Below are 72,089 nucleotides of genomic sequence, written 5' to 3'. Positions count from 1 at the left end.
TCAAATTAGAAAACTAGTTGGCTAGTTTGATTACTAAGGTATCTTTGATCAATCTCCAGCTTGTTTGGACTCCAAATCAGCTTTCATAGGCCATGTAGTATGCCAAATATGATTAATAATGATTCCCACACGTTGCCCCTTGATTGGAATAAGTCAAACAAGAAGAAAAGTCAAAACTAGCGGCTAAACATCACATTTTCGGCCAAATTGAGATGCTATCCGTACAAGTCATTTTTAGATGCTTTTGATTCTGTCTTGGCTGGATTCCATATCTTCTTAATGATATTCATTGAGTTCATAAAGTGTTGAAACCATTTCTTGCTGTTCGGAGTCCAAATTTGCACGAAAACAGCTACCCGGGTCCTTATTGGTCTCCACCACTTAGATGCTTAAAACGAGTTTTGTATCTTTAGGTATTGTAGTGATCGGAGTGTTCTTCATTCGTATCGGGTTAGCATCCAAGTGGGTTGTCGGTTGTACGGGCTCACGTGGATTCTCATCATTCCCCTCTTCTTGAAAATGATTTGTCCTCAAATCAAGATCATAACCTGCAGCAAAAGGAGATAAGTCAGCAACATTAAATGTAGCACTAATATTATACTCACCTGCTAAGTCAAGTTTGTAAGAATTTTCATTAATCCACTCCAAAACTTGAAAAGGTCCATCTCCATGCGGCATAAGCTTTGACTTTCTTTGTTCAGGAAACCTCTCATTTTTTAAATGCAACCAAACACAATCCCCTAGGTCAAACACTATCACAACAAATACTAGAAATACGAGTTCATTTCGGCAAAAATTACACTTTTTAATATTAGTAAATAATCTCTTCCAGATTTTCAAATTTCCACTAAGTAAAACTCTCAACAATGCAGATAAAGTTCTATACAACAAAAATATCTTTAAATAAGCATCTTTATAAATTATAACCAGCAATGATTTCTTATTCAAAATTGCTTTATTAACATCACCAAAACTCAAATAAATTTTTTTATTCTTTCTCTCTTTCCTTTCTTTTTCTTTCTCACTCTCGGTTTTGGCTGGTTTTTCTGCCCTCTTGGGTTTCTCCCCCTTCCTCACCACACTTTTGGATTTCTCATGGTTTTTCCACTCAATTTGAGTCTTAGAATGCTTACCTTGAACAACTAGCATGGACTTATTCCCTTGGATGGATGGTGAAACCGTAGGTGCCATACTAGTTTTCTCCTTGAGCTTTTCGGCCTCCCTCCTTTGTTGTATTTGTATTTCATCTCTATACACCTCCTTGGGAGTTAATTACTTTAGCTTGACCTTTTTACCTTTAAATCTAAATACGATACAATTCTCTCGACCATAATGAGTAGTATATTTATCAAATTGCCATGGCCTACTTAATAGAATATGTCCGGTATGCATAGACACAACATCACACAAAACAACATCCGCATATTTATCTATGCTAAATTTTGCTTTGGCTTGTATATTCACTTTCATCTCACTACTATCATTAAGCCATTGTAATCGATATGGTTCTGGATGTTTAACAGTTGTTAAGTCTAATTTATCAACCACAATGTTACTAATTACATTTGTACAACTTCCACTATCAATTATCATGCTACAAATCTTACCTTGGATTTCACATCGGGTGTGGAAGATATTTTCCCTTTGAACTTGATCCTATCCTTGTATACAGCCAACACTCTCCTAGAAACCAAATTTAATTCGGTATTGGGTGCATGTAGGGTCTCGGCTTCATCCTCAATGTCTTCCTCTTCTTGCTTGGCTTCATATCCACTTTCCTCGCTTTCCGATTCTAGCTCACCATTACCTTTTAATACCATGATTCTTCTATTCAGGAATTGACTAGCGGTGTGTCCTTGTCCCTGGCACTTAAAACAAACAATTTTTCTAGATCTTGAAGATTTAGGATTAGATTTTACCTTATTCTTTGGTGCTCGGACAGATTCAGCTTTTACATCCTTCCTTGGCCGGTTGGAGCTCTCTTCACCTAGCTCCGGTTTTTGAATTGCTTCAAAGGTGGGATTGCTTCTCCAAGCACTTGGATTTGACGTTCTGCTATTGGAAACACCCCCACACCATGAGCTTACATCCCTCCTCTTGAATTGATGCTCTAATTTAGTAGTCACATGTAACATCTCCTCCAATTCCACATATTGTTGCAATTCTAATTGATTGGCTATCTCACGATTCAAACCACCAAGGAACCTTGCCATGGTTGCTTCTCTATCTTCATTCATGCTTAACCTCATCATAAGCATCTCCATCTCCTTGTAATAATCCTCCACGGACCTATTTCTTTAAGATAAAGATTGAAGTCTTTGATGCAGCAACCTATGATAGTGTGATGGTACAAATCGCTTTCTCATGGCTCCTTTCATTTGTCGCCATGTAATGATCAATTTGTCACCTACTCTCCTTCCGGTGTTTTGCATATTAGTCCACCACTGGAGTGCACAATGTCCAAACTCCATTGCTACCAATTTAACTTTCTTGGCCTCCGAATAGTTTTGACAATAAAAAATCATCTCCATTCACTCCTCCCATTCCAAGTAAGCCTCCGAGTTACTTTTTGCCATGAAAGGTGGTATGTTTACCTTAATGTTGCCAAGATCATCATCTACCTCTTCTCTCCTATGCCTCCCATGGCCTAAGCTTTCTTAGACAGCAAACGTTTCATCCATTCATTCCTTGAAATCATCTCCAAAATTTCCCTCTTTGAACTCCTCTCTAGGTCGTTCACGGCCTCCTCGACCTCGATCTCCATGGAACTCGTGCCTCAAATTTGGCCCACCATAAGATGTTTCTATTCTGTCCATTCTTTGATTTATATGGTCAAATTGAGCATTCATCTGCTGCAATTGTTCCAAGACAGCCCTCATGTCCGTTTGCTTACCACTCCCCGTAGCTCGGGAATCACCATGGAATCCTGTGGATTTTTCTTCATTAATTCTTAGTGGTGGATCTCCTCTCCTCAACCTTGAACCTGCCATGTTAGCATAAATAATGAAAAATAAAATAAATTCTCACCAAAAATCACTCCATCACGTGTTTCACTCAAACAAGGTCTCAACACTCGTGTTTTGCACACTAGTTTCGGCTTTTATCCTTTTTTAAGCTCACACTCTCTTATCTTTTTCCCACTCAAAGAATTATCTCAAAGTTCTAACTAAAACATCCACAAAATGTAAATTAGATCACAAGTATATTTTAATTAAACTTATTAACAAAACAGTAGCAAAAAGAAAATAATACCAAGCGAATTTTTAAACACATAATTCTCGGCTTTTCTAAGTAAAAACAAGACAATTTGACAAAGCAAACTTTGGAAAGAATAAGAACTGGACCAGATGGTAAGAAATTAAGAAATCAAGAGTCAAATTCTAGAAAAAGAAATTCAACACGAACAAGAATCAATTTGGACAAAAATAAGGAATAATTGTTGGTTGTTGGTCTTTTTAATTCAAGTTTTTATATCAAATCCTTTAACTAATTTTAATCCAATATTTTTAGCACCCAAAATTCAAATATCCAGCAGCAAAAATATTTCTCCAGCAACTCCAAATATTGAATATATAATCAACAACTCAGCATTTTAAAGAAATTTCCAGCAAACAAATTTCAACCTCCAATTTTCAACAAACCGATTTTTTTTTTTAATATTCAGTTTTTCTTCGTCTTCTTCTTTTTTTTTTTTTTTTTAAATATATATGTTGCCGCAAACCCCTCTTTTTTTTTTCTTTTTTTTTTCAAATATATGAATGCAAATATTTAAGATCAAAAACAGCAAAGAAAAGTCACCAATAAACTAAATTAACGAGAACAATAATGAAGAACAACCAACAAAGTAGGAAACAAAAACAAATACAATAAAACTAGGAAAAACTAATTTAACTAGGAATAAGTTCTTTTTTTAAAATTTTTTTTTTAAGATGCTGAACATGTATGGGATGGATGCAACCTTCACCTAATGCTAAAATTGCAGGTTAACACAAAAACAAATAAAGCAAATAAAGATAGATCAAACCTGAACATAATTCGGCTCTGATACCAAATGATATGAACCTAGGACGATCTGTTCCTAAACCCGTATTATATTAGCCTGAATCTAATTATGTTTAAGTTCTAGTAGTCACCTTAACCCCTAACCACCTGTGATTAGAAATCTTGATATATTGAAGACGCCACAATAGGTGATGGATATCTTATTGATAAGTCAAAACTAAAACATTCATTCACTAATGGTGTTTTAGGTGTTCAAAGAGAAAAAAAAAAAATTCAATCTCACAAATAATTTTCTGTATGAATGATGTACTGATTGTTATTAATAAAACAAGCCCTTAAATAGATTAAAAAATTACAAAATATAACCCTAATTAACTAGGTAAAACCGACCACCAAAGAATAGGAAACCTAGCTTGGCCGAAATTCATCCTTTTCCTAATCTAATTTGGATTAATTAATTCCTTTATTTTTGAATTAGGAACTAATTAATTTAAAATAAAAATAATAAAATAATAAATTTCCTAAGTTGATTTGTCCAGCAAATAAATAAATAGAAACCAAATAAAAGACTAATATCCTAAAACAAAAAATCAAAATCAAATTACGAAACTAGTTGACAAGTTTGACTACTAAGGTATCTTTGACCAATCTCCAGCTTGTTTGGGCTCCAAATCAGCTTCCATAGGCTATTTAGGCTGCCAAATATGATTAATAATGATTCCCACACGTTGCCCATTGATTGGAATAAGTCAAACAAGCAGAAAAGTCAAAGTCAGCGGCTAAACAGCACATTTTCGGCCAAATTGAGATGCTGTCTATACAAGTCCTTTTTAGATGCTTTTGATTCTGCCTTGGCTTGATTCCACATCCTTTTAATGATATTCATTGACTTAATGAAGTGTTGGAACCATTTCTTACTGTCCGGAGTCCAAATTTGCATGAAAACAACTATCTGGGTCCTTATTGGTCTTCACCACTTAAATGCTTAAAACGGCTCTTGTATTTTTCGGTATTGTTAAGCCCTTTAGAGAATTAATTACTCCCTATATAAAGCATCCAGGTTGTCCTTAAATCTCTTAGCTTGAGCCCTAGTAATTGCCAGTTCTTCATTCATATCGGGTTAGCACCCCAGTAAGTTGTCGGTTGTGCGGACTCGGATGGATTCTCATCAATATACTCCACATATTTTTTAATTTTTTTTTTATTTTTTGATATTAGTGGTGAGGCATTTGAACTTGAAATCATTGTCTAAAAAAAATAATTGTTTTACTATTAGCTGTCCACATAAAATTTAAACCTTAAATTCTAAATTTATGACATAAAATAAATTGACATATTCATCTAAAAAAATTTTTGAATAAAACAAAAGTAAAAACAACACATCGCAAAATTAATTAAAATAAAAATTTAATGTTAATAGCAAAGTCAATAAACAAAAATAATTAAAAATAAAAAAATCATCAACTTAAAATTCTATTTAGATAAAAATACAATGTAAATTGAAACTTTAAAGTCAACCAAATATATATATATATGAAATGGATTATTAAAAATTCAATATACAAATATATATTAAAACTAAAATAAATATACAAGAAAAACCTAAAATATGATATTTAAAATAAATATGCAATATAATTCATTATATATTCTATTATAAAATATAACATATCATATTTTACATTATAATTATGATAACTAGGTGATCTAAAAGCCAAATCATTAAATTTAGAGGGCCAATGTATAATATTTTCAAGATAGTAGTTACTTTTTGACCCTTAATATCATGACCTATTCAAGATCTCTCATCGAAATCCTAGACAAGTTGATACGAACTTAGGACGACCTGCTCCTAAATCCATATTCTATTAGCCCGGATCTTAATTAAGTTCAAGTTCTAATGGAATTGACCTCAACCCCTAACCAACCTGTGGTTAGAAACCTTGGTATAATTTAGACGCCACAATAGGGGATGGAAAACCTATTGATAAGTCAAGCTAAAACAACCAATTCTCTAATGGTGTTTTAGGTGTTCTCAAAGAACAAAAAGATAATTAATCTCACAAGTATTTTCTCAATCAAATCAAAGTTAATTCTTATTGAAAAATAAGCCTTTAAATAGGCTTTGAAAGAAACAAAATAAACCCTAAAAACCCTAGGTAAAACCGGCCACACACATAAAGAAACCTACTTGGCCGAAACTATACTTCCTTTCCTAATCTAAGTTTGATTAATTAATTCCTTTATATTAAATTAGGAATTAATTAATTTACAATGAAAAGAATAAAATAAAAACCTTCCTAAAGTTATTTGTCCAGAAAATAAATAAATAAAAGCCAAAAAGTAATGGTAGTTTCCTAAAACAAAAAGTAAAAATAAATTAGGAAACTAAAAATGCTAGCCTTTTGATCAAGTTGACTTTGATCAATCTTTGACCTCTTTAAGCTTCAAATCAGCTTCTAGATTCTTTTTGGGATGCCAAATAAGCTGAATATGAAGTCCCACACGTTTCCCATGCTTGGAAAAATAAGAAAAGGCTAATACAGTAAAATACAGTAAAGCCAGCAAGTAATACAGCAAATTTGGCCATATTGTTGATGCTGTCCGTACAAGCCCTTTTTGATTGCATTTGAGGCTGCTTTAACTCGATTACATGACCTCTTAGGCATATGTATTGAACCCATAAATCATTGGAACCATTTCATGCTTCCCGGACTCCAAAAATGTACCAAAATCGTCACCCGGGTCCGTATCGGCTTCCACCACTTGGATGCTTAGAATAGGCTTTGTATCTTCAAGTATGGACAAGCTTTGTTGAGATTGATTATCCCCTGTATAAGTACTCCCAGGTTGTCCTTAAATCTCTTAATTTGAGCTCTTGTGATTGGCCTAGTCTTCATCCGTGTCGAGTCAGCACCTCAGTGGGTTATCGGTTGAGCAGGCTCGGGCGGAATCACATCACAAGTCCTGATCCCAAGGAAACCCTACTGGACCCTCCAAAGGAAAATCTGGCAGCATCTCCCCTGAGGGTTGGACTAACCACAAAATTTCCTGCATAAAAAACACAAATCTAACAATATCTCATTATTCTCCTCATTTTACAACAAATTATTACCACAAGTTTACAGTACTCCAAAAATAATATTAAAACTTCATGAAATTCATACATTCTTAAAATCATGTAAACACCTTTATTATGCATCATAATTTCAACATGTACTCAACAATAATTTAATAACAATTAAATTCATATTCTCAAAAATCAAAATATGATTTCTATGAGCATATATTTTATTTCACCCCAAAACTTGGCATTAAAATTCCAAATAGAAATTTATTAAATGTTCACCACATAAAATATAATTTCCAAATATTCAAATAACACAAAAATATATATATTTTAACATTTGAAAATAAATTTGAAGGTGGATCACTCACCTCAAGCATGCGTATCAATTAAGATCCTTAACGGGAACCGTCCCACGACTTACACGTGCTTCTAAAAAATATCAATGTCATACAAAACTGATTAAATTAATATTTTAATCGAATAACGGTTATCTGGAAGAGCTAACACAAATGATATCCAAAATTCAAAAATGATATACCGAAATGAAACTCTGAACGCAAGGATTAAGAATTGAGTTTTACCTTCCAAAGATCGGACTTGTGATGGCTGGAATCTTGTCAGAAAGGTTTTAGATTTAATGCTCTCGAATCTCTCAATCCTTCAAGAATTGGAAAAAAAAAGACTTCAAATTTGAGTTCAAAGAGGTTAAATTAGTGGGAAAAAGTTGGTGGGGTCACCAGGAACTTACAGGAATCAAGTTTTTCGACGAGCCACCGTGCCCACTGGAAAAGCTCACCATTGGCGATGCGTCCAGTGGCCAATGGCCGTGATCTTTGGTGCAGAGGTAGATCGGAGGATGGATGTCTTAACAGGACCAACAGTGTTGAAAAAGGAGGTCTGAGTTGGGAGAAAGTTGCAATGGAAGAAATCTGGACACTCGTCGAAAATTGCCTCGATCTAGAAGCTTGACTAGCCAGTTAGCTATGATTTTTGGTTGGCTAACCGAAAATCGAAGGGCGGTGGTGGGGTTTGATGCATTTTGACCGAAAATGGCTGGAGGTGGGTCAACCAGTAGTGGCTGGTTTTTGGTTCTCTCACCTCACTCTCTCACCTCTCACCTCTCTCTTTCTCTCTACTCCCCCTCCATCTCACTCATCTCAGCCAATGAAAAATGCCCATGGGTGCCCCTGCACACTCACAGGTTGGCCAAAAATGTGACATATAGCAAAGTGTCATTGGGCATTGTGCACATACAGAGATTAGTGTACCTTAAACGCTGTCTGAGAAAAACTTCCAGGTCTGTAACTTTCTAACCAAATATCCAAATTAGGCATGCCATTAGTTTATGAACTCGTATTGACGAGTACTTCACAGTTATACATGAGTTAAAGCAAAATTTTGCAAAAACAAAAAGTCAAACTTGGCCCATTGGACAATTTAGATCATGATTTGTTTTGCTCATAACTTTCAAACTGTAGCTTCGTTTTCGATGTGCTACTAGTCTACGAACTCAGGTTAATATGTACTCCACCATGGTACCTTAGTCAACATAGAATTCTATTTGGATCAAAGAGTTAAAATGGGATCCACTTGCTCAATGGCAGTCAAACCCGATCAACATGAGAAAATTTCCGGTGTACTTTGAGATGGGGAGTTACATTAAAAGTTTGTAGTTTTTATTTTTTATTTATTTTAAAGTGGGGTTGGGTGTTGGGGCTTGTCACAGGGCATAATTTCTCTTTAAATTTTTGCCTTCGTGGGGCCTAAGGCTCCAACCTTAGTCAACCTTTCTCACATGCACACCATGCATGCTATTGCGGAATCAATGTGCAACTCATGCACACACGGCCTAAGGCACCGACCTTAGCCTATCTCATGAACACTCGCACACTCATGAGGTTTTGTGTGCCACCAAGCAAACTTTTGACATAACCCGAGGTCAAGTATACACTCCACGCACACACACATTCACACCATGAATGTGTTTGGGCAATCTCAAGGCACACTCGATTATGGGGTTCTCCTGCCCCAACCTTATCTTTTTTATTCACTAAGAAACTAAGGATACAATGGCCTACTCAAACGGATCACCACACACCCTCTTTTGTTTTGGGTTGGTGTCTTATGCCTTTATGCCTACACCTATTTATACAAATAGCTTGCAACTAACATCCTTAGTTGCATGGGATTTGCAATTATCATCATCCCTATTTGCATGGGATTTGCAACTAACATCCTTAGTTGCATAGGACTCTTGGACTAATGGCTTTGTACCATCTAGCCACTGTGGTTATCCTCTCCATAACCACCTCTAATGTGTCATGCCTCCCTTCATGCCACGTGTCCATTTGACCCAGTTTTCCAATTCTTTAATCTTCTCTAACCCTAAAGATAAGATTGCAACAAACTCCCTTGATCTTACCCTATTAAGGCTGCAACCATTTTTCAAACTTAGCCAAATCCCTAAAATCATGAAAGCATTAAAAATGCAACCAATTCGATGGAACTTATCTTAACAACTCGCGTTTCATGCTAGCAAAACTCTCATATATGGCCACACATTGCACCTGGGTGTATTCCAGCCAGCAGCCTTGCGCCCTATGCTTGCATGCAACTTGCCTCTGCATATGCCCAGCAACTTCATGTCTCCCTCGTGCTTGCCTTGGTTCCTTAGGCACACTACTACATGTTGTTGCATCACACCTTTGTTGCTTGCATGTTGCCACTAGTATTGTGTCATGCCACATGACTCGCTCCACCTTCGCTCGTCATCCCTCCATTTGTGCATCCATGTACATTCTCCGCTCATGCACACCACTCGGCCATATCATGCACATGTACCTCTACATACATGCACATTCATGCGTGCTTGCTCATCACCAACACATGCTTTGGCTGCTCACTCAGCCATAGCTAGTACACGGTCTCCCTACCATGCACTAGTTTAGTTCGCACACATGTATAGTTCACCCCACCATGCATGCCACCTACTAACACCTCATTGCGCATTCGTTCTTTGTCTACTAGCACTTTATCATGGCCCATCCATTAGTAGACACTCCCATGACCACAAGATTCATCCTCACCGCCGACATTTACCATGTCCAAGGCATCCTCCCAATGCCCACCATCGTGCACCAATGTTGTATGCCACCCTCCTAGGCACCCAACTCACAACACGGGCCCAAGCATGGCACATGGCCCCCATGCTTGGTCCCCACTTGAGGCTTAAAGGGTTAACAGGTGGTACAAACCTAGGTCGATTAGCTCCTAAACTTGTATTATATTAGCCCGGATTACAATTAAGTTCAGGTTCTAATGTTCACCATAACCCCTAACCAACCTGTGATTAGAAACTATGGTATATGATGAAGATGCCATAATAGATGATGGATGTCCTATTGATAAGTTAAACTAAAACACTTAATCTCTATTAAGTGTTTTAGGTGTTCAAAGAGAACAAAGAGAATTCTTCTTGTAAATAATTTTTGAATAATAATCTAAGTTGTTTTCTCATTAAAAAAAAAAAAAACCTATAAATAGGCTGGAATGAACAAAATAAAACCCTAAAAGGATTAGATTAAAACCGGCCAAGTGATAGAGAAACATGATGTGGCCGAATTTTCCAGCATTTCCTAATCTAAATTGAATTAATTAATTTACAATAAAAATGTAAAGTATCAACTTTCCTAAGTTTATTAGTCTAGAAATCAAATAAAAACCAAAATAAAATACTATTTCCTAAAACAAAAGTCAAGTTACAAATTAGGAAACTAGTTGACTAGTTTACCAACTAAGATTTCTTTGTCCAATCACCAACTATTTAGGCTCCAAATCAGCTTTAATATGCCATGTAGGATGCCAAATAGGATTAATATTGGTTCCCATATGTTGCCCTTGATTGGAACAAGAAAAAACTTGCTTGAACAACAAGAAAGATCAAAGTCAGCACCAAAACATGTATTTTCGACCAACATGAAGTCTTGTGTGCCAACATGGTTGATGAATAGCTTTGATTCTGCCTTGACATGATTTAATGGTTCCTTGGAGTGCTAAATCATGTTCATAAGTCTACAAATTCATTCCTTACTGCCCGAGGTCCAAAAATGTACCAAAATAGCTTTCCGAGTCCATTTCGACCTTCATAACTTAAATGCATAGAACTGGCTTCGGATCTTCAGGTATTGTCATGCCCTCTTGGGATTTGATAATACCTTGAATGAAGCTAACCATGTTGTCCTTAAATATTTTAGCTTGCACCCTTGTAATTAGCCCCGTCTTCAGTTATATCGGATCAGCACCTTAGTGGGTAGTCTGTTATAAAGGTACAGTCGGATTCTCATCAACAGGGCCCTACTAGCCCCTTTTTGTATACATTATTGGTCAACATGTTTTTATCTTATATTATGAACATGTTCCCAATAAAATATTAATCATATCTATATGTGTGTGTGTGTGTTAGTTGGGTTCATATGGACTTGACCATTTTAGTGTTAAGTGTTCCATAACTAGCCAATTGGATCACATGCACCTCCTCATTCCTTTACCAGGGTCTAGTACTTATGGCACAAATCAGTCATTAAGTGCTATTTAAAATTTAATTATTGATTAAATATAGTTTTAGTAATATATTAAAATCTTAATTATTTGGGCAAAACATAAGGACTTAGATAATCATAAAATTTTTAATTTAAGTTCTTAAAGCAATCTAAGAGTTGAAAATGAAATTTTGATGGTAAAATCATCATGTCAATATATATGTATACACAGTAATGCTACAAAAATCTGTTTCACTCCATAATGTGCATGTGTAAATATTTTCACATGTTCCTTTAAAAGGATAGGCGTTAAAAAAATAAAAATTATACATATGTCCTTTTGAGAATATGCGTGTAAATTTTTTTAAGCATTGAGACAAATACTTTTTGTAGCAAAGTCTTATTTGTGTATATATATATATTTATAATTTTGATGCAGTGTGGAATACTATATTTTTTTTTACTATGAAAGCTTTCTTTTTCAACTTTTGGATTATTTGGAATGCTAAGAAAAAAAATTCATTTAATTTATCGTCATCTAGATCCCTATAGGGTTCAGTTTTCCTAAATATAGTTTTATTATGTTAACGAATTCATATTTGATCAAGAATGAATTTTAAAATCATAATATTTAATGTGATCCAAGAAATTTTAATAGATATATATATATATATATATAATGTTAAAACTTTCAGGTCGACCCTGAATTTGCATACATATACATATATAACCTAAGTTGCTATCAATATGTATATATATATATTGTAAGCTGGTGTTCAAGTGAGGATATCGTCAGCTTAAAAATTTGAGGATAAGTAGGCTCAATTATTTGGAACCGTTGGATTATATGTATTTAATGTGACATATGATCTAACAGTTCCTATAATTAAACCCACTTATCCTCAACTTAAAAAGTTAAGGATAACCTAATTAAAGCCGAATTATATATATATATATATATATGGTTTTGATATGGTAAATGATTGTGAGGGAGATCCATTCACAGTTATCAAATCACAAAAATCATACAGATATGATAGTTGTGAGTATTGTTCCTTACTAACCATGTCTATAAATCCCTTGCCATATCATTTTTGTATGTATATATATATATATATAACACAGTTTCTATCAATGTGTACATATATACAGTTTTGATATAATGAGGGACTTATGTAGAATGACTATAAGAGATAGCCATCCACAGTCGTTAGATCAAGTACAAATCATGCATAGATGCATAATCTGATGATTATAGATGATTATTCCTCACCATATAAGTTCTTCATTATTAAACCCATGGATATATATACATACATATATATATATATATATATATATATATAACCTAACTTGTTGGTAGGTCTATTTGAAAACAAGATTATTGATCATTTATGTATTCGAGGTTTTGTTGATTATTCTAATTAAAACAAAGGTTAATTAATCCGTTCCAATTTGTTGACTGATTCTGCAAGGATTTAATTTCATTACATCTTCAGCACTAGCTTTTATAAAATTAAATAAAAAAATCCAAAATAAGAAAAATAAGAAGAAATGAATACTCTACCTCCAATTATTTCTGCATTGACTTTTATTTTAATTTTCAATATTAAGAAAAAATGTTATTTGTTACCATTAGTAAAGATAATCAATACAATATATATGCTAAATAACAATTTAAATGATTATTATTAAATTATTTATTTTTTAAATTTTAAAATAAAAAATATCATAATTAAATATCTTAGTTAAAATTTACCATATAAGTTAGTAATCATCACTAGTGGAGATAGATGGCAAAACTCTTAATTAAGTTATTCAAAGTTTTCTACTTCATGATTTTAAATATGCAGTGTTAATTGATTCATGAGGACAGTAATTAAAAATTAATCATTTTGTTTTATTCTCTCTTTAAGTCTTTAAATCATCCAATTTTGCACCAAATGACGAAATGAAATATTATTTCTTTAGCTTCGTGGAGTTGGTGGCCAATTCAATTAAACGAGTAATCATTTTTGTTTTCTTCTATCTTTGAGTTTTTAAATAATCCAAATTTCACCTGATGACAAAATGAAATATTATATCTTTATCTTCGAGGGGTTGGTGGCCAATTTAATTAACAATTATTTTTTTTTTATCTGTTTGAGTTTTTAGATAATCCTTTTTTTTTTTCCCTTCTCACCATCTCACTTTCTTTCTTTATCTTTCAATATAAAATAATCCAAGTTGCATCTACAGAAAAATGATACAAAATGAAATATCATTTTGTACCTTTATGGGGATAATGGCCAATCTTCTGTACACGTTCTTCTTTAAAATTTGAGTTTAATATATTTTACTATATATACTCTTTTATTTTGCTCCGTCATTCATGATTGGACCCGCTAAAGGACGGACCACTTGACAAAGTGATTGTATATCTCAACCAACAGTAGATGATAGAGACAATATAAACAGAGAAAAAGACAGAGAAAGGAATCCTAATAATTAGCAAAGATACATGCTATCTCTATTTGACACTTAATTTGTTCATGCAAAGGCTCCCCATTTTGTAGTGGATATAATTCATATAGATGTGTCCCCATTTGAGTCCAGGCATTCTCCAATTATGAATCAATATGCAAATGCAAGCCCGCTGGTGAAAGTCCAAGATGGGAGGCCCAATAGCTGGGTGTGCCAGTTGTGGCAGAAGACACAGAGTACACCCAGACCGTCCATGTGGGATAAGACCAGCGAGATCGCTGAGAATTGCATAGGAAGTGAATACAGATACGAAAAAGGGAGTAGACAAGAGGAAAAGAGGGATTGACTCCTAGGAAAATGTTACTCTACTTAGTAAGACACGTACTCTCAAAATCAGGCACAGATGCAGGCTTGATAAGGAAGTTTAGAGAGCCTACACGTCAAAATCTCCCAAGAAGCAAACTAGTATAAATAAGAGGTACAATTGAAGGCTAGAGGGTGGATAAAAAAGAAAAGGATTCTCTGAGATGTATTTCAGAAAAAAATATGGGATTCTTGTAAGTGTTATTAGCTTTCAATGAAAATAGCCCGATTGTATTGATCATAAGAATGTAATATAAAATACAGAGATTTATGAAGTTGTTACAAGAGTTATTACAAGGATAACTACATAAACTAATTATTCTAATGAGGATAAGTTTTACAATATTATTGTTACAACAGTGAGATAATTATGGCTTATCATGCCGGCCCCCTCAAGATGGTGGGTTTAGAAGACACACCAATCTTGGACCTTAGGAAATGAAGCCGTTGTTTTGACATAGGTTTTGTAAAAGCATCTGTAAGTTGATCATGGCTAGAAATGTGGGAAACATTAATGGAACCATCTGATACCTTATCACGGACAAAGTGCAGGTGTATGCGTTAATATATGGGGTGAAGTAGTTTGAACCTTTAGTTCCTAGAGCAAGGAAACCAACCAATAATTTCAGAAGCTGTATGGATATGGATCGATATTTAGCTTTGGCTGACAATCGGGAAACAATTTTTGTTTCTATGATGCCCAAAAGACCGAATTTCTGCCAAGAATTATGACATAATCAATGATTGATATGGAATCTTTCCTTATTACCTACCTAGTCAGCATTTGAGCATGCATTTAGAGTTAGGGTAGAGTGACGTTAAGTAGAAGCCTATAAGATAGTGTGCCATTCAAGTACCACAGTAGCCTTTTAATAGCGGCCTAGTGTACATTCCATGGCTGATGCATGAATCGAGAAAGTTTATTCACCAGAAAAGAGATGTCTAGTTTTGTGAGAGAGAGATATTGAAGACATCTGACAGTTTGATGATATTGCATTGGGGAAGGAAGTGTTATGCCATCAATTAGAAGCAACAAATAGTTGGTTACCAAAGGAGTTGAGACTTTGTTGGTGGCACTCATACCAGTTCTATCAAGAATATCTTGAATATATTTCTTTTGGAAGAGGAATAGGGCAGAATCAATGGAGCGTGCTTCCACTCCAAGAAATAGTTTAATCCACCTAAATCTTTCAAAGAGGATGGATTGGAGATAAAAGCATAAACATTGACAAGAAGAGAAGAGTTATTACCAGTCAAGATTATGTTGTCAACATAAATGAGGATGTACATGAAGATTTCTCCTTGAGAGTATATGAACAGAGATGTATAAGCGAAGGAGCTTTTGAACCCATAGGCAAGGAGAAATTTTTTTAACTTATTGAACCATGCCTGAGAAGCCTATTTTAGTCCATAGAAAGCCTTCCAAAGTTGGCACACATGAGTAGGTCTGGCAATGTCAATGAAGCTAGATGGTTAGGTTATGTAAACCACCTCTTATAGGTGACCATTTAGGAAGATGTTATTAATATTAGGTTATCATCCAACCATGATATAAGGCAATGCAAAGAACTACACGTGTCACTGCCATTTAATCACAAGTGATGTTGACTTTTTCGCAAGTATAAGGGTCATATCAAGTAATAGAGTGATGAGAAAGTATCATTCCCACGAGGATTGGTTTTAATATTAACTAATTACCAAAATTTTGACTAATTGTTTTTATCTAGGCACACAATTTATATGAGAAAATTGAAATTAAAAGCAAAGTAAGAAATTAAACAATGAATTAAGTCACAACACAAAATTCAACAACTTAAAATGGAATTATAATGAACTAAAAGTCTAGGATTTTGATGTACCCTCTACCCTTCCTATATTTAACTCATTAGGTTGACAAAATATCAAACTTCATCCAATTTCTAGCCTAGAGAAATTCCAATTTAATCTAATCCCTTTTTCCAAAGTGAAATTAGAATCTATGAGTCCTCAATGAAAATTAGAAATTCCTTTCTAAAATTCCTAACGCCTCATGCCTTAAACCCCCTCTTTTATGGCTACCCAAATCCTAGTTAAATTTTCCAATATTAATTAGGACCTAGGTTTTGTTAATCTAGTGACCAATTCACCAATTTTAACCTTCCCAAGTATAAAATAGTGAATCTACCCAATACCCAAGCAAATTCCCAAATGCAAGAGTAAATTGAACAATAAATACAAGATTAACACAAGGAAATTGGATAAAAAGCATAAAAATATTCAACCCATTAATTAAATATCATCCAAGTAGAGGTTCCATCAAAATCCTAGATAGAAATTTAGCTACACATGTTCTTTGTAAATACCATAACAAAATTCAAGGGAAAATCCATAAAGGAAGACATAATATTCAAAAATTAACAATGAACCCAATAAAAATAGAGAATAAAAAATGGAAGAGAAAGAAAAACTAATTTAATTGAAGATTCTTGGTGCTCCAATGTCTTGAAATGCTCCAATCCTCTTCAATCCAAGCTTTCTCTCTCTAGCTCTTCTTCGTCTCTCTCTAAAATCCATTTGGGTCTTTGTGCCTCCCTTGTCACCTTTTTTTCTTTTTCCCCCTGTGGCTGCTCTTTTCATTAAACCCTTTTTACCCTAGACAAGAATGAAGATCCACCCTTGTTTTTTATCAAAAACCTTTCTGCTTTTGATACCTCATCATCTAATTTTTATCCTTCGAAAAAATGCTGAAAATGTAAAAAATGTGGCGTGGAGCTTAAGGGTACATGCCATTTTGGCATCACTCCACACCAGTCTCTTTGTGAAGAAAGGTTGCTGGTAGGTGTGAACCTAAGTGTGGACCACAGTGTGGAGGCTAGTTTGGCGTGGAGGGTGGACTTGGCGTGAAGTAGGCTGTTTTGGCATGGACCTTAGCGTGGACCATGGCATGGAGTAGGAGTTTGGTGTGGACCTTGGTGTAGAGTGGAGGGTGGTATGGAGCCTTTCCATTTTTTTTTTCCAAAATTGCTCCAAACTTGCCATTTTCCTCAATAATATGTCATTCTCTCCAATCTAAAGCTTCCCTTCAAGATTTTTAACAAAAAGCATTAGAAATAAATTAAAGCTTGAGTTTTTAAGCAATTAATCAAGCATTAAGGGCTAAATAAGTTAGCAAAAAGCTCGCTTATCAACAAGACTGAATGTCCTAGTAAAGTCAAGTTTGGGCCATTGGTCGAATTCTTTAGCGACAAGACGAGCCTTGTAACATTATATTATGCCATTAGAGTTTCATTTGATATGAAAATTTAAAGTTAATAATGTTTTGATGAGGTTGAGGTGGCATTAAGTCCCATATGTGGTTTTTTAGCAACGCATTGAATTTAGAGCACATAGCATCATGCCAAACAGGTTGTTTAGGGGGCCACAGTTGTAGTTTGGGATCTTCATCATGTAGTGTCGAATCTTTGGAGGCAAGAAAGAAGTCAATAAGTTTCTTTGGTTAGAAAATAATATTGAGAGCACATGATTGGAGAGGGAGATATTGAAGTAACAGTTATGAAGGAAGCTTATGTACGGAATCTAGATTGTCTCAATAGAAACCACATAATGGAGATGATAAATGGCTAGATTGAGATGTGTTGGGAGACTTTATGGAGAAACAAGGGTGAGAGTCTGTTGAAAATTAAGAGATTGGATAGGAGAATTGGAAGAGGTAGTGACGTGTTTGTGTGGGGAATTAGAAAGATAAAAATGTGTATAATCCAAGTGGATCCCACGGGGGAATTAGGAAGATAAAAATGTGTATAATTCAAGTGGATCCCACTGCTGATTTTTTAGTGCGAGAGAAATTTCAGTTTGATCGAGGTATCACGGCAAAGTACTCATCAACTTGAGTTTATAGACTAAAATCAGAGCTAAGATTAGAAAGTTATGATCACAACAAAGAGCGGTTAGGACTGATTGGCAAGCTCGAGGTTGATTTTTCTTTTTATGCATTTTGATCTTGAGTTATGTACCATGTGATAGTGCTTATCAATACGAGTCTGTCGATTAGTGGAACGTTTAAATTAGACCTACAGTTGAAAAGATATGAGTCTACCAAGATATGGACCACAGCTACCAAGTTTCACAGCCAGCCAGTCGAGGACAAGCCCAGATTAGGCAACTAAAGCCTGTAGTGGCCAACTTTGCTTTTCTAGCAAAATGATCGTTTTTTGACCTTCCTTCTTTGATCTATACCCCTGTTCCCCTTATATTTAACCCTTGATTCCAAATATGGCATTCAGTTTTCCAAATTTCAAGTCGTTTGTGAGATATGATAGCTTGAAGTTTGGCCAAAACTTTCTAGCTATTTTTGGGTCACTAGCGGCAAGTTTGGAGTATTTGAGCTAAGTATCTTTGATCCTTGTCTTATAAGGTTTCATTTGATATATAATTTGCAAATTATGATTGAGTGTTTAAAATCTCACCATTTTTTAGTTAATTTTACAATTGCTATAAAAATTGGCCAGTGTTGGAAAGTTTCCAAAGTAATTCTTAGTATATTTGGTCCTTAATGATTGGGAGAAACTTAAGGATTGTTTAATCTCATGAAGTATAAAAATCCCAATTTTAAGACAATAGGCCATTGGGCTCCATTGTGTAATTAGACCGCTAACATCCGAGATGAGGCTTGTGGTTGACCATACAGTGGAACAAAAATAAGCAACATCAATACTGTGAATGATATATCTCTTTTATGCTTTATTTTTAAGTTATAAAATACTTATAACAAATATTTGATTAATTGTGGTGTATACACTAATAGAATGTGTAAATGCATCTGTTTATATGGATTTTTGTAAGTATATATATTTTGTTTAATTGGGATTGTTTTATGAAGTTTAGAGTTAGCATGCTATTTATATTAATAAAATTTATATTAACAAATGTATTTTTATGAATTACTGTTAATTGAAAATGGAAATGTTTTGTTTAATTAGTTTTAATTGTTAGTTTAATTTTAAATGCTAGAGTGTGATTGCGAAAGGTGGTTTAAAAGTGGTTTGGTTTTTCGAAAATAAATTAGGTACAATTGAATATTATTATTATTACCTTGAATTTTTAACGTGGCTTTTCTCAATTGTGCTATATATATATGTGTGTGTGTGTGTGTGTGTGTGTGTGTGTGTGACTATATGTGTGGGCGTGTACGTATAGTTGTAAATTCTGCAAAATTAATTGTTCATATTTATTCATTTGAATAATTTGTAAAATTAAAAAGATATTAATTTATATGGTTTCTTCTAAATGTTTTAGTACTATAATTTTGACTAAAATCTACATTTAAATTGGGAAATAATTTATCATAAATCTTAGCTTTGATAAAATGAATATGTTATTATATATATATATATACATATTTGCATAATTTTATAATTACATATTTAAATGTGTGCGCATAATGAATATGTTCATATGATTTTTGCGAGTCTAATTGTTTTTAATTATTGATTTATTAAATTATTCGTCTATTTGTTTATCTATTTATGCTAGGTTAAGAAAGTTAAAAGTTGTAAAAATACTCAATATTAAAATGATGGTTACCGTAATACATTTCCTTAAAATTATATTTTGGTATCATAAATATTTATATATTTATTCATTTGTTGAAGACATTTAATTACATTTTAAAAATGTAGTTATCAGGAGTTGATATTTTTGTAATTATATATATTTTATATGACTAGTTGGACTGTACATGCACTATACAGTACAAGTATTCTGTACTGTTATATTATGGATTGGCGCATATGTTATATTTAGTCGTTCTTTATGAATTATGGTAAGCGAGGGTTGGCAGGCATTTTGCGATAATAGCATCAACAACCCTCCGCATGGCTAAAGGATGGCAGGTTTAGCCATTTTTATGGGCACTAATGTGAGCAAAAGTAGGCAAATATTTCTATTGTGACTATATTAGCCACCCCCCTTGGCTATAAGATAGTAGATTATTTGGCATTGGAACCACTGGGACACTAATGGGGCCACATGGAGGTTCTTTTCCCCCTCCCCTATCTGTCAAGTGGTAATTGGAATGCCAAGCATCACTTGGCAACACTTGTATATCGTATGGTGCATTAGATATCCTTTCTATGTATATATATATATTATGTATATTATGTTATGCTAGGATGTACCACACCATATTTGGGCAACCATCCGACTCGGCTCATGAAATGGCCTAGTATTGTATTTTTGTTGTCTATGGGACGAGCAGGTTGAACAGTCATTATAGCAACCCCCTTGACCATATTGATAGTAGTATATCTACGTACAACCAATATCGTAGGACCATGCATTAGGGTATGCATGGCACATCGGATGTATCTCCGATATGAGTGTGCGGGTAAAGTCGGGGCTTTTCGGGATCTAGGTAGTAAACTTTAGAAGGTTCCGACACCTATTAGGTATTCATAGTTTACTAATTATTTCTTGTATTTATATTCATATGCTATTGAATTTTTACAAATTTATGGAAACTTATAGTAAGGTGGGAGGAATAAGGTGGATGTATATTTTCAGAATGGGTTTTTGGGCAGGAAAATATTTGGGGGAGTGCAGTTTATAGGGAAAATGCTATTGGATTTTTTATATAATGTACAATGAAATTTTCCCTAGTTGAGAGCATCCTATGATTCCAGTAAGGAACTCTTGCAAGATCCTGATAAGGGATAATGATATTATTGGATAAGGTGGTTGTAGAAGGATTAGAGGAGGAAATTAAATGCTTGCATGGGAATATATTTTCTTAAAAGACTACATGACGTGAAAAATAGAATTTTTTTTATTTTTTATTTTGAACTCGATCAAAACAAATGAGCCACTTTGATTTTTTAATTGACTTAGATAGACATAAAGTCTAGATAGAGAGTTTAATTTGTGTGTTGCATAACGCTTTAGCCAAGAGTAGCATAAACATCTAAATATTTTAAAAGAATTATACTTTGGAGATTTTTGAAAAAGTTTGTCAAAAGGGAGATTGATTATTTAAAGAAGGAGTGACCATGTGATTTATAAGATAGACTGCTGTTGAGAAGGAAAAGTCTAGAAGGATTGAGAGAGACCTACTTTAGACAATAAGGCCAGGCCTAGCTGCACGGATATGCCTGCATCATCTTTCAATAAAGTTATTTTGTTGTGGAGTGAGTGGGGGAGACAAAAAATGATTAATTCCCTATTGTTGAAAATTTGATTTTCATTTAATAAATTCATATCCATTATCCAAGTAAAATGAAATAATAGGCAATTGGAAAAAAAAAATTTCAACAATTTTCTTAAAATTAATAAAGATAGAAAGTACATCAGATTTATTCTTTAGTGGAAATGACCATATATACCTTGTATAATGATCTACGAAAAGAATATACTAGTTGAAACCATTATAAGATTGAACTGATGTAGGTCCCTAGACATCAAAATAATCAATTGCAATGGTTGAGAACTAGACATAAAAAAACACTAAATGGAAGTCTATGACGTTCATTACAACGATAGGAATCACAACTAAACTTAGCAGAAGTAGACACAGGAAGAGAATAATGAGAAGCCATTTAATGAAGTATTCGATCGGATGGATGGCCTAGGTGGCGGTTCTAATCATGAAGAGTGGTTTTAGCAGTGGTAAAGCAGAGGAGAAGAGAAAGTGGTAATTGGCCATTCATAAACACCATTAAGTGGACCTTTGAGAAGCAGTGAGCTCGTCTGGAGATCTTTCACAAAGAAACAATAAGGTAAGAATTCAATAGACGTATTATTAGATTGACAGAACTTGGAAATTGAAAGTAAGTTTCTTGTCATTTTCGGGACACGTAAAAAATCATTCAAGGAAAAAGAGTTTGAACCATTTGTATGTGTTGTAGAACCAATGTGTAATTTGGAGTTTATTACCATTCTAACTACAATTTCATCATGTCCATCATATTTAGAATGAATAAACAAGTTTTGAAGGTTCGTGGCTAAATGATGAGAAACACCTCAACCTAGTAGCCAGGGGGAGTGAGTGGACTAGGTTGTTGGTGTTGGCCCAAGTACGAATCTAGAGTGAAAGGCCTAAGGTGGTGGAAGAGCACTAGGAAGGAAGATTGTTGTTGCCAAGTGCATGTCCACTTTTCCTGCAAGAGGGAGTAAAATCGTGCGGAGTCGCCTTGGACGGAACGAAGTTGATACCTTCCTTTATAATTGTTGGATGGAGCAGAACGACATGATTGAGTCCAGTTTGAACCTGAGGTGCGTTGAGTTTGAGTCTGTTAAGATTGTGGTTTGGAATTTTGCACAGACATGGTAGATGATTTGTTGGTCACCAATGCAGAGATAGTAGAAGCTTTAGATTTTAACTCATGTTGTTTGATGTGTCTAGAATGTTCAACAATCTTCTCATAAAGTTCTTCGAACAAGATAGGATTATATAAAGAATGAAAAGTAGCAGATATAATTTCAAAATCAGACGATACACCATTGAGAATGTAAAGGGTTAAGTCATCATCAATAACTGGAAGATCGATGAGACCAAGTTCATCAACTACTGAATATACCATCATTCAAATACTTCAAGAAGGGACGAGCACCTGGGATCAAATAAGCTGCTCATAGCGTTATGACACGCAAGACCTACAAGGTTTTGTAAGTTTTGGCCATGCTTTTGTAGGTGAATCAGCAGAGGAAACAAATCAATGCACTTCAGATGAGAGAGAAGCCAAAATATAACCAAGCAATAGACAATCTTATCTAATCCAAAAGATGTAATCGGGATTAGAGTTTGATCAACGAGAGTTAGTGATGGATATGGTAAAGTACCATTAATAAAGCCAAACAAGTACCTACTGAAAAGTGCATTAAGTTGCTTCTTCCACGGAAAGTAAGTTATTTTAGTGAGTTTTAATGAAGCCTATGTGGCAACATTGATAACAATCAGGGTGTGATTTGGGAAAATTTGTTTGTTGCTAACTTAAAAAGGATTGGCAACAATTGCCTATTTGGAAGTGGAGGAAGGAGTAGTGGTTGCCATGATGCAAAAAGAAGAATACAAGAAGAACAGAGAAACTCAATTATCATGCTCTGGTACCATGTAATTTTTATTAGCTTTCAATGAAAATAACTCAATTGTATTGATCATAAGAATGTAATATAAATACAGAGAGTTATGAAGTTATTACAAGAGTTGTTACAGCTACATAAACTAATTATTCTAATGAGAATATGTATTACAATAGTATTGTTACAACAATGAGATAATTATGGCTTATCAGTTCTGAGTTTCATTAGTAGCATAGTATTCAGAATTCCATCATTCTATTTTTATGAAGAAATACACTTAGAGAAATAAACACAAATGTTTTTTACCCCATTAGCATTTGGTGTCATCTCTACTACTTATGACCCACAACGTAGAGCTGGTTCTATCTCATTCCAACATGGACATGGATGCTCAAGCATGTCTCCCACAACTCAATGATAACCCAACCACTGCAAATAACCAGTTACCCATTCAAAACATAGGCACACTGGCAACATCGCCAAGCGCCACCTTAATGCACTATAACAACCAATGACGCAAATTGCAACAAATATTAAAACATTGCTACATGCCGTCACATCAAAAGGCACTTTCAACCATGCAAAGGGAAGTTAGCACTCACGATCCCACCATCACGTTTCCATTCCAAATGGCTACAAATTACCTGCCAACAACACCAACAATAAGACAATCAGGAACCGATCCTGGCAACATACCTCCTACTCCACCCACGTCACTGGAACAACGAATGAACCCCTTACCACTTCCTCTACAATGAGTTTTGTAGCATGTTTAGGAACCACTTATGCCCACGTTACAGCAATCTGCATGTTTAGGAACCGCTTATGCCCACATTACTGCAATCTGATGACTTGGTTCCCCATTTTCACTGAGTTGGGACAATGCATGTTCAGGAACCAATTATGCCCACATTACAACAATCTGATAACTTGGTTCCCCATTACACCAACGATATTTTGCACTCTACTTCTCCGAAAGTTTAAAATTCCATAAATAAAATCCTATGACAGTATTAGCAACCCAGTTGACCATCTGTATACTTAACAAAACTAGATGCACATTCATGACGAGTCAGATTTCACCTTTTACAAAGCTTTTTCTATCATGCTCACGAACTTAGCCAATTAGTGGTACAAGGTTTAAAAAAATAAATGAAAATAAAACACACCTTTTGAAAATAAAATGAAATTCAATCATTTATCAAACACGAATAAGAACAGAAAAATGAAGAACATCGCTTGCCATTTTAAGAGGGTTGACTTAACCTTAAAAATAAAGTTTGACTAAGAAAGGTGGTATTAATGGGAAAAAGAAAAAAAGAAGATAAATTGAAACTAGTGGATTGAAGGTTTAATTTTCTAAAAGAGTTAAGAGTTATTATAATAATAATAAGAGTTAGAATAAACGGGTGATGTTACTCTAATTTTGTATTTAATAAAGTTATATTTTTAAAAGAGTAAATTTTAGTGTTAGTGTAAGTCATCCATTTTCTTTCTTTTCAAGTTTCAACCCATGCCCTCGTTTTATGGTATATACAGTATTTATAGAGACGAAAAAGCTACATTCATATACTGCCACGTGGAAGATTGTGGGTCAAACAATCCCAGATGGTACAATGTAGGTACCACCATGCTAAAAGAACTTTTAAAAAAATAAATCTTTTAAAAAAAGGCGTTGAAAAGGTGTATTATTTTTTCTATAAAACACAGATAACACAAGCTTATTCCTATTGTTATGGTAAAGTGTTATTTTTTCTATAAAACACAGATAACACAAGCTTATTCCTATTGTTATGGTAAAATTACGAAGTTTTATAGATTGTAAGTCTTGTACCATTGATGTGTCAGATACTTACTTTCCAAATTTTCCTTCTTTAATAAAAACTAGATGAATCCCATCCAATATTAAGTGGTGAAATCAAAGACCATTCATTAAATAATAATACTAATAATAATAATAAAATAATAATAATGATGATGATAATAATAATAATAATAATAAATTAAAGACCACAGCACCCTTCAAACATTATGAACAAACGCTTAAATCTCTCAAATAAACGTGTTTAATGAAATATCCTATCCAAGGGCTTCTTCATCAACGATGATCACCTTGGTATGAATAACAATTTTTATCATAAAAAAAGTTTAAAGAACTTCAAAATTTATAAGGCTGTATTTAATTTATTATAAATTAATACATTTGAAGAAGAAATCTTTTCCAATAATTAATATAAGCAGATAGTTTCTTGGAAATATTTAACAAAAAAAAAAAAAAAAACGTTTTGGAAGATGATATTATACCAAACAGATAGATACTAATTCAATACTAACGCATTGTACTCCTACCATTTCACTCTGTTGAAGAACAGTTACCCTCGTCCTGTATGGAACCTTGAATTGCCGTTTATACCTTTGATAATTGATTTCAAAATTGATTAGTCAGACAAGTTTAAAATAATAAATTAACGATATAAATAAAAATTTTGAAAAAATGATTACTGTATGCAGTAAATTGAAAACAAAAAAACATAAAAAGTTATATATATATATATATATATTTTCGATATGATTTAGCTGTTTCATTAAGAGCGAATTAAGTATAAAAATAAAATAATATAATTTTTTTCAATAAATCTATAGATTTTAAATTTTCAATATCAACCGAACCACTCCCTATCTTCCCACCGTTGATCTACGTTCCAAAACAAACCAACCTAATTTTTTTTTGTTTTTTTTTTCCGATCACTATTGCAAAATAATGATACTTTCTTTCCTCACTATTGCAATGATTATTCTTCTATAGTTATGGCCATCTTCATCGTTTTTTACTTCTTCCTAAATTTCTTTTCAAGCTGCACAAAATTGAATCACACGAATAACTTCAAAGCAAACACTGAAAAATATACCCCACTCAAGCATATTAATTGGTATGTACAAAATAAAATCAAATATTTATGATCGAACAAGAGAAATTAGGAAATAATGAAATTTATATCTTTTCAACTTCTCAAAATCTAAATCAAACAAACACACTGAAAAAAAAAAAAAAGGAAAAAGAGAAACAAATATATAGTTTTGGAATCAAAACTATAGATTCTAAAAAATATAGAAAATATAGATTAGGCAGTGGCAGTAGTAAAAATATAGCTTTATCATTATATATGGATGCATACTCTCTAAATTTTACATTAGATTTTGCATGCATATGCATATTGTAAGTTTTTCCTTCTGCATTTCAGTTTTTTTATATTTCGAGGTATACCCTTTTTGGTGCAGGAGTCATTTATTTATTGTTCATTATGGTACTTAATGCGCTAATCACGTTTCGGAGTTGTTTCAATTTGTTTTGAATTGCTATTTCCCATTGCTTTTGTTGTTTTTGTGAATTTGGCTGCAATGGTGAAAACCGTTCCGTCTTTCATAATTTTTGCCAAGTTCCAATATACGGAACTATTTCATAATGTAGTATATACTCCCCTATGCTGTTGTCGTTGTGGAAAATTCAGCTAAAAAAGGATCCATCAGCAACTTCAATGAAGTTTAGTAGTATTACATATTTCTTTTTCAAAGCTCTCTCTTTCTTACACGTTTCAAAATATAGTTGCATCTTTTGTGCATTCCTGAACTTCAGTTTTCCTACTTTCAATTTTTTGCATCCAACGAACGTCACAGCCTTTTAAAAGACACAATTAAATTCATCAAAACAAACAAAAGTAACGAAAGCAAAAATAAAAATTTAATAAACAAATATAGAAGAAAACATCCTCAAATTAACTTACATATGGAAGACTTGTGGAAGGCTGTGACACATCAAATTGGAAGAAAAAGGCGCCAAATTAACAAGACAAAAGAAAAAAAAAAAAAAAAACTGGTTTCAGTTGTATGCATACTAAAACTAATTAAGTAATTAGAATTTCATATAGATTATCAAATTCAAACAGAACTTGCTCCAATAAAAGGGAAAATGGAAAAGAATACATTTTGATCTATATATAGCTTGTGATTGGAAATTAAATTATGGATGGAACTATTTTATACCAATGATCATGTTTGGAGATTGTCATTTTAAGCATTTTAAGGAATCCAATCGTACATACCTATTTTTTCTTTTCTCCTTTTTTTTTTTCCCCAGTTTTGCCCATCATTTATATGATACCATGTCATTTTAAAATATTAACAATATAAAATAAACACAAATTAAGTGAAATAAAATACATCTAAAATGGAGAAAGAATATCCAATCTTAATTTAATACAGTTGAACTTAACCTTAAAAATAAGGTTTGACTAACAAAAAATAGTGTTAATGAAAAAATAAATTAAGAAAAGAAAAGATAAATTGAAATATAGCATGTTGAAGTTATCAAGGGTGTTAATGTATTTTTGTATGAAATAAAATAATCCTGGCGCTCCCGGAGTTCATAGTGGGGTTCCCTCTATGAATTCCGGTTATATTGAAGATTTTTCCCCTATATGTGGTGCCTTATAGCAGAGCATGAGTCCTAATTTGCCACATGACACAGTACAACGCTTACCTGGTTGTATGGAGCAAAAATTAAATGGTCCTAAACACACAAAACATTATATCAAATATATCTTATTTGTTGGCCATACATTTTTGTGTTTAGAGACCATAAGGTTCCGAATCCATGTGATTTTTTGTTGATTGTATATTTCATTACAGTAAAGCAACTTCTCTATTTCACTTTTTCATTGTATTTCTTGAAACTGACTTGCCTTTGCACCTATTAACATGGACATAAGTGTCCGGTTGCATGTAATATTATTGGATAAATTTTGATTCGTTTGCTTTCTATTTTGTAATAATTATATTTATAACTTTTAATTGAAAAAAATTAACATATTAATTTTAATTTTTTCAGAAGACTAGGTCTAATTGCAAATAAAAATAAAATTTAAAAGGATTAAATGAAATTTTCCCTATATTATTTCATTACATATAATTAGGATGTATGATTTGTATTTACATCTGATCGAATGTCCTATAGAAACCTTCCATGTTCTCAACATTTTCATTTGCTCAGTTCTTGTTAACATTGTCTAAGCTACTCCTCTAATGAATTTCTCCTCTTGCTCAAAAATTATATACGCTGAGTTCCTCCTTAAATTATTTCAATATCACTTGCTTAAGGCTGACTATATGCTTGGGTTGACCACGTACTCAGCTTGACAAATAATTTGATCATATGTTTAGCTTACAAACATGCTTAGCTTGCCAATATATATGTGTGCTTGACTCATCAACGTGCTCAGCTTCTCTCCAAATTATTCCCACGACAAAATGCTTTGAGATTTGAGACTATAGTGCTTAAAGCCTTTTGCTTAGACACGGTCTAATAAAAAACTATATTCTATTACTCTTGTTTGACAAATAATAAATCTTTTAAGAAATGCTGCTTTTATAACCAAAAAATAGTTTTTTGTATACTTCACTGTCAAATAAGTTCCAAGTATTCGATCGTTTGTTTTGGAGGAGGCTTGGAGTACTACATGATTCACTTGGTTTTAATGATGGGTTTGGAGATTTTGTTTCCGAGATCTTAATAGAATTGAATTTGAAGCGAAAATTGATGATAGTAATAGAACCCAAATATATATGTATATATATATATTAGCAAGGTTTTCTAGTATCTACTACGAAATTGAGTTCCAAACTCAAATAAAAACACCTTTCTAAAATAAAATAAAATTTTATCCAACACGAATAATAACAGAAAAATGAAGAACATCGAATGTCATTTTAAGATGATTGACTTAATATTAAAAATGAAGTTTGACTAACGAAAGATGGTGTTAATGGAAAAGAAAATTGAAATTAGTGGATTGAAGCTTTAATTTTCTAAAAAAGTTACAGTTGTAGTTATAATAATAATAATAATAAGAGTTAAAGTGTTACCATAATTTTGTATTAAATAAAGTTATATTTTAAAAAGCGTATATTTTAATTTTAGTCTGTCATCAATCTTCTTTCTTTTCAAGTTTCAGCCCCTGCCCTCTTTTTATGGTATATATAATATTTATTGAAACGAAAGAGCTACATCCAGATGCTACCACATGGAAGATTGTGGGTCCCATTATGCCAGATGGCACAACGCTGGTACCCCTATGCTAAAAAAAAAAAAAATAAAATAAATTAAAACATAAATCTTAAAATAAAGTGCCCAATAATGTGAAGGTGTTTCTTTGGCGTGCTTGTCATGAGGCAATTCCATGTTTCAATTCATTAACCTCTACCTGCTTTGCATGCACTATGGGGTTGTCCGAGGCATGTTGATTTATGGAAGAAATTTGATTTCTATGCACAGCTTAAAGGGAAACTGTATATGATTCCTTTGCTGGTTTATGCTACTCTGTTTTTGATCTTTTGTCTACCTATCAATGCGAGGTTTTTGGATGGACTTGTTGGTGTTTATGGAACAACAGGAATGCCATATTGCATGGAAATTGCTTTAAACCAATTTCTTCCATGTTGGATACAGTAGCTCGTCTGCACTCTGAATATAAAGAAGATCTGGGGAGCTCTGCAGCAACCAAATATGTAAGAGAAAGTCATCAATGGTCACCTCCAAAAGGGGATAACCTGAAAATAAAAGTAGATGCCTCCATTAAAGCAGATAATCAGAGGATGGGAATTGGTGTTGTTGTTAGGAATGCTGCTGGTGAACTGATGGCAGCTTTGGCTAAATCTTTCACAGGTTCATGGCCGGCCCTTTATGCAGAGCTTTTTGCAATCTATGAAGCAATCAATTTCTGTTTGGAAGTAGGTTTTACCTGTGGGGAAATCATTAGTGATTGCCTCAGAGCCGTCCGTTTAGTGAATGAGGGAAGTATTGGGCAACAGTTGGGTCCTTTCTGTTTGGTTGACAATATAAAAATGCTGCTGTCCAATAATATCGCTGGTCTCTTCTTTTAATCCTAGAGAAACTAATACTGTAGCTCATGCTATTGCGAATTATGCTACTAGATTGAATGAGTTGACAACCTGGCTTCAAGTTGGCCCACAGTGGCTTAACAATATTCTTCAGGTTGACTGTTGTACTCCACATTCCTAATTTATAAAACTCCTTTATTCAAAAAAGGAAAAAAAAAATCTGAAAAAAAGAAAAAAACGCGTTGAAAAAGCGTGTTATTTTTTTCTATAAAACAGGGACAAACCAAGTTCAAAGTTTCGCTTACTTTACTTTATTTTAATATTTTTTTGAATTTTCGCAAACCCTAAAAGCTCGCTGCCGATTTCTTTTTGTGTTTCTCAGAGATCACTCTCTGTTTACTCTGTTTTCTTCAAATTGTGATGGAGGGTTGTTATCGCATACACTATTCCGGTACTACAATTCAGACCACGGTTACTTCTTCTGCTAGCGTGGTTGACCGATGGATATCAACAACCATTGAAATTCATCGTCACAGACTTTCCAATCTCATTGTCGGCCTCGACATCGAATGGCGTCCCTACTTTCAACCCCAAGATCGAAACCCAGTTGCAGTCCTTCAGATTTGCGACGGCCATCGATGCTTGATCTTTCAGCTACTCCACGCCGACTCAATTCCCATATCACTGCACCAATTTCTGGCTTTCCCATACTTCACTTTTGTGGGTGTTGGGGTTCAAGAAGACGCGGAAAAACTGTTTCAGGAACTGCAACTGAGAGTTGTTAGTACTATGGATTTGGCCCAACTTGCCGCTGATAGATATGGAATCGAAGATTTTAGAAGAAGGGGCTTGAAGAGGTTGGCCATGGAGCTGATTGGCAAGTACATGGAAAAGCCCAAACATGTTACTCTGAGTCAATGGGACGCAAAGAATCTTTCTGATGAACAGGTTGAATATGCTACCATTGATGCTTATGTGTCTTTTGCACTTGGGTTGTCCTTGTTGAACGGATTCAGGAGAGTCAGCCCTGTCCCATTCCCTGTCCGTCAACATTCTTGCAATGCCAGCCATTGGCGTCCTCCACCTCAGCCTTCTTTCTTTGTGGTGTACACTCCACCACCACCACAATTTGTTTGAAAAATTTTGTTGTGATACATAATTTTGTATTGAAATTTTGGACGAAATTAAAGAAAAAAATTACAATATCTTGTGCATTGACAGTTGTAATTTTCAATGATTAGCATTATTGATTCTTTGATTTTTTTTTTTTCTTTTTTTCAGATACTTTGTTACCGTTGTTATCGGTGTGTAAATTTCCCAATTAAATGTAAACAATTGTGTTTTAGATTACTTATTCCTATTGTCATGGTAGCTAGAATTACAAATTCTTATAGATTGTAAGTCTTATACCATTGATGTGTCAGATACTTTCTTTCCAAATTTTCCTTCTATAATAAAAAATAGATAACTCTCATCCAATATTAATTTGTAAAATTATACATCATTCATCAAATAATAATAACAATATAAATTTTTCAATAAATCTATACATTTTAAATTTTCAATATCACCCCAACCACTCCCTATCTTCCCACCGTTGATCTACGTTCCAAAACAAACCGACCTAATTTTATTTTTTTTCGATCACTATTGCAAAACAATGCTATTGTCTTTCCTCACTATTGCAATGATTATTCTTCTATAGTTATGGCCATCTTCATCATTTTTTACTTCTTCCTAAATTTATTCTCAAGCAGCGCACAAAATTGAATCAGACCAATAACTTCAAAGCAAACACTGAAAAACATACCCCACCCAAACAAATTAATTGCTATATACAAAATAAAATCAAACATTTATGATCGAACAAGAGAAATTAAGAAATAATGAAATTTATACTTTTTCAACTTCTCAAACTCTAAATCACACAAAGACATTAAAAAAAAAACAAAAAGGAAAAAAAAAACACAAAATATAGTTTTTGGAATCGGAACTATAGATTCTGAAAAATATAGAAAATATAGATTAGGCAGTGGTAGCAGTAACAATATAGCTTTATCATTATATATGCATGCATACTCTCTAACCTTTTACATTAGATTTTGCATGCATATGCATATTACTTTATTCATTAGTTTTTTTTCTTCTGCATTTCAATTTTTATATGTTTCGAGGTATAACCTTTTTGGTGCAGGAGTTATTTGTTTATTGTCCATTATGTTACTTAATGCTAAACACATTTTGGAGTTGTTTCAATTTGGTTTGAATTGCTATTTTTTCTATTGCTTTTGTTGTTTCTGTGAATTTGGCTGCAATGGTGAAAAACGTATTCAATAATTTTTGCCAGGTTCCAATATTCGGTACTATTTCATAATATAGTATTTACTCCCCTTTGGTGTTGTCTTTGAGGAAAATTCAGCTGAAAAAAGGCTCCATCAGCAACTTCAATGAAGTTTAGTAGGATTACGTATTCTTTTTCAAAGCTTTCACTTTCTTACACCTTTCAAAAGATGGTTGCATCTTTTGTGCATTCCTGAACTTGAGGTTTTTCACTTTCAATTTTTTGCATCCAATGAAAGTCACAGCCTTTTAAAAGACATAATTAAATATATCAAAATAAACCAAAACAATGAAAGCGAAAATCAAAATTTAATAAACAAATATAGAAGAAAAAAAAACCCTCAAATTAACCTACTTATGGAAGGCTTGTGCAAGGCTGTGACACATCAGTTCGAAGAAAAGGCACCAAATTAACAAGACAAGAAGAAGAACTGGTTTTTAGTTGAATGCATACAAAAATTAATTAAGTAATTAGAATTTCATATAGATTATCAACTTCAAACAGAAGTAGCTCTAACAAAAGCGAAAATGCAAAAGAATACATTTTAATCTACATATAGATTCTAATTGGAAATTAAATTATGGATGGAACTATTTTATACCAATGACTATATTTGGAGATTGTCATTTTAAGCATTTTAAGGGGTCCAATCTTATGTCCTTATTTTTTTTTATTCTTTTTTCTTTTTAAAATTTTATCTATCATTGATACGATGCCATATCATTTTAAAATATCAACAAAGAAATAACACAAATTAAGTGAAATAAAATACATCTAACATGGGGAAAGAATATCCAATCCCATTTTAATAGGGTTGAACTTAACCTTAAAAACAAGATTTGACTAACAAAAGGTAGTGCTAATGAGAAAAACAAATAAAAGAAAAGATAAATTGAAATTTTGCATGTTGAAGCAGCAATTATCTAAAAGAGTTAGAATTATCAAGGGTGTTACTGTAATTTCGTATGAAACAAAAATTAAATTGTTTAAAGGAGAAAATTTTAAATATTGAACCCTGTCATCCATTTTCATTCTGTTTAGCTCATTAATTAATAAGCGAGCAATATTATGTAGTTCTATTTTATATTTTTCTATAATTACAATGTTACCTTTATAATATTTTTATTAAATTTACAAATTAATTTCATATATTAGGATAAAGTCTTTATACGGTCCTAATTATGTCGTTCAAAAGCATAGCTAAAATCCCTATGTGTGTTCAGACACATCGACCCGCCGCATCCTCCACCATAGACTATCTTCTTTTGTTTATTAAAACGAAATGAACAAACAAATAATATTATATGGAAAGCTCTTAAGCATGGGACCAAATATTTTCTTTAGCATTTAAGCACTTAAGAAAGGAATTGAGATATTTTATATTATTTAAATTGACATTGGATAAATTTATAAATAATCAAAAAGTAATAACAGATTTAGTCAAGATGAAACTTGAAACAAATGTATATTTGTACATTTTGAAGGGGAAAAAAGTAAAAAATAAAGATTGAAGAAAAAATAAAGTAACAATTCATTGAACAACAAAACCAATACCGGCAAGTATGATGATCAATTTATTATGAGTTTGCATCCATCATTCACCTCTAATTCTTTCATCAGCTTCTCTTTCAAATCTGTTTGTATCTCCAATACCTCTACCATTCTGAGGTTAGCCAAGCTCCAGAGTTCATCTGGAAGATTTCTCAAATTCTCCCATCCTTCAATGGTCAAATGCTGAAGGTTCCACACTGCATGTTCCTCTAGCTCCCACGTTTCAATGTTTAAATCAATCATTTTAAATACTTCCAACTGTGAAAATCCACCCGCCATGATATATAGCCGAGACCATTCCATATCACATACTCTAATCTTTAGGATCCTTAAGTTGGCAAGTTTTCCAAGAACTTTCATGTCATTAGAATCCAAGGATTTGCATGACACAAATGTTATGTTGGTAAGTTTTGATGGGTACAAATAATCCAAAACTTGTCCCAACTTGACATCTTCCAATTTCAAGATTTGCAGATAATGTAAAGACTCTTGACCTGCCAATATTTCTAAAATCTCAGAATCATCCACCTCGATCTCGGGGCGATGAGTTAGATTCAGTTTTCTCAAATATGGGAACAAAGATTCTCTAATGAGAAGGGCAAAGGTTTCACAACCCATTTCCAATCATCCTCATGAAAATATGAGGTAAACAACAACAAAGATCGAATAGAAAATGACTTGCCAGTGCTCGAGGAGGAAATGCTTTGAGAATTAATGTTACCTTGCATGGAAAGTCTTCGAGGGTTGCTATTTGATGAACGTAGACCAGCAATATTCACATGAAGCTCGTAAAATGTCTCTTGAATGCTCATTTTTATGCACATATCTCTCAGGAAATCATGGATACGACATGTCTTCACACCTCCATCGCTTCTCCTGCTTGCTACCTGGATCAAACTTTGATCAATGAGCTCCTCCAAATAGTATTCTGCAATATCAAAATCATTTATATTTCTCCTGTCATTTTGAATGGATATGAGTCCCTCTGCCACCCACAGTTGAGTTAATGTTGCAGTAGGGATCACATAATCTTTGCGGAAGACACCGACATATAGGAAGCATAGTCTCAATTTACGTGGCAAGTGGTTGTAGCTCAGAGCAAGAATATCTGAACAACGCTTTTTATCCTCCATGAGGAACCAATTGACCTTGCCAATGAAATCGTACCATATTCGGTATGATTTCTCCTTGTTTGCTAGAATACCACCTAATACAACAATAGAAAGTGGTAGACCTTTACAACTTTCTGCAAGTGTCCTCCCAAGACTTTCCAGATTTGAGGGACATTTTTCTCCTCGGAACACCTTCTTGCACAAGAGTTCCCAACTCATATCCTTATCAAGAAATGGTAAGAAATAAGGTGGAGTTGAGCTAGCATGCGAAGCAACTTCTTTTTCCCGACTGGTGATTAATATCCTGCTTCCGTTTAAGTCGTTGGGAAAACATGCTTTTATCTCATCCCAAAATCGAGGTTCCCACACATCATCCATCACAATAAAATACCTCTTTCCTTTCAAATTGTCACGTAATGGGACTTTAAGTTCTTCATCAGACATTTTATATATTGCGTCTGATATTTGAACCAAACGCTTTAATATACCAAGAAGCAATACTCTGGTTGTGTATTCTTGATATACATTAACCCGTGCACAACAATGAAAGTGATTCTTGATATAAGCGTTGTTATAAATTTTTCTAGTAAGTGTGGTTTTTCCCAACCCACCCATCCCAATAATTGAAATTACCTCGCGTTGCAATCTCCCTTCATCAGTGAGCTGATTGACCAATTTTGTTGTGTCATCGCCAAAGCCCACTACATCTTCTTCCTCAACATTTCTCCGACATTTCTGGATCAATTGCTATGCCTCTTCATCTACATAAGGTTGAGCTTCTATGCCAAATTTTGATTTGTTGGCATAAATATTCTCAATCTTGCTCTTGACTCTCTTGGTATTATTGGCAATATGGTGGAGCACAAATGCATGATCACAGCAATGGAATAATTTCACCAGCAGCTTCCTCCTCTGTTGCTTTATAAGGTGAGCCGTGTATGTGTTTATGACATCCTCAGCCTCATAAACAGTGTCTCTGATTTGGTTGATTAGCGCCTCCACCATGTAATGATCGTTTTGTTTCCCTTCAGAATCTTTGAGAAAGGCATTCATGATGAAACAAATTAATATCATCCTTCACTCCAAGAAACAAATTTGCTTCATTCATGAGCAACATTTTCAAGTTCTCCAACACAAAACTAACAACAATGTCAGTCATTTTTGTTAATTTATCTTCCCTCAGTTAATTCTTTATTTTACAGCAGATTTGCAAATATATTTAATCCTATATCTATATATACAAGAAGAAATATACTTCAACTTTAGGAATAGGTTTTGGAAATGATTCCATTCCTTTTTTCTTTTCTTTTTTCTTTTCCCATGACTTCTTTTTGAAAGGAATATAGATACTTAACTTGTCTAAAGGGTATGATTTTAAAATAACAAAAGGAAAAACAAAATCATCTCCTTTGCTAACACAATTCGAATTTAAACTCTAAATCTGTTTTGCATGTTACTATTATGTGTATACACTAATCATAAGAGAATCCAACACCTACCGGAAAAAGCAGTCTTAGCCATCCACGCAATACCTTGAAGATAATATATCATATTTAACCCCTCGCTGTTTGAAGAATTCTAGATGTATAATATTTATATATATATATAATTTAAAGATAAATTATATATATATATATATATATAAAATTTATATTCTTTCTCTCCTTGTAAGCATGGTATATATAATAATAATAATAAGAAGAAGAAGAAGAAGAAGAAGAAGAAGACAAAACTTGCCCAACAAAAAGGAAAATGCAAAATAATGACACAATTTGATCTACTTATGGATTGTGGTTTGGAAATTGAATTATATATATACAGCTAGTTTAGACTAATGAGTAATGACCATCATTTTAAACATTTTAATAGGATTGGCTTGACCTTTAAAATAAGGTTTGATTATAACAGAAGGTCATCGTGTTAATGAGAAAAAAGAAGAAGATGAAATTATCGGGTCGAAGCAGTAATTTTATAATGATAATAACAACGATGACAATGATAGCAATAATAGAGGGAAAAAAAAAAAAAAAAGGAGTGTTACTGTGATTTTATATTAAATAAATTATGTTTTTAAAAGAGAATTAATATTAATTCGTCCCAGTCATTTTGGACTAAAAAATTTGTCTATAAGCGAATGGATTTATATATATCTGGAAACTTGGGTCCCAAGCTACAGCTAAATGCTGCCACATGGAAGATTGTGGGTCCCACTATGCCAGATTTATGTAAATATGTATAATGTTTACAGAAACAAAAGAATAAAGTAAAGAAATTTGGAAACCTGGGTCCCAAGGTACATCTAAATGCTGCCACATGGAAGATTGTGGGTACAACTATGCCAGATGGCAAAACGAGGGTCCCACTATGGGACATGGCATGGTGACAGTCAGCAGAGATAGTTTCTTCTATAAAATGCTCTTTGCACTTACCGTACTCATTATTTTGTCTGGGTCTTCTTGTTGATATTCCAGATAAAATGGATGAAACAAGGAGGAGGATAACAAGGTTTCAATGGAAGATACGCTGTTTGTTTCTGGGGAAAATGGGTTGTTTTTCCATGAAAACGGCTTTGACATCAGGGGCAAACCAATTTCATGGTCGGATTACTTAATTTGTTTATTTGTTTTTCATATGAATAGATTTTTATGTTATTACAAATATACGCTTCTAAATATTTTTTGGATTTTGATTATTTAAAATAAATTAAAACCAAATGGTTTTGCATCTGTTGTTTTACTCTCTGATATTAATGTATAAAAACTACAGGGTTTCAATCCTTTCTCTGCCTCATGGACTAATAATGCACGATTTTCTTCTTCTGTAAATGATAAATTCTTCGGAAATATTGTTTTTATAAAAACCAAAAAAACAGATGGTTTATATTTATATAGAACACTACAATTTTACCGTATAAAAAGAAAAAATTTCATGTCCAAATGGGCTTCAAGCATTTAATGTATTGAGGAGGAGTCTTGGTGGAATTGAATTAGAAGTGATTTAAAAAATAAATAAATAAATAAAAGAAAGAAAACAAAAAAAAAAAAAAAAAAAAGCTACCGAGGTTCGTAATCAAGGGTCATTACTATAATTTTGTTGTAAACAAAAATATTAATTTTAAAAAGAAAATTCTAATATATTATGGGTCGGACTTCAAAAGGTCACATTAGGCTCTAAAGAGAAAGTAAAATAAACAAATCGAAAACGTGGGTCCCATATAACCATTTAGATGCTGCCACACGGTGGAGATGGGTCCCACTTAACCACGTGGCACAGTACAACGCTGTGGTGCGTACAGTACACTGCTGCATAGCAAGCAGAGCAACTTCTCTCATTCACCGTCTCTCATTGCAATTTTGCAGAAATACCAGAATCCTTTTTCACTCACACAATTTTGTTTCAGAAAGGTTTGGGGAAAAAGGAAAAAGCAATGTATTTTGGAGAACGAGAGACCGGCGATCAGTGACCATCGACCAGTTTCTGGATGATCTTCCATATTTTCGGTTTTGTTCCTGGTGTTAAATTGCTGCTCACCAACTATTTGATGAAAATGCTCAACGATGAACCACTTCCCCCTGTTCAAATCACCGAAGAGCCTAATCTCTACCACATTCATCCTGACGAACTTGCAAGTTTGTATCCCATTCTTTCTTCTATCTAATGCCTCTTCAATTCCCTGTTTTCAAAATTTCTGTTCTTTGTTTCTGAAAGAAGAGACTGATATGGATATTATTATTTCTGGGTTGTTGATAATATATGATTAGGAATTTATTTTTTCTTTTATGGTTTTTTGAATTTCTTTCTTGAATTGTATATATGTATTTGGGTAATTCAGAGAATTAGAATCTGTCACATAGAACGCCAACCCATGTTTTTCTTCACTAGAAGAAACAGGTAGTGTAATGGATAAGACATATTGAAGGAGGATGGGTTTTGAAGACTCTTGTAGCTTGATATGCCTGTGAAGGATGAGGAAATAGGAAGATTATTGGGCTGAAAACCAGAATAAAATTCTCTGGAAATCAAAGAACTCCAACTTAGTTGAGGGTGACCGTATGCAGACGCACTCAACAGGAAGAATGTAACATCCCTGAAGAGGTATATATAAATGTTTAAATTACTTTATATGTATGTGTGTGCGGTTATCTTTTCCCATGAAAATTTTTGAATTTTACATTCTTAGGTGGATAAGTGAGTGTCTGCAAGATATACATGTACAAGAAAAAGGTTTGGTATACAGAATGGTACTACTCATCAGATGATGATGATGAGGAGGAGGAATAGATGTATAGTTGTAGCAGTTGGCATGCATACTTAGAATGCTTCTCCCAAATTTTACATTGCATTTGCATGTTTATATGCTTATATGCTATATTACTCTTTACATTTTCCCAAATACATATGTGTAGAAACTGTATTAGTTTTTTTCTTCTGCAATTCTACTTTTGAAGTTTCGAAACTAGCTGCAATTCTTAGTGATACATTTGCTCCAGACTTGAATATTCTATTGTATTTTGATTTCCCTAAGACACTTTCAATGAAATGCTCAGAGTATTATTAAGTAGTATTGCTTCTTCTTTCTCAAATCCAGCCTGGAAAGGGCCTTCCTCTGATGGCCATCACATTTAGGATGAGTCTTTTGAGTTGAAATTTCACAACCAATATGATTTCCTACAGGTAGACATTGCTCTCTGTACTTGAGCTTTTTCTTTAAAAAGCTCTTATACATGGGAATGCTTTTTCTGTATTTTTGGTCAATTCCCTGCTTCTGATTATCAGGAATTCCGAACATATATATATATATATATTTTTTTTTTTGGTAATGAGGAATTCCTTACATGTTGAATCTGGAATCTCTGGATCATATGATCTCTTGAGACTTGTTAGTTTTTGCGAAATGGGCTACAAAGAGATCATGCAATTTCTACAAATGGGTGAATTGAAGAAGAACCAACTTATCTGCGAAGATGATTATTTAATGGCTCTATTTTGATTAAGCTAAGGCTAAGCACTTATCTATCAAAATGAAATACTTTTGTATAAAACTTTCGGAAGTTGCCAATGAAGTTTCTCATCATAAACTCCCCTATTAGTTTGCATATCCAGTATTATATAAATGATTTCAGTTTTCCCTGATAGTATCATTTTTTGAAATAACTTCAAGGTGTATTGAGAATGCTTAAAACCATAGCACCAAAAGTCCTTTTTCAAAACCGTAATTCTTTCTTCGTAAAAATGCGATCATTAACTTTTGTCTTCTGTACTCCTTGTCCTTAGTGTGCCTTGTAGAATGTTCTCTAATGTTTTTATTTTTATTTTTATTTTTATTTTTTTATCATTCAAAAAGAGTACAACTTTTGACAGCAAACCTGACAAATTGTGACAATGGCACATTTGCTTTGTTCTATATGAAACTGGAAAGGGAAAAGGATGTATTAAAAAGACTGGTCGATGTGCTATTGCAAACAATTGGACCATCAACGATTGAGATTTCTGCTAGCTTCTTACATTCGATTTTGTCTTTAGTCTATTTAATTTATTGTTATTAGGTCTCTCGTACATCAATCTAAACTGTCTTTGAGACTAGACCTAAAACAGTGGATAAATTCACTGATGATATATGTAGGAGCAAAATCTACAAGTTTACTGCTCAAGACATGCATGTTTAAAAATATCAAATTTTGTAAATACCCAATAAAATTCAGTCTGCTTAGATGTAGATGACAGTGTTCTTAATCATTTCATTGTTCAAGAAAAAGGAAAGGGAAAAAAAAATGAAAGAACTCAGTAAATCAGAGAAGCAGATGGGTGATAATGAATGAAACTTATTCCATCTTTACATTTGATAGATTCTCAGTCACTTTTGAAGCTGCAAAGTATATGTAATTTACAGGAACAACATTGGCAATTGTTGCCTCAGGCAATGATCGTTCAATAAAACAAACAAAAATTATAAAGTCTAGCTAAAGATCTTGTAGAGTATATGTGGAACTAAGACCGACAACGATAATATTTCGAACACCCTCGATCATGAGGGTTAGATGATGGAGGAAGACAGTTTCCTGCATTACTATAAGATTCCCCATTAGCGCCTTCACAAACAGGTTGATCTGGCTTTAAAGCCCCAGGTGAGATGTACTTCTGTTCAAGAAACCTTCTGCTTATGTCTGATTCCATCAAAATCTCATCTTCTTTATTGCACTCTGCTATAGATCCATTGCAGGGTGTGTCTCTGTAGCCGGTGAAGGTGGCAGCGTTGCTGAAGCAGAGAAGACTCAGAATTACAAGGTTGTAAAATTGGACGGACACCATGCTTGACTTTTTTGTTTCTTCCCTGTTTGGCTTCAGTTTTTTACCACTTTGCTGCACACACACACATACTTATATATATATATATATGAAGGGACCTGATCCTCTCTACAGCAAAACTGTATATATATTGTATATATGCACACACACAAACACACAAAATATAATGTTTTTGTTTCTAGACTAATGGCAGTGGAATTGCCATTTGAGCTAAACATGGGGACAGCACTTCACCCAACCATAGATAAAAACACTTATTTTATTTCATTTTCCACGTACTCCACCAAAATTACATTTAATTAGTGCTTCTATGCATATATATAAATATATATGGAGTTAGGTCGAATTTGGACTATATGATTCCACGACTTTTATGTGCCTTATTATTTTCAAAGTAAGTGGCTTTTGTGTTATTTCTGTTTTTTGTTTTAGAGGGAGTTCCTATTGGTAGAGGAGATTTAACAATTAGTATATAATTGTTTTTAGATATATGTTAAAGTAAAAGAGGGTGGCTTCTTAATCATTGTTCTAAGAACATCAAAATGATATGTTAAATTAAAAGAGAGTGACTTTGTAATCATGGTTCTAAGAGCATCAAAATGAGAGTTAAACACTGGAGTTCATTGCCATATCGACTGTCATTCCTACCTTAATACACCTAAAATTGCATCATACACTTAATGGTTGGAAATCCAATTGAATAGGTGTTTAGTTATTGATTAACTTCATGGTTTGGATTCACTAATTGCACAAACTACCTCAATTTTTTAATTTTTTTAATTTTTTAATTTTTTACATAAACTACCTACTTAAAATAAGTGATATATTATATGAAATACATAGACGCATGACAATCATCTTTAAACCATGTGTCGAATTGGGAAAGAAGAATATATAAAGAGATTATAATTAATTTACAATTATGATAATAAACATGAAAAAGAAAGTCATAATAATAATAATAATGATAATATGAAAAAGAACATAATAGATACATTCATAATTTATTTGCCTTACACAAATGATGCAAAACTTCCATTTTTTTTTTCTACTGTGCTAATATAAATCAGTTAAGCTTCTAATAAATTATTATTTATGTGTTTATAAACACTACTAAAATCTTAGTAACATTAATTTTTATAGCCAATGTTTTGTTTTTGCTTCTGTTTTTTTTTTTTTTTCGGTTTGTTATTTATTTATTTTTCTCGGTCAAGAAAACGACTCTAGGGGCCCACAGAGGCGGAAAGTAATTTACGGTCTGTGTATACTTCTTCGATGCACATCATTCGCCATTCGAATGTGTACCAGCTTCACTGAATTCGACGACTCTAGCTTCGTAGTGACTCGGAATTATAACTGTCCCTTCTGATTTTGAATTTGGCATTTCTATTTTCTTTTCTTTTCTTTTCTTTTTCTTTATTTAAAAAAAAAAAGGTGATTTATGTGACCTTCAAAAATAAAAAAATAAAAAAAGAACAGTTTTGGTCAAATATAATTTTCTTCAAGCTACCATGTTTAATTTAACCCCTATACTAAAGTCTAAATTAAGTTTATGATCTGCAAGAGAAATTATAAATTTCTTAAGTAAAGTTTTGATTAAAAAATAAATCACGGGAGGCTACTATTTCTTGGAGTGACTATAGACTATTCGCATATACTTTTCTTCTTCACGGGATGTTGCTGTTTTTTAGCTTTTAACGTTTTCAAAATTTAAAAAGAAAAAAAAAAAACTTTTATTATTATTATTATACGAAAATGGGGATATGACCTTAAATTTCTTGTTCAAGAAAAAGGTTAATTACATTTTATATGCTCTAGTTTCATAAACTTATACTTTCATCCTTGAGATTTTAAATCTAGTAATTTTTTTTTTTTTTTTTGGGTAACGTGATTAACCATTTATACATATGCCTCTTACATGACCGATATTAAAAATAATAATAAAAAAATTAAAACATTGTGTTTTAGGCCTTTTAATTTTAATTTGTTGCAATTTAAGTCATTTAGTTGAAGAAAATTACATTTTTAAACCTTTTAAACATAAACTATTGTTATCCAACTCTAGGTGAATCAAAATACAACATATTGAAAATTGAGGACATAAATTATAATGTTTAGGACTTAAATTACAACTTTCGGTAAAAATCAATCACATTGATCTAGAATAATTCCACTAAATTATGATCAAGAATTTTGAATGGCTGAGGCAACAATTTAAGTACGGCTATGTTAGATTAGACCTTTATGGATATTACTTTTATAAACGTTTAAATTCAAATTCTTCAAACCCAAAAAAAAAAAAAAAAAAAAAAAGTTCAATTTAGGGATATTTACATAAACATTTTCTCTTTTGCTTTGCACCCATACCATCACATTTTTAATTTATTATAAATATGTCACTTTTGGTATTTTATTTGGATGTAATTATTTGTAAGAAACTAAAACATACATAATGTTAACTATGAAAAATTTTAAGCTGCAAAAGATGTTTAGATAACTGCTCTAGTTTGGCCATGAACTAAATTTTTTTTTTCCCCTTGTTTTAAAAACTATAAATTGCTACGACGTTCTTGTTAAAAGCAATTTTTAATTCACGGCTAGATGAGCTAATTAATTGTAGTTGGTTTATTTGGGAGGAGACCTGGTTTACTTTTCATTATTTATTTAGTCTATTGATCAAATGAAAAACTTTGACGGAATCTGAAGTGAAACAAGACGATAGTAAAGAAAATAAAAAAATAAAAAAGAACAAATTGGTTTGCAACCAAGCCAACGGAATTGAGTTCCAAATCTAAATCATAAAACTGAGTTAAAACAAATTTAATTTGCTCCCCAAAAGGAAAGAGGAAAATGGAAAAGATATAGCGAAGGCAAACACATTTTAATCTATATATATATATAGATTATGATTGTTAATATGAATTTTAATTATTAATGATAAAAATAATAATAATAAAAACTTATGGAAAGCCTTCTCGGTTCTCTCTGCATAGTGCAAACCATACAAACAGAGTTCCAGATACAAAAAGCTTTATTTGTAAAAAGCTAAAAGCTCTGTTACCTTTATTTGCTTATCAATGGAAGAAGATCCATAGACAATGACATAGATTGGTACATCACTTTCTACACCTGTAGATGTTGGAGCAGCCTCTGTTATAAGGATTTGAAGGATTAGGAATACAATTTTTGTGGTAAGGTTCTCCATTTCCAACCCTAACACAAAAGGGTATATTAGCCTTTAGAGCCCCAGGAGATATAGTTTTCATTGGTAGAGCAATTCTTCTACTTGTCTCTGACTCCATTTCCAAATCTTCACCAATTTCACTACCACTCAAATTTTCATGGAATTAGCAGCATAAAACACAGAGAATATGTTCTTTTCCACCCACTAATTCCCATTTGTTTTGGTGCCACGATTTTCTCTCTTAGATTCTCTCTTTTTTTCTCTTTGTATTATTTTTCTTTCATTCGTGTCCAAATGTGAACCCTGACATGCATGCTTTTTAATCCCCTTTTAAGGCCCTGGGAATCTATCTATTCAATTTTGATATTTGTGGTATTTTTGGGACAGTTGTGTAGGACCCTGATAAAGTTGTGATTGTAGGGGAAAAGAGATGACACTCAATTATAAAACTTTGAATATGAATGTATTAAAATGTAATTAATCTCATATTAATGAATAAATATATTGATATATATAGAATTTTTGTTGACTTTTGAAAACAGTATGCTCGTACTATTACACTAGCTGCAACATTGACGTGTGATAGATACGTTATTTGTAAAATCTGTATAGTAAGATTTATTATCAATAATGGGTATATTAATTAACAAATATATATATATATATATATATCTATGAGGTTAGATAATATCACAAGTTGAGAAGTAAATTTGTACTGGTAGCAAAACACTTGTATTATTGTTTATATATTTCAGAAAAAAAAAAAGAAAAAAAAATGGAAAAAAAGTTAAAAAGAAGAACACTTATATAATGTCATAATGTCAAGGTAAACTTAATGTCGTAACGTCATGGTAAAGTGTGAATGACACGTTTTGGCATCACATATATATATGGTCACCAACTCACCATTGGCCATCAAGCATGTCTTTTCCTATTTTATGGTTGTCATTTTGTATAGAATTTTAGAATATTTTCGCAAGCATCTTTATGAATTATAACGTGTTAGATACTTCGGTCGTTAAACATTTTGTGTACCACACCCTAAATTTTAGTGATTGCTGCATAATAGTCCTTTTTTAAATTTCCATCGATTTTTTCCTTTTCCCCAAAAAAAAAATTTTTTTTTTAAATTTAAAAAAAAAAAAAGACAAACAAACAAACAAACAAACAAACAAACATGAGATAAATAAACATGTAGGGATAGTGATGGTCATTTCATTATTCTAAATTATTTGATTGGCTGAGAATAGTTTTACCTTTTTTTTATTACAATAATTTTCCTTTCCTTGCCACTTCAATATCTTAAATCCACAACCTAATATGAATAGTTCATTAATTAAGCCAATATCGAAAAGGTTTCACTTCTTGATACTTGGTTAAAGTCACTTAAAAATTTCTATTTGGTTATCTTATTTTTTTTAAGACCTTTATGGACCATTCTTTCTTCACAAAACAAAGCCCAAAAGTATTTGGACACAAAATCTGATCTTTCTCATTTGGAATAATTTCATATACTTTCTTTCTATTTTGAAATTAACTTTTGCACATTTACCCTTTTATTTTGTTCATTCATTTTATATTATTATTATTATTATTATGTTTTGCATAATCTTCCTTTATAATTTGAAAATTTTGCATATGCATATTCATATTTTTTTTTTGTCAGATTCTTCCCTTCAAACTTCATATTATTTGCAATTTTTCTTTTTTAAGTAAAATATAAAGTGGAAAAATTGATAAGTAGAATGAAAAAATAATTAAAACAATATAAAAATATTCTTTCAATTTAATAAAAAATGAAAATTAAAAGCTGAAAAAAATTATTTTTTCAAGATATCAGACAGTTTTTCTTCAAAAAAGAGAAGAAATCATATAAAATAAATATTAAAATTTTAAAAATCTAATTACTTTGTCTTAATCTATCGATGGGATGTTATTACTTAATTTATTATGTTTTCCACTCAAAAAATTTTGATTCAATTTTATAGTTTATTCTAAACAAATAAAGAAATTATAACGAAAGTGGCATTCAAAGGAAAGCTTTCGCAAAAACAAAACAAAAAGAACCCAAAAATAAAATTAAAAATAAACAAGCTATGCAAAAAGTAAAAATAAAAAAGCTAATTGTGAAAAATTTGCAGCTACACAAATAGTGTGAAATTATAACCCTTCTTATTTATTTGTTTGTTTGTTTTTAAATTACAAAGGAAGCTAAGCAAAGAATAAAAATAAAAAAGTTAATTGTGAAAAAATTTCAGGTGTAAAGAAAGTGTGAATCATATCCCTTCTTAAATTATTTATTTGTTTATTTACTTGGCAGAAAGAAATTGTTTTGGTTCCTAATTAATAGGACAATACATTACTTTCTATGACATATTTTTGGAAGTGTTTTTTTTTTAATAAGTATTTATTTTTGTAGTACTTATTTGAATAGTATTTTTGTTAACAAATGTTTCACAAAATAAGTGATAGAACGTTTTGTTATACACACACACACACACACACGATATTAAACACTTTTAAATTTGTATTTGGTATTTTTATATTTTAAATTAATATATTAATATTTTTTTCATCAAAAATCATTTATTTGGAAAAAGCACCAATCTTGATGCTCTTAGAAGAACCGAAAGTGTTTATTTTTTTTATACGAAAAGCACCTTTTAGAATTTACCAAATATGTAACTAGGTTTTTTTTTTTTTTTTTTTTCATCGCATGTATTTTGGTTCGAAAAGCACTTCTAAACACTCTCTCTATATATATATATAAACAAATAACGAAGTTTTGTTTCAATCAAAATCAAAAACACAAAGATTATCAACAAGTATTGAATAAAAAAAAGAAAAATCACATAGCTAGAAAAAATTGTCCTCTATATGTCCTCGCTCGTGGTAATTTAAGTGCTTGGTGCACTGAAAATACACCAAAAAGAAAAGAGAAAAAATGTTGCATGGTGCAAAACGAAAGACGTATATAAATATATATATATATATATATTAACTCTTCTTTATGTAACATTTACATATTATCTAATTAAAATTTTAAAATAATAATATCATCTACCACAGGCGGGTCAGTTGTTAACAAACTTGATGCCTCTAGTGTGTCTTTTTTCCCCAAAATTTTCTTAAATAAATTACATGTCAACCTCCCCATCTCTTGTTCCAAAAAAATAAATAAATAAAAAATCTTAACATCTAAAAACTTGGAGGAAAGAAAAAAGCAATCCTAGCGACCAAATATTATCAATATCTTTCCCGGCCCAAATTATTTGGCAGGTAAAAGTTTTACGTCAATTTTTTTTTTTTTTTTTTGGGCTAAATTTGATCTTTCTCATTTGGAATAATTTCGTATACTTGCTTTCTATTTTGAAATTAACTTTTGCTCATTTACCCTTTTTATTTATTTATTTTTTTTCCCCATAAACTTCCTTTAGAATTTGAAAATTTTACATATGCATATATATATATATATATATATTCTCATATTCTTCCCTTTAAACTTCATATTATTTGCAATTTTCCCTTTTTAAGTAAAATATAAAATGAAAAAAATTGATTAGTAGAATGAAAAATTTTATTAAAACAATATAAAAATATATTTTCAATTTAATAAAAAATGAAAATTAGAGCTCAAAATTAAATTTTTTAAGACATCATATAATTTTTCTTCCCAAAATAAAATAAAATAAAAAAGAGAAGACATTATATAATATAAATATTAAAATTTTTGTAAAATCTGATTATTTTATCTTAATATATCGATGAGATGGTGAATTTTATTACTTAATTTATTATGTTTTCCACCCAACAAAATTTTGATCCAATTTTATAAAAAAAAAAAAATGAAGAAATTATAAGTGACATTCAAAGGAAGATTTTGCATAAATAAATAAATAAATAAGTTAAACTATTATGCAAACAATAAAAGTAAAAAAGCCAATTTTGCAAAAATTTCATTTATCTTTTCACTTTTTTTTTTAATACTATTTGTTTTTTAGTTTATTTGTTTTCGTGGCCGCAAAGAAACTCCCATCATTATTAATTTATTTATTTGTTTAGTTTCCTAATCCGAGCCTACTTTACTTTCCTTTTCCTATCGAAACTCCACCTCCACCAACGTCTATATTTCTCTCTCCTCCAGTTTCTATAAATAAAAAAAACAAAACCAAACCCACTTCATTTATTTTTCACTTCCGCTCTGCTTATTTTCTCGAGAAATCAATAAATTCCCACTTTCCCGAGAATCTGGGTTATCTAATTTTTCTACTGTTTTCCCGCGCGCCAATCAAGGTTCTTCGATTTCCTGTTTCACTTTTATTCTTTGTTACAGTTCAGTAAATTGTTCTTCAATTCGTATTTCTATTCCCTTTTTTCTTTTTCCTTTTCTTTTCTTTTTATTTTATGCCGCCATGGATGTTTCAATCGAGCCCGGTTTACAGTATATTCGTAAAGTGAAATCCGTTCTAAAAAACCAACATTATTATCGACAATTCATCCAAGTTTTGTTAGATTTCAAACATAAAGGGATTGAATTCTCTGTTGTTGTGGCGAAACTCAAGGAAATTTTTAAGCAAAATAAGGAATTGATAATGGGTTTCAATGCTTTTCTTTCTGATTTCTACAAAATCCCTGTTGATGATTATGATGATGATGTTCAAGAAACCAAGATTCCTAGTGAATATGAGGAATGCATTAATTTGGTCAACAAGATTATAATTCACTTTGGTGATGATGAACATGATCGGTTTGAAGATTTTCTAAATATTATTCATATGTGCGTTAAGGGTTTGATGGATATGAATGAGGTATATGGTAAGATTAATGGTCTTCTGGCAGACAATCCTGATGTTCTATATCAGATTTTGAAGTTGCTTACAGGTTGTAGCATGAAAGGAATTCTTGAAACCAGGAAACTTTCTTACTGTGATTTTGATGGCCGAGGAGAATTGATAGAAACAGGAACAAAGAAGGTTAAGCATGTTGAAAAGGATGATGGTGGTTGTAATAATACGATAGAAATTCCAAGAACCATAAAACTTTCTTCCTCTGATGTTGATAGCAGAGAAGGGTTGATTGAAACCCGAAGTAAGAAGAGGAAGGATGTTGAAGAGTATAGTAGTGGTTGCAATATGACAGAAATTCTGAAAACCAGGAAGCTTTCTTCCTCTGTTGTTGATGGCAGAGGAGGGTTGACCGAAACCAGAAGAAACACGAGGAAGGATGTTAAAGAGGATAATCGTGGATGTAATATGGCAAGTCCGAGAACCAGGAAGCTTTCATCAACTGATGTTGATGGCAGAGGAGGGTTGATTGAAACAGGAAGAAAGAAGAGGAAGGATGTTGAAGAGGACAATAATGGCTGTAATATGGCAGAAATTCTGAGAACCAGGAAACATTCATCTGATGTTGAGGGCACAGGAATGAATGAAACAGGAATTGAGAAGATGAGGCATGTTGAAAATAACTGTTGTTATTCTGGAAAAGCCTTAAACTTCTTTGAGAAAGTGAAGGAGAAGCTTGGCACTGTAGATGATCATTTGAAATTTTTTAAGCTCATTGAATTGTACAGACGTGGAGTGATTAATACGTACGAATTGGAAATTTGGATCAGTAAAAATTTTCAGATGGATGATGGTCTAATGACTGCGTTTGAAGACTTTGTTTCATCGTTTGAGGATAAAATGTTCTGAAGCCAAAAATGGAGAAGAGAAGCGGAGAGAAGAAAATAAAATGAAAGCTTATTTTTTTAACTTCTTTACCTTTGAACGTTGTACTCCTAGCTGTGTTGTTAGGCTTGCGGGATTTTGCGTTCACTGCTCAATTTTACTCTTTCTCGATGTTGTAGTAGCTTATTTTCTTCTTAAATTAAATGAAAAAAGTTTATTTTTATGCTAAGAATTTAACTTAGTGTACATATATAAGTATATATATATATATATATACTAGCATTCATCCCCATAATAGATAGATTTTAAAAATAACCTATCATAATCAATTATATTTAAAAATTTTATTGTTAATAAGTATATTTGATTTTTTTTTTCAATTTATACTATAAAAATTTATTAATGAATATAAATTTGATCTCTTTATATAATATTATTCAATTATATAATTCAAATTCAAAAATATTTATCTATTTAATTTTTTTCATCTATAAAATTTTCCTATCCAATTTTTTCGGACTGTGGAATTTAAATTTAAATTCAAATATATTTATATAATTTAATTTAAATTCAATGTTTCTCATCTATATAATTGAAATTTAAATTTAAATTCAAATGTATTTTTTAACTTTTTGTAAATTAATAATTTCCATACGTTAAATACTAATAATGTAATTTATTTGTTATTATTATTATGATTATTATTATTATTATTATCATTATAATAATACCTATAAAATTATTTTTACATTATAAGATAGATTACTTATGGAATTCAAATTATAAAATATTTACTTACTTAATTTTTTCCATATATAAAATTTATATTCAATTATATAATATTTTTCATAGAATCTAAGAAATTCAAATTTAAAGTCAAATATATTTTTTAATGTTCTGCAAATAATTAATTTTTTTATGTTAGATCCTTAAAAAAAATTCTATGTTGAATCCATAATAATATAATATATATATATATATTAATAATAAAATCTTTTCTAATGTTTTGTTATGAGTATACAAAATTTATATACTTATAAATTTGAATATATACATACAATATTCTTTGTCATTGATTTTGTATTTTATTTATTTATTTATTTATTGCTGCGAAGATGGTATGAATATATATAAGTACAATATTCTTTAACACACATATATATATATATATATATATATTATCATAATTTTAATATTACCTTTTAAAAGAAACTTTAAAATATATATATATATATATATATCAAAATCTTTTTAACCATTTGTTTTCTTTGTTAACACACACACACACACACACATATATATAAGTACATTTTAAACATTTTTTTGAAAAATATTGAAAAAAAACATAGTTCATCTTAAAATTTTTAATAAAGATATCAATCTCATTATTAATTACTATATTTTAACATTATTATTTTATAATAAAATTTCATTTATTACATCTCCATTCATTTTCGAGAGAAACAAACAACCACCACACTCTTTTTTTCATTTTGTGAATATTTGTTAAATAATGTAATAATGGCAAGATAAAAAAATAGAAATATGGGTGTCTTATCTAATATCATTGCCCCTGGCAATGGGGATGATGATTTTCATGTTTAAATATTTTACTTGGCCTACCGTCCCCAAATACATCTTCTACACCATTGGATATACTTGACTTTGTTCTCTATCCATCATCAACTTATTCCTGTTGACATGTGGACAATAATATATACTTATATGTTTGTATATATTATTATTAATAAATCCAACATTTATGTAATATTTTTATCAAATAAAAATTTGTTTAAAATAAAAGTATTCTAGCCATTGCATTTCATTTTTTCTTATAAAACAATGATAATATTTATCATGCTCTTATCAAATACTATTACAATTATCATCCTTATTCTAATTATTGATTATTTCCAGTGCATATATATAAATTAGAATAAAAACCTAACTTTTATACTATCTATATTTTTTTAATGTATTAATCTTTATTAGTAAGGGAAAAAAAATAAAGAAGTTCAAAGGCTAGCACAACCAAAATTTGTAATGGATAGGAATGTGATCAGAAATCTAAATAATATCAACATAAAAATAAGCAAAAAAAAGAAAAGAAAAAAAAAAAAAAAAAAGGAGGTTACCTCATCCAAGCTAAGTTGAAACTCATATTCTCCACCACTTTTAGTGTACGTGCCTCACGCAAAGGTATGTGTTTATGGGTGTTCTAAACTTTAATCTTTTTAATTGTTTTGTCTATACAAATGGATAAAGAATGGATGTTGGACTAAATTATTTTCTTATTTACAGTTGGAGTGAAGTCTCTCTTTTTTTTTTCTTTTTTTTCTTTTTTTTCTTTTTTCAATAGAGGAGTTCTCTGATGATTTTGTATGGATAAAAAAAATGAAGAGAATGTTTTGATGTCCTAATAATTAAAGATGAAAAAATGAAAATTTGGCTCATATATATATATATATATTATCATAATCTACATAATAGTTGACCTTATATATATATATATATAATCATAATATACATAATAGATGAGTATATATATACATATATCTATATATTATCATAATGAAGAGAATGCCTTGATGAATTATCATTGACAAAATAAAATATACATGATAGTTGACTACATATATATATATTATCATAATTTTAAGATAATCTTCTAAATGCAACTTAAAATATATAAATATATATATATATATATATATAAGAACATCTATATAAGTACATCTTAAACATATATATGTGTGTGTATATATATATATATATATATCTAGATATAGGATAATTGTATGGTCAAGATCATCCTGATGCGGACCAAAGAAAAATGCGATGTTTTTTTGCAAAAAAGTTGCATTTTCTTTGTTTGTACGAGAGAAAATGTAACTTTTTTTTTGTAAAAAACGTCGTCTTTTTCCCTTGATCCGCATCAAGACTTTTCTAATGATAGAAGGACTATATATATATATATATAGAGTCCTTCTACAGTCACGATTGTCTACATACGGAATAGGAAAAAGCTAACACTTTTTAGAAAAAATCCTAAAAAACATCGGCTTTTCTTTCACACATATAGGAAAAGTCAAGGCTTTTTACTTTTTTTTTTTCTAAAAAAGTATCGGTTTTTTTCTTGGTCCGTATACAGACGGTCCTGATCATAGAATCACCCTATATATACATATATATATATATATAAGGATATATATATCTATATCTATATATAAGTACATCTTAAAATTTTTTGGTAAGAAAATAAATCTCATTATTAGTTATTGTATTTTAATTTTATTATTTTATAATAAAATTACATTTATTACATATCCATATATGAATATGTATTAATTTATGAAATTATTATGTGAAATATTTTAATAATAAAAAAATCTTTTATTACATCTATAATTTTTTTTCCTTATCTTTTAAAATTTTTAAAAAAGAAACTAAATAAAGAGCTCAATCTTATTATTAATTTATTTATGGTTACATATATTTTAAGGATATTAAATATGAATATCAATCTTATAATTAAAATCTATATATTAGAATACTGAAATTTTATTTAGTACATATACATATATGGATATGTATTAATATATGAAATTTTATGTCAAATATATTTAATAAAAGGAATATATTTAATTATATAATAAAATAAAGAGATCAATCTCATTCTTAATTACTGTATATAAAATCTTGTTATTTTGCAACAAAATAAACATAAAAACTAATAAAAATATTTATATGTAAATTATAATTTTTTTAATGTTTTCTTATAAGTATATAAAATTAATATTCTCCAATTTAAGTATATACATACAATATTCTTTATCATTGTTTTTATGTTTTTTTATTTTTTTACATTATCTTTTAAAAACAAATATATATATATATATATATATAAATCATTTTAAGCATTTGTTTCATTTGTTAACATGTGTGTGTGTGTGTGTGTGTGTGTGTGTGTGTGTGTGTGTACATTTTAAACATTTTTTTGAAAATATGTAAAAAAAATGTATTATTTATCTTAAATTTTTAAGTAAGAAGACCAATATCATTATTAGTTACTCTATTTTAATTTTATTATTTTATAATGTAATTCCATTTATTAATATACATATATGAATATGTATTAGTATATGGAAATTTTAGATAAAATATATTTAGTAATAATAAAAAAATCATTTATTATATATATGTTTTTTACCAAATAAAGAGATCAATCTCTTTCCTAATTTATTTATATTTACATATATATATATATATATATTTAAGAAGATCAATAAAGAGATCAATCTTATAATTAAAATCTATTTGACTTATTTATACCTAAATATATTTAATTTTTTTGTTAAATAAAATAAAATAAAATATTTTATTTATTTTAGTTTTATTTCTAAATTATTAATATATGTAGTTATTGAATGCAATAAAAATTGCAATGCTAAGTTATATAATATAATATTATATGATATTATAATAATAATAATAAAAATATACATAATTTAAAAATGATAATAACTGCATTCTTTGATAATAATGTCAAGATCTTCTCCATTGGCACAATTATACTTTATCAAAATCTAGTCTTCCTAAACGGTTCATCTAATAAAATAATAATAAAAATATATATTAATTGGTAATAAAATAAGATTAAATAATTTGTTTTGAAAATAAATATTATTTTACTATGTTTAGCAATTATTATTTATAATATTATGTTTTTTTTATCCAAATCAAAAAATATCTTTATTAATTTACATATAACCTTATTTATATATGTAAAAATATTTAAAATATATTTAATTAAAAAAACTATATATATGCAAATATATTTTACCTATTTGGTAATTAAAATAAAATAAAATAATTTTTTATTTTAAATTTATTTCAAAATTACTAGCATATGTTATTTTTTTAATTGTTTAATGGTTATTAATAGTTATATCAAAAATTAATTTTATACATATTTGTTTATAACTATAAAAGATAAAAATAATAAATAAATAAATAAAAATAAAATAAGTGCTTTTTGAGTAAATTTGAAAGAACGGTATATTAACATATGATACATACTCTGCTTTTTTTATATGGATATATATATATATATATATATTTATATAAATTTCATGTTTGTTAAATGTTCCTTGCATTTGAGAGCTTGTTTATGATATATATATATATATATATATATTTTTTTTTAATTTTTCTTCCCCCACTATGATCATTCTGATTAGGGATTTTTTCCGTTTTCCATCCTTGACTGTCGCCACTTAAGTTCCTTAGTAGTCAATGAATGCTGAACCTGTGTTACATATTGGTGTACAATGGCAGCTTTACAGCAAGTTTTCTCAATAGAAATATCGTTTCGTGTGATTAAAAAATAAAATAAAAAAAGAATTCCTCGATTTAAACTCCCAATGTAGCGCATATGAAACAAAAATATAAATAAAATAAAATAAACATGAATAAATAAATACCACAAATCTTGTTTAGGATATAAATACGCATAGAACGAAGTTTCACTTTGATTATTTCATCAAGTATTTTGCCTTGCATGCTGTTATTAGGATCTATACATACGGGAAGAATCAGTATTCATCCTAAAGATGTAATAATGTCCACACCTGATTTTCACATAAAGATTTCAGACAGTTAAATCCATATATCAGAAGTGCAGTCACCACCAGGGTATCTCATTTCATGGGCTAGAGACGGACCATCAGGTTCAGCACCAAAATCCACGAAAAATTTTGGATTGATAGCAAGACCACCCTTTTCAGTATCAACATCAATTTGTAACATGTGAGATCCTTCTTCCACAAGTTGAGGGTAAAACTGGCGATCCCATGCACTGAAAAGTGAATTGGTGACATATAGTCGCTTCCCGTCTAAGCTTAACTGGATCATTTGTGGTCCACCCCTCAGTTTATGTCCCTGGATGGAAGTTATGAAGCTCATCAGTTTACTTAACATAGTAAATAGCGCACACAGAGACAAATATCAAACTAGTATAAACCGTGCAGCAATGCATGGCCAGCACCAGATGCATACATCTATAGCCTGTCAAAAGCATTAGTCTACACTATAATACAACATAAATACTTAACATAGTAAATAGCAAACAGACAGACAAATATCAAACTAGTACATAGCAGACAGACAGACGAATATCAAACTAGTATTAACCGTGAAACAATGCATGGCCAGCACCAGAGGCATACATCTATAGCCCATCAAAATCATGATTAGTCTACACTATAATACAACAAAAAAGACTATTGATTTGGAATGAATCCTTTCTGCTAGAAACCATGGATTGAATCCTTTAATGATACACACAGGCATGAGATACAAGTGGCCTAAGTTATGCATCAGCAGTGCTGCTGCCTATCAAATGATGTCATTTGATCAGAATTTGAACCATATAAGCAACAAAGATGCTGAAAATTGGTGCCAAATACAGACTAAGGGTTTGATGACCTAGATTTTTTGCTGCCAACTAAGGAAGCTAATTCTTTTCTGCTGGAGTAAATAAATGCATAATGCCATCTGTTATGCAATGACATGGTAGTTTGGCTGCCGAAGGAAATGAACTGACAATCTCATCTTTCTCTCGGCCAAATGACAGTGAGAGAATTGCTCCAAGAATTGTCAACCAGAAAGGTTTGACAATAAGGCATTATGATAAATACAGAATTATAAAAATGGTTTGGAAAACAAGTTTATTTTAGTACACTTTAATAATAAATGCAGCCCAAAAGTGTATAAATCCAAAGTAATGAAGTTTATTATGCAATAGTATGGATATCACATGAAAGAAACAGAGTTTTATTTGAATATGCAAACCTGGACTTCAGGAACATCAAACTGCCATGTTTTACCATCTTCGCCCTCAGCCAAAATTGGGCTTCCCTTTTGAATCTGTCCTCCAACCCATACTTGTCCTGTCAACTTTGGATTTTCAGGGTCCTCAATGTTGTACTGCCTCACATCGCCATGAAGCCAGTTCACGAAGTATAGAAAACGATCATCCAGAGAAATCAGAAAATCAGTTATCAGCCCTGGCATTTCTGGAAGAATCCAGTTCTGCACCTTCAATGGCTTCACTGATATTGCAATCTGGAAAAAGTAATTGGTGACCTTAAAATTAAGAAAAACTTACATACACAAGCCAACAAAAGTAAGCACACAGATAACAACAAACAGATATATTAATACATACCTCGTGGCTCCACGAACCATCTTGGTTCTTGAAAAACCGCACCATGTTACTTGTTAAGGCACATCCAACAAACCCTGTATCTTTAGAAGGATCATGCAGGAATCTTATCTGCAAATAGATGAGCTTGAGTTGTCTAACCTTATGCAGACTAACATAATTTTTAATAAGTAACGATAACACAAATATAAAATCAAAACAGTAGAGCATAGCCAACATATTATGTGTGAGATACGAGGTTGTAGATCTAGCTTAAACAACTGACCTCCAAGGGTAACAACCCTGTATTTCCAAGATCCAATGTTTGCTTCAGTTCACCGTCAGGCCAGCTGTATACAAAAAGATGCTTCCCATAGAGACCATCAGCAACATGCTGAAGGTTAAAACCTCCTTTAAATGCAGCAGGAGCACCCCATGAGGAGCTTATCATTGTTTTGTGCCGTGGCTGGTACCAGAAATCATAGCCAAACAGTGGACTATGCCCTGGTTTCTCCCACCTAGTAGACACAAAAGAAGCAAAGTGTTAAAGATTATGAATTCAGCAGTAGACATGTTCAATCCACCATGCAATGAACCATTAGTATAACATTGCAAAATAATATTATAACACAGTAACATTTTCTTGAAAATGTTTAACCAGATAGCTAATGTTAAATCACTTCCATCTTAAATCTACGCAAATAGTTTAAAACAACTAATCTAAAAAATAGCAGTATGAAACACCAGATGCGAATGTAGCAAAATAAAAAGGTCCTGTTGTGATTTTTCCATAGGTGAAATCAAAATTTTCCACATCCAGAATTCTTGAATATATTTTTTCTTTGCATATTTCAAGGTCAGAAACAGAAACCATACCTTCCTTTCACATTAAATTCTGAATCTAGAAGAAGAAATCCATTCCCCTTAGCATTTCCCTCTTTATCTCCAATGCATGAAATCAGTATATCACCAGAAGCAAGACAATGGGATGTATGTGGATATGCCAATCCAGTCTTACTTACAATATCTTCAGGCTGAACAACTTTGTGCAAAGAAGGAGCTTTTGGATTGGATTTTGTGTCGATCACATATATACGGCCAGATCTGGAACATCAAATAGACTAAATAAGGAATATATTGAAAACAAATTATAGCACACTTCCTTTATTTGGAGGAAGATCAAGTACCAGTTCTAAAGTACTTATCATCACCCTCTAAAATGATATATGTGGAAAGATGCACGGTAATTCTGATTTAAATCCGATAGCAAAGAGGCAAAAAAATAGATTCAGAGATAAGAAAAATGGATTGAACAGGACAAGATAACAAAGATGGAAAAGCCGACATAGTAGATATTGATTTGAACAAAGGAACTAAAACCCGTAGGAAAAACCAAACAAGAAAGAAAATTCAAAATAACCAACAGAATCCATGCTTCTACATTCTAGATGTAGATCTGAATGATGCAGACAGCAGACTAGAGAAGAAAAGCTAGGGAAAACATTTGATACTATGTACTTTGCCACTCTTTTTGTACCATTGTTGTTTGAGTGGACAAAAGTAGAAAGAAGAATTTGTTGACTTAAACGATCACTATCAATATGAGCATAGAATAGTCCATTTGTCCATGCAAGTGTTTAAAGAAACTGCAAGTGTTCAATTATCAACTATGCACATTGAAAACAGTATTTTATCAAAGCACAGGTAAGACTCTAAGATGGTTTCCCTTCAGTTCTCAACTTAAACAATAATCAAACTTTATTTTTTGTTTTTCATGTATGAATCTTTGATGTGAAATAAAATAAAGTGACCTACATCAGTGAAGGCAGGATTAAAAAACGCCGAACTGCGGATGGATCTCCATAGCAAGAGCTGCATGAGTTCCATCCTGAATGATGGAGTTCATCACCTAGATGTGTCACAGGCAGCCTATGGATAACTTTTGAATAAGTGGGAGAATTTGGATCAACATCCACTGTTGCTAAGTAATCAGGCTTCTCTCTTCCTGTTCCTATTTATATATACATATATATATATATATATATATATTGGAGCATAAGAAATAAAAATCATTACAGAGTTTCAAAAGCAAAAAAAGAAAAAAAAAAAAAAAAAAAAAAAAAAACATAATTCCAGAGTAACTTCCAGAACTGAACAAAAGCAAAGGTCTAAAACATAGAATGAAATTATTGGATTAAGGGAAAATAAAAAAATTTAAAAGAAAAGACTAGCAGAGCAATTGGAAAAGAATAGATTATTCTGAACAAGAAACTATAGTCTAGTCAGACATGATTTGTAAAGGCCTCTTTCAAATATAAGAAACCAAAAAACTGAAAGCAAAAGGGAAAAAAAATATTTAGCCTTAACCAACAAAGCAAAACTAAAATCAAATAAAATCAAAGGAAAGGGGCAATGAAAACAAATTTTACATATTGAAAACTTCCTTTGTAAATAAATAAATAAAAATCATCATAGCAACCAGAGTCCAGAAATAGCAGAGATCCAAATTTTATTCTTCAGAATCATCCACCAGCATGGTTTTTTCTTCTTGCTCTTAGGCAATCCAACTAGAATAATTTCATCAGACTCAAAAAAAAAAAAAAAAAAAAAAAAAAAAAAGAAGAAGAAGAAAAATAAATCAAACACCTTCAACTGTTTTCGATCTATACCCAAAACATACCGAAATCAGAAACAAGCCAAAGATAAAAAAAAACAACCCAGAAAACCAAAGAAATTAAAACAAGCAGAGATGAACCAGAGTAAACGCAGGTGACATAGATGAGAGCCTCTTTGGGACCAGCCATGGCATCAAGAGGTGAAGCATAGCCTGGTCCAGCACAGCAAGCATGCTCTTCAATGCCCTGCCTCTTCCCCACCAACGCATGTTCCGAACACACCACATCCGTAGCCATCTCTCTCTCTCTCTCTCTCTCTCTCACACACACACACACACACACAATCGTTCTTTCTCAGATAAGAAGAAGAAGAGGTCGGAAATGGAAATGAAAAATACACAGTGAGAAAAGTCACTTGCATGGACCATTTATCCAAAGAAGGCAAAAATCGGTTACAGAATGCTATTGACGTGGCAGATTACGACTTGATGAGATTCTTAATTATTTCCGTGCCTTGGCGGATTATCACTTAATATGACACTTTGTTTTGATTTGCATATAGTCTAACTTATTGTCTTCATGCGAATTGACGAACGTGTCCAGGTTGGATGTATCGGCAATTTCGCTGTTTTGCGATTTGCTTTCGTGAAAATTTGTGCACTTGAATTTTCAAAATTGTTGTCCATTATTAAACAAAAATTATTTTCAAAATATCCACGAGACAGATAGGTCAAGTAATAAAGTATTTTTATTTATGTTTATGAAAATATGAATTTGGATTACGAGAAAAATTTTGAATCATAGAAAAAAAAAAAGATAATTTATAAATTAAATAAATTATTCAAAAATAATAAAATAAAAAATAAAAAAATTATTATTTTTTTCATTAAAAGGGAAAAAAAATCTTTCAAAAAAAAATAATAAAAGAATATATAATACATAAAATACCCATTTATAACTACTTATAACTATCATGTTGAGAATATAATAAATTATCACATAACTCCTTGTAGGACATATCCATTTAATGGGTAACATGATTTTTAAAAAATTCCTTTTGTTTCTTTTTTTGTCAAATATTTATATTGTTATTAAAAAAATATATATATGTTTAAGTGTATAATTTGAAATTTCTTCAAATAAAAAAGTGTATAAATTGAAATAATTTTTTTCTTTTTTTTTTTTTTTTTTGGTGAAGAGAAAAGAATTTGCAAAAAGAAAGTTTTGGAACGTTGTATCTTTTTTAAATCTATCATCATTGGTAATTATTATATATTTTTTAGTATTTTTATATTAAAATTTTAAAAATAAATTGTGATCATTTAAATCATGATTTAACGTATAAATATAAATTTAATTGATAATCTTCGATAAATAATGATAAATGACAATTTTTTTCTTTTTTGATAAAGGCATTGCATTGTTTTCTAAAGGATTAAAAAAATCTAGTGGTCCTTTGGATCGATAGGTAACTTTATCAAGTTTTTTTCATTTGATGCATGACACTTATCTTTTCTTGTACTTCTTCTTCTTCTTTTTTTCTTCTGGTGAAATTGCTTGACACTTGTCATTTCAAGCGTAGTTGTCTCCAACTCGCATTATTTGACAAAGAGAAAAATACACTTTTTATTTTTTTTATTTGTTTATTTTATTTATTATTGAAATAAACTATATTCAAACCAAATATCAACATTTATTCATAATTATATTTGTACCCTTTAATATTATTATTATTTTAAATACATTTTAGACGACTCTATTTTTCATCGATTTCATTTAGCACCCTCAAGTGTTTTTCTTTTTTTCTTTTTTCTTTTTTTCAGTTTAGTAATTATATTTTACACATGCCTCTCCTATTGATCATTTACTGTCAACGATATGACATAAATATTTTTCTTTAATCTCAATTTGACCTATTATATATATTATTTCTTAAAGATCTTAATCATCCAAATTTGTCAAATTAAAACTATCATTCTATATCCGGAATAATAAGATGATAAAAACCATTATTTTTACAAACCCTAATTCCAATTTGAATTCATATCCATATTATCAGAAAAAAAAAATTTTAATAAAATCATCGTTAAGCGTAAAACAGGCAAAAAGGAAAACATTGTTCTAAACTACTTTATCCTTTTCTATGTTCTACTTTTATTATTATTATTCTTTTTTATTTTTAGGTAGAATGAAACTCTTTGAAGAACAGAAGGTAAATCAATAATTAATGAAAGAAATCTTTTTGTGCTTGTATAAGGCCTTATATACAAAAGGAATTCTTATATGTAAATAAACATTGAGAATTGCATAAGCAGGATATGGATTGTTTTCTCTTACTTAAAAAAGTGGCTTTTTGCTTCAAAAGCAGGATATTAATTGTTTTCTTGTACATTGATTGGTCCTAACTATATATAGTTGTAGTAAGTTTCCATACGATTCTCAACATTGGCCACATCTGCTCAAACAAGAATAATCCCATAAGTTTCAGTACAAAATAAATTTGTAATATGGCAAATAAATTATTTCCTTGAAGGAAAATTTTATCTTACCATTTTTATAAGCTATTCAAAAAATATATATATTAAGAATATTATAAATTAGTTAGAAAAACATACTACACCAAATTTTGTGTTGATGAAGAACTTTATGTAAAACCAAGACTAGCTAGTACATGAATAAATGGATGGAAGTGTGTAGAAGTACAATTTCTCTCACATTTATGAAGTGAATGTTTGCTCTGTATATGGCAACATTTTTGCAGCACACAAGTACAATATTTTGTGTATTTATCCAAATTATTAACAAAATGACTTAACGAATGTGATGGAAGAATAAGGCTAGGAGGCAGTGGAGAAGGAAGAGACTTAGAAGTAGAGGAAAAGGGAAATTTATTATTTGCTTTTACTCCAACTGGTATTATAAGAACTCTCAAACCCATTACTACAAACGTAATTTTCCACGCATGAACTGTGTTCATAGCTCTCAGAGATTTATGTTATATATTTTGAAAGTGAATACAAAATCATAATTTATATACAAGATTATTTAAACATTTCTAATCAATCATTTTAATTTCTATTATCGAACTATTATAAAAGTAGCTTATTTTCCAAATCTTTTTTAATCATTTAAAAATCATGAACTAAAAATAATAGTAGTTTAAGTATGCGTGGTACTGTTAAAATAAACTTATGAGCTGCAATGTGCAGAATGGCTAGTGACATAAAATTAATCAAATTGGCTTATAGATATTGGTTTAAATTATATATATAAATATATTATCACACTTAAACAATATATGTATATATATATATATTTTTTAAAATTTTTGTGTAATTGGTTTCGGTAAATGGTAGCATCTATTAAAAAAACTCTACATAAAATCGTGCCATCTCTTTACTAAATAGGGTCATAAATTAAAAAATAATTTCGTGATGTTGGTTTGTAAGCTAGATGATTTATAGTTGTTTCTTAAGGTGTGGTTTTTCATTGTATACATGGCAAGAAAAGTTAACGATGTTTTTAGTTAAAGTCAGTTTTATATGATGCGTGGTAATAACAATAATAAAAAAAATGGGACTATATTAAATGTTAGAAATTTTATCTTTTTGTCAATATATATATATATATATATAAAGCTACCTCTACTTTATCCAAAAAAAAAGGCTTTCATCTACAGCCATAATTTATTAAGTTAAATATTGAACCAATTAGAAAGATTCATAAGCTAATAAAATTAATTTTAATTTAATTTTTGTAAGATCATTTGTATCTTTACAAATAAAAATAAATAAATAAAAAACAGTGTCAGTGGCTTCTCACTGTAACAAAAAAAAGGTATGGAAGGTGTTGGAAAATAATTTTCGAAAAATTAAAAAAGTGTTTCAACTAAATTAAAAAAAAAAAAAAGTTTTAATAGCTCATTTGCTGGGTGTGGGTGAAAGAATGGCAGATGCTTGATGAAGCATTTTTTTTTGACCCAACAGTTAATGCAGTGGTGTCTTCGTTAATTGAGAAGGCACAAGTCTATTGCGTTGAGATTGTATAGAAACCAAAAACAAAGTCAGAAAACGGAGTAAAAAAGTGAGATAAATGGAAGATAAGTTGGAATTTTAAATAAAATGTTTACTTATAATTGGTGCGACAGAGTTACAAACAAAAAGAAGGAGACAAAAAATTCCCATTTGATCCAATCATAGCAAAACACAATCTCAGCATCCAAGCCAAAAATAGTTGCTTTGGACAATTTTATGCTTATATATTTATATCCCATCATTCTCAAATTAAGTATTTAATAATAAATGGTGCAGGCTTATGCATTTTGCATATGTAATATATTTTAGAATTTGTTTTGATGTGTAAGATATGACAGAATTATGATTTTGGATAGGACGGGATTGGAGAATATTTAGTCGAAAAAATTGGACTAAAATATTTTATAACAAAAAATATAAATTTATTTTTTTCAAAATATTAATTTACTCAATATATGTTTATATCACAAAAATAAAACAAAATAAATATTTATTTGTTTGGTTTACATACTATGTTTTAAAAAATTATTTCACTTCATTAAAAGCCATTTTTTTTTTCACTTATTTTCTTTACAAATTTGACAGAAACTTTTCTTTTTCTTTAAAAAAACGAAAGGGGGCGGGGGGGCGAGGAATAGTAGACATCTATATAATTAAATTTCTTTAAATATATGAATAAATAAAAAAATATATTATATTATCATTAACTATATTAACATAACACTGTTCAAAATAAATAAATAAATGGAACTGTTAGAAGACGGGATGAGGATGGGTTTTCAATTAGCTTAGAAATGCTTCAAACTGACGTAAAAGTTTGACGTGTATTTGAAATAAAGCATGACATACCTCTTCACATAGGTCAGCTAGTCCTGTGTTTTGTGGGACTACTGGGGTCATCAGGATTTCTAATCCCATTCCATGTCTTATGTATTGCAGCAAACAGCATTTTGGGGTTATGATAGTCCTATCCCGTCGTTGTCTCACCAAACAAACAGGAACTTGGTCTAACTAGTTAGAAGGCCATTTCCCTTTGTTTTGATGGGTAAAAAGTTCTTCACTGAAACGGATATATGGTATGCCTTAGATATATATATATATATATATTCATGAGACATATGATATGCCTTAAATGTATATACATTTACGTGGTATCATATGTCTCATGAATATATATATATATATATATATCTAAGGCATACCATATATCCCATAAACATTTAAGTGGTATCATATGTTTGTTCCACCGAACCTTTTTTCTCTGGTTGGACAAGAAAGAAAAAAATGTTTTAAAATGAGTACTGTTCAACAACTTTTTGTAAAGGCAAGAAAAAAAAAAATATATATATATATAATAATAAAATAAATAAATAAATAAATCTGATCTCTTTTGACATTAACATTTTGCTCCACTACAAAAAAAAAGTGACTTTTTCCTTTGTTTTCTTTCTTTTTATGGGTGATAAAATATTTCTTCCTTCTATGATTAACAAGAACAATTAAATTTTCAAACCACCCCCCCCCCCAAAAAAAAAAAAAAAAAAAAAAAAAGAACAATTAGATATTCAGTCATCTTTGAAACTCCTTAGACATATCAATGCTAAATTCTCTCACTTTTTTTTTTTCATAATTTCAACATTTTCTAACGGATTTTAATATTTTTAAACCTTTCTATATATTGAAGAACACTAGCTATCTCTAATATTGTTGATTATTGAAAATATAAAAATTTTAAAATCAAAATTATTGTCTAAGAGATAACAATGGTTTTTTAAGGTCTCTCATATAGAAGAGAGTAAACATTACCAATAGATTTTCAGTCTTACGTGTCACTTTTTTTTTTTTTTTTTTTTTCCCTTGAAAACTAATCTTACCTTTGTATATGCTCATTTAGTCAATAATAAAATATGAAGTTAATAATAAAATATAAAGTTCTAAAGTATATCATTTTCAAACCACATTATTGATGCATTGAAGATTCAATTTCTTAGTTAAAGAAAAAAAAAAAAAAAAAGAAGTGGGACAGTGTTTTTGTTTTCCCCTTGTTAAATTCTCTAGCGAAATTGACAAAGGAGGATCCAATCAAAGCAGAATACGACCCCCAGCATCCAAGCCAAAAAAGGTGGGTTTTCTAAAGCTGATAATACCCACATTAAGCAACAACCTTGTGCTTTAATTTTCTTCTCTCCCAATCAAATATACGGGTTCGGATATAGCTTTTTGCTTATTGTGATCATCTAAAGATGACAATACCTAAATTGGGTTGATGTTATATTTCAGGGAAGAAAATATTGCACACATCCAATAGGAAATTGATGGTCGTAGCTAGGTCTAGGGAAATTTTTGTAGGTGAGATATATGTGTGATAAATGGTCAATTTGATTTATTTTTTTTCTCATTACAGTGCCGCCTCAATAAATGAACTAGTATTAAAATTGATAAATAACAACTTTTAGCACTAACTATTTTATTAGATGTTAAGCATAAAATGGAATTTTCAACATATTAAAGTACTTTTTCTTTCTCTTTCTCTATATATATTTAATTATTATATAGCAAATAGATATATATGAGTTAGACTCACATTAGAACCATTTCATAATTTTAATATCAGGTATTAGATCTTTATTTTTTAGATCATATTAAAATTTAAAATTTAAAATAAAAAAATAAAAAAATATAAATTTAACAACACAATAAAAATCTATTTAAAAAAATAAAAATCTGATAATTAATATATATAATTTTAAATTTTAATCTTTAATACTATCTAATAGAAGAAGAAAATTTTAAAATTAATTTTAATATTAAAAATTTAATTTGAATTCAATTGTATATATCCATTTTGTAAAGTTTGTAAATTTAATGAATTGTGGATGTGATCATATCCAACTTATTTTATGTATGGCGCTTTTCCATAGGATTGGATTGAAAAACAATTGAACAATATTTAGTACTGTTTAATGTTTGAAGCAGATAATATTTGATTAAAATTTTTTGTAATAAAATTTATAATTTAATTTTTATAAAAAAATATTTAAGTTTATTCAATATATGTTTATATCACGAAAATAAAATAAATAAATATATATTTGTTTGGTTTATATAATTTGTTTCCAAAATCTATTTCATTGCATTAAAAGCCATTTTTCAGTTCCAAAAAAAAATAAAAAATTAAAAGCCATTTTATATTTTTACTTTCATTATAATTCTGACAGAAACTTTTCCTTCTTAAAAACAAAAAACAAAAAAAAAAAAGACACACACACAAGCAATGGGTTTCTATGCTCTTAAAAAATTTTAGACCTCTGTCTAGTTAAATTTCTTTAAATATATGAATAAATGAAATATATTATATTATCATTTAAATTTTAAATATATTGTCTTAGAGAGCTGATGGGAGACCGTTCAAAGTTATAAACCAAAAAAAGCAAAAAAAAAAAGGAAATGATGTGTGAGGATAGGTTTTTCAATAGCTAAAGAATGCTTCGAATAACGTGAAAGTTTGACGTGCACTTGGGATAAAGCTTGACCCACCCTTTCGGGCCTTCAAATGGGTCAGCTAGTCCCGTGACTTGTGGGATTATGGTATTCAGGACTTCTATTTCTAATCCCTTTCCATATACTGCAAATTTTCTATGGATAGGAACTATATGGTCTTTATTTATAAAAATAAAAAAAAATTTATGGATCTCATATATGGGTTTCATTTTTTTTTTTTTTTTTTGGTGAACTGGGTTTCATTTTTTTTTGTTAGTGAAAGACTATGTAATTCTGGTACCATCAGATTTTTTTTTGGGTTCTTTTTTATGATTGAACCATGGGATTTTTTTGTTCATTCCCATATGTAGCAGCAAGCAGCATATTGAGATTGGTGAGACCGATATATGACACATCGACATTTCTATTTGTATGGACCCATATGCTGAATCCACCCACATATGTCTAAGGCTTACCATGTGCCGTCCAACATTTTGCTCTATCGCAAAAGAAATTGATTTTTGTTATGAAAATATCAGTTATGGATGCCTATTAGATAAGATATTTATGAGATGAAATTTATCTTGTATTTTCTAGATTAATTATTTTTTCTTAATTGTAATTATTTGTATCATAAAAAAAATCAATAATAGGATTCTTCTTTACATTGTAAATCACATATTTTTTAATAATATCATCATTCTCTCCTTCTTTATTCTTTTCTTCTTTTATTTTTCTTCTATATTTTGTATATTTTTATAAGCACCATGTTTTATCTTTCGTTAATTGAGGTAGATCTATATTTTTCTTTAAACTTGAGTTGTGTGTATTTATATATAAGTTACGATTATGTATTTTATAATTAGTGCTTCCTTTTTTTTTTTTTTTTCACTAAAATGTAAGTAGTGCTTGTTTTTATTAATACTTAATTTGGATCGATGAATATTGAATAATATACCTACCGTACTCTCTATAAGGATGAATGTTGTTATTTATCAAAAAATAATAATAATAATAATAATAATAATAATAAAATGGATGAAAGTTGTTTTGACATATAGAATATATGTTTTACATTTTGTTATAGTCACTTGTATATATACAAGTTAGTTTATATATCCTCAGATGAATTTATTAAGTATTAATTTCTCCCCTTCTATCAAATCGTAATCATGTAAAGTTTTCAAAGGGCATCAACCTGCTGCATGTATCCCCGCTTATTAATTAACCAAAATATATAATTGTTAATTTACTTTTTACTTTTTACGTTTTAAGTTTTATATTTCGGATATGATTATATCTATATATTTTATTGTAAAATGCATATATATATATATATATATATTTTGATGTTAATTAATATTTATATATATATATATATATTTTGCGTTTTTCATGAGCCTCTTACCAAGATTAAGGACAAATCTTCAACAAGTATGTAGTCTATAATCTGTACTTTGAAGATTTTGGTTTTATACTTAGCTCCTTATGATTTATGTGAATTTGTATATTTCTTATTGCTCACATAACATATGTTATCATTTTGATCGCTATCTGCCGTTATATAACTTTCTGAATATTATACCTTTTCCCTACTTGTCGAAATTCATTGATATCTTTTAATTTTCTTATTGCACATTGTATGTATATTTTAAATTGATTATATACATACACTATACATGGCATACGTACTGTGGTGCAATATATTTGATTTGGTGATGAATATGTGTCCTACATATACTATTGCCAATTAAGAATTGTTGTTCTTTTTAATTGCTAAATCATATATATTTGTCATATTGTTTGCATATATATATATATATATATAATTAATCTCAACTAAGGTTCGTTTTACTTAGGTACATTTTTGATAGTATTGAGTAAGATCAAAAATTATATTTTAAAATTTAAAAATGATCAAACATAAACTTAGTGATACATTAAAAACTCTATTAAAACAGATAATTAATAAATATAATTTTAAATCTTAATTTTTGATGCAATCCAAAAATTGAAAAAAAAAAATTTTGTATGTTAGTTCCACAATAAAGATATTTTTTGAGCTTAACTCTATATATATACTCCATTATCTTTTGCATTAAATTAAGATTTCCGATTATATACATCCATAATTATACCATTGATTGGATGATCTATACTCTGTTATTATTTTTTTTTAATGCCTCTTTTTCGAAATCAGTTACTTCATATATATCTATCTTTAAGTTAATAATATTGATTTTGTATTCTATGTAAAACTGATTGGTTAGTCTATTTAGTCTCCATATTATATATACGTGTCATATTTATTTAATTATTTTTGAGATGTTTTATATTATATCATTGGCATATAATTCCTATTGGGAAAAGAGACATTTGTAATTCTATGTTAAAAGCTTTGAGAGAGATTTTTATTGGTAGAATATGCTATTATGATTTTATATTGTTCAGTACTTCATAGTAGTGTTTATGATGTTAAATCTTATAAACCTTGAATTTATTACATTTTCTTGTATGAACAATACATCATGTGTAACACCCCGTCCCAAATCGCACCGGAATCCGTACACGTTGACCGAGGTTGACCGTTGATCGAGCGGGTCAAAAGTTGACTTTTTGCTCCAGTTGGAATTTTCAGTTGACCAGGGTACCGTGGCGAAGTGCACGATGCCCCGAGTTCGTAGACTAGTAGCACGTCGAAAACGGAGCTACGGTTTGAAAGTTATGGGCAAAACAAGTTGAAGTGCAAACTGTCCAAGGGATGCCGGAGTTGACTTTTTATTTATGGGGAAATGAGTTTGACTCGTGCATGGTTGTGAAGTGCTCGTCGATACGAGTTCACAGATTAGCGGCACGCTTAAAACGGATATCCGGTTAAAAAGTTATGGACGCGTGAAGTTTGCCGGATACCGTAATATTTTAATGTTTTGAGTCGATGAACAGTGAAATGCCATGTGTCAGCTTCTGATTGGTCCACGTGGCATGAACCGTGTCACATAGTGGCTTTTATTGGATAAAATTCTCGGGGAAGAGAGAGAAAGAGAGAGAGAGTCCGACCGGCGCCGGAATTTTTCAAATTTTCCGGCCGATCTACTGTACATGCACCGGCCAGCAAGGTTCCCCTCCCCATTTCAGGTAAAACCTCAAAGTTTCACGGCGATCGGCTGCCGGACGCACCCGGATCGGACGTTCGAAGATCGGCGGCGACTTTTTCCCTCCATCGTCAGCCACCGCCGATCGACCCATTTTCGGCCATTTTCCGGCCACACGTGCCAGACACCCTTCATCCTCTCCTCAAGTCCAGCCGACCCACCAAATTTTACGGCCATCGGACCACCGACGCGCCGGGATCGGAGCGTTTTCCGGCAAGGGACCGGAAATCTTCAAACCGTGATTTCTCCGCCGTTCGACCTCCGTTTGCCTCACCGCCGGTCCCGTTGGATTGCTCTCCCCACGATCTACAAATCTGCAAAAAATCACAGCCAACGGCCACCGCACGCGCCGCTGCCGGCGACGGTTGCCGATGACCGCGGCAGCTTGCCGGAAATTACTGTTCCAGCGAGTACCCAGTTTCCCGATCGGCTCCAGTCCACTGTGTTCGACCTCCTGAACCCGAATCCGGCATCCGTTTCCACCAATTCGCTATGGTTTGGGAGAATTGCGGAGCCGAAACCCGAAAAGCTTTCCGGCGAAATTCCGATCCCGTCGGGTCCGATCACCGGAAAGTAAGACCGAATCCGTGATCCTCATCACGCGAGCTTCGATTCGGTATACAACTCGTAACCTTTAGATATCGTTTGGTGTTCGCTCCCCGGGTACCCATTTGGGAATTACTCGAATAAAATATTAATATTTTTGGTTGGTACACTGTAGTTGTTTAGGTGCGCGTACTGGTGGTGGAGTTGATCCCGAGGAGGATCTTAGTTGATTTACGCGCTCAAGGTGAGTGACCCACCTTCAAAAATTATTTTGGGCAATTAATTATGTTTATTTGGTATTTAAATTGGTATTTAAATTATGCTCATGTGGTGTGATTTAATTATGGTTTTATTGTGGTTTAATTTATTATGCATGAGCAAAGTGTATTTCGGTAATATTTGTACGTGGTTTTCAGTATTAATTTTTCGGACATAATTGGGTTAAATATTTTACGAAAATATTTGTTTAAATTTTATAAATTATGCCCGCGGTATTTTTATGGTTGCATCTCGT

General features: G+C 31.0%; 4 protein-coding genes and 1 long non-coding RNA gene across 7 annotated transcripts; 2 read left to right on the top strand and 3 right to left on the bottom strand.

The window, feature by feature from the left end:
* The first annotated feature begins 30,685 nt into the window (after nt 1–30,685).
* Nucleotides 30,686–31,790, top strand: LOC125423537 (3'-5' exonuclease). Its single transcript, XM_048478086.2, has one exon. It carries the CDS (start codon nt 30,802–30,804, stop codon nt 31,516–31,518), a length of 717 nt encoding a protein of 238 aa, XP_048334043.2. The 5' UTR covers nt 30,686–30,801; the 3' UTR covers nt 31,519–31,790.
* A 2,501-nt stretch (nt 31,791–34,291) lies between these two features.
* LOC112492207 (disease resistance protein RPP13) lies at nt 34,292–36,438 on the bottom strand. The gene is made up of 3 exons (XM_060815345.1): nt 36,283–36,438; nt 34,995–36,120; nt 34,292–34,767 (listed from the first exon to the last, which is right to left on the bottom strand). Exons 1-3 carry the CDS (start codon nt 36,436–36,438, stop codon nt 34,292–34,294), a joined length of 1,758 nt encoding a protein of 585 aa, XP_060671328.1.
* Nucleotides 36,439–38,512: 2,074 nt separating this feature from the next.
* On the top strand, nt 38,513–41,958 carry LOC112492416 (uncharacterized). Of its 3 annotated transcripts, XR_009638390.1 has the most exons (3): nt 38,558–39,480; nt 41,276–41,510; nt 41,595–41,958. It is a non-coding gene; the product is annotated as an uncharacterized LOC112492416 (long non-coding RNA). The 3 variants fall into 3 exon arrangements; XR_009638392.1 differs by lacking the exons at nt 41,276–41,510; nt 41,595–41,958 and adding an exon at nt 39,974–40,468 and having other exon boundaries at nt 38,513–39,480; XR_009638391.1 differs by lacking the exons at nt 41,276–41,510; nt 41,595–41,958 and adding an exon at nt 39,566–40,468 and having other exon boundaries at nt 38,513–39,480.
* Nucleotides 40,959–45,324, bottom strand: LOC107422347 (protein RALF-like 32). The gene is made up of 2 exons (XM_016031785.4): nt 44,753–45,324; nt 40,959–41,745 (listed from the first exon to the last, which is right to left on the bottom strand). The coding sequence occupies exons 1-2, from the start codon at nt 44,894–44,896 to the stop codon at nt 41,374–41,376; spliced, it is 516 nt and encodes a 171-aa protein (XP_015887271.3). The 5' UTR covers nt 44,897–45,324; the 3' UTR covers nt 40,959–41,373.
* A 10,668-nt stretch (nt 45,325–55,992) lies between these two features.
* Nucleotides 55,993–60,765, bottom strand: LOC107422341 (selenium-binding protein 2). The gene is made up of 7 exons (XM_048477520.2): nt 60,504–60,765; nt 59,564–59,759; nt 58,625–58,852; nt 58,035–58,266; nt 57,773–57,880; nt 57,397–57,669; nt 55,993–56,484 (listed from the first exon to the last, which is right to left on the bottom strand). Exons 1-7 carry the CDS (start codon nt 60,658–60,660, stop codon nt 56,203–56,205), a joined length of 1,476 nt encoding a protein of 491 aa, XP_048333477.2. The 5' UTR covers nt 60,661–60,765; the 3' UTR covers nt 55,993–56,202.
* Nucleotides 60,766–72,089: the final 11,324 nt, after the last annotated feature.

The sequence above is a fragment of the Ziziphus jujuba genome, chromosome 3 (genome assembly GCF_031755915.1).
Source record: "Ziziphus jujuba cultivar Dongzao chromosome 3, ASM3175591v1".
NCBI classification, from domain to species: domain Eukaryota; kingdom Viridiplantae; phylum Streptophyta; class Magnoliopsida; order Rosales; family Rhamnaceae; genus Ziziphus; species Ziziphus jujuba.
This window is presented reverse-complemented; position numbering and strand designations above follow the sequence as displayed.

What these genes read in the sequence shown, in the direction of transcription:
- LOC107422347 (XM_016031785.4), bottom strand. Translation starts at nt 44,896, where the DNA reads ATGGAGAACCTTACCACAAAAATTGTATTCCTAATCCTTCAAATCCTT. An exon ending in CCATTGATAAGCAAATAAAG is followed by an intron (nt 41,746 to 44,752) that starts GTAACAGAGCTT and finishes GTGTGTGTGCAG; the next exon opens with CAAAGTGGTAAAAAACTGAA.
- LOC125423537 (XM_048478086.2), top strand. Translation starts at nt 30,802, where the DNA reads ATGGAGGGTTGTTATCGCATACACTATTCCGGTACTACAATTCAGACC.
- LOC107422341 (XM_048477520.2), bottom strand. Translation starts at nt 60,660, where the DNA reads ATGGCTACGGATGTGGTGTGTTCGGAACATGCGTTGGTGGGGAAGAGG. An exon ending in TGTCACCTGCGTTTACTCTG is followed by an intron (nt 59,760 to 60,503) that starts GTTCATCTCTGC and finishes ATATATAAATAG; the next exon opens with GAACAGGAAGAGAGAAGCCT. An exon ending in TTAATCCTGCCTTCACTGAT is followed by an intron (nt 58,853 to 59,563) that starts GTAGGTCACTTT and finishes TTGATGTTCCAG; the next exon opens with ATCTGGCCGTATATATGTGA.
- LOC112492207 (XM_060815345.1), bottom strand. Translation starts at nt 36,438, where the DNA reads ATGAATGCCTTTCTCAAAGATTCTGAAGGGAAACAAAACGATCATTAC. An exon ending in AACAGAGGAGGAAGCTGCTG is followed by an intron (nt 36,121 to 36,282) that starts GTGAAATTATTC and finishes CAATTGATCCAG; the next exon opens with AAATGTCGGAGAAATGTTGA. An exon ending in TCGAAGACTTTCCATGCAAG is followed by an intron (nt 34,768 to 34,994) that starts GTAACATTAATT and finishes AAATATTGGCAG; the next exon opens with GTCAAGAGTCTTTACATTAT.